This window comes from Cetorhinus maximus, unplaced genomic scaffold (assembly GCF_964194155.1).
Source record: "Cetorhinus maximus unplaced genomic scaffold, sCetMax3.hap1.1 HAP1_SCAFFOLD_253, whole genome shotgun sequence".
Lineage (NCBI taxonomy): Eukaryota > Metazoa > Chordata > Chondrichthyes > Lamniformes > Cetorhinidae > Cetorhinus > Cetorhinus maximus.
In genome coordinates this window covers 503,177-574,323 of record NW_027596214.1, presented here as the reverse complement: position 1 = coordinate 574,323, position 71,147 = coordinate 503,177, and the positions used below count along the sequence as shown (strand labels likewise).

Sequence of the window (71,147 nt, the reverse complement as noted above, 5' to 3'; positions counted from 1 at the left end):
GAGAGAGAGGGACACGACAGCGGGACAGAGAGAGAGGGGGACACGACAGCGGGAGAGAGAGAGAGAGGGGGACACGACAGCGGGAGAGAGAGAGGGACACGACAGCGGGAGAGAGAGAGAGGGGGACACGACAGAGGGAGAGAGAGAGAGGGAGACAACAGCGGGAGAGAGAGAGAGAGGGGCAAGACAGCGGGAGAGAGAGAGAGGGGGACACGACAGCGGGAGAGAGAGAGAGGGGGACACGACAGCGGGAGAGAGAGAGAGAGAGAGACAACAGCGGGAGAGAGAGAGGGGGACACGACAGCGGGAGAGAGAGAGAGGGAGAGACATGACAGCGGGAGAGGGAGGGAGGGAGACACCACAGCAGGAGAGAGAGAGTGAGAGAGGGGCACAACAGCAGGAGAGAGAGAGTGAGAGAGACACGACAGTGGGAGAGAGAGAAAGGGGGACATGACAGTGCGGGGGAGAGAGAGAGAGAGAGAGAGACACTGCAGCAGGAGAGAGGGAAAGAGACGTGACAGTGTGAGAGAGAGGGGGAGAGAGAGAGACTCAACAGCAGGAAAGAGAGAGAGAGGGAGACACGACAGCAGGAGAGAGATGGGGACACAACAGTGGGAGAGAGGGAGAGAGACTCGACAGCAGGAGAGAGAGAGATATGACAGTGGGAGAGAGGGAGGGACAGGGTGGCAGGGAGAGGGACACAACAGGGGGTGAGCGCAATGGACACAGCAGCGGAGAGAGAGGGAGAGAGAGAGAAATGACAGCGGGGGCGAGAGACATGACAGCGGGAGAGAGATAGAGAGACATGACAGCGGGAGAGAGATAGAGAGACATGACAGCGGGAGAGAGAGAGAGAGACATGACAGCGGGAGAGAGAGAGAGAGACATGACAGCGGGAGAGGGAGAGAGAGAGAGGGGGACACAACAGCGGGAGAGAGAGAGAGAGAGAGAGAGAGAGACATGACAGCGGGAGAGAGAGAGACATGACAGCGGGAGAGAGAGAGAGAGAGACATGACAGCGGGAGAGAGAGAGACATGACAGCGGGAGAGAGAGAGAGAGAGACATGACAGCGGGAGAGGGAGAGAGAGAGAGAGACATGACAGCGGGAGAGGGAGAGAGAGAGAGAGAGACATGACAGCGGGAGAGGGAGAGAGAGAGAGAGACATGACAGCGGGAGAGGGAGAGAGAGAGAGAGAGACATGACAGCGGGAGAGGGAGAGGGAGAAAGAGAGAGGGAGACATGACAGCGGGAGAGAGGGAGGGACAGGGTGGCAGGGAGAGGGACACAACAGGGGGTGAGCGTAATGGACACAGCAGCGGAGAGAGAGGGAGAGAGAGAAACGACAGCGGGGGCGAGAGACATGATAGTGGGAGAGAGATAGAGAGACATGACAGCGGGAGAGAGAGAGAGAGGGGGATGCAACAGCGGGATGCAACAGCGGGAGAGAGAGAGGGACACGGCAGCAGGAGAGAGAGACACAACAACGGGAGAGAGAGAGAGGGACATGACAGCGGGAGAGAGAGAGAGAGAGAGGGGGACATGACAGCGGGAGAGAGAGAGAGAGAGGGGGACACGACAGCGGGAGAGAGAGACACAACAACGGGAGAGAGAGAGAGGGACATGACAGCGGGAGAGAGAGAGAGAGAGAGGGGGACACGACAGCGGGAGAGAGAGAGACACAACAGTGGGAGAGAGAGAGAAGGGGACACAACAGCGGGAGAGAGAGAGAGAGACACAACAGCGGGAGAGAGAGAAAGGGGGACACGACAGCGGGAGAGAGAGAGAGAGACACAACAGCGGGAGAGAGAGAGAGGGACACGGCAGCAGGAGAGAGAGAGAGGGACATGACAGCGGGAGAGAGAGAGAGACACAACAGCGGGAGAGAGAGAGAGAAAGGGGGACATGACAGCGGGAGAGAGAGAGAGAGAGGGGGACATGACAGCGGGAGGGAGAGAGAGAGAGGGGGACATGACAGCGGGAGAGAGAGAGAGAGAGGGGGACATGACAGCGGGAGAGAGAGAGAGAGAGGGGGACATGACAGCGGGAGAGAGAGAGAGAGACACAACAGCGGGAGAGAGAGAGAGAGAGACATGACAGCGGGAGAGAGAGAGAGAGAGACATGACAGCGGGAGAGAGAGAGAGAGGGAGAGACATGACAGCGGGAGAGGGAGAGAGAGAGAGAGACATGACAGCGGGAGGGAGAGGGGGACACGACAGCGGGAGAGAGAGAGAGAGAAGGGGACACGACAGCGGGAGAGAGAGAGAGAGACACAACAGCGGGAGAGAGAGAGAGAGAGACATGACAGCGGGAGAGAGAGAGAGAGGGAGAGACATGACAGCGGGAGAGAGAGAGAGAGAGAGAGAGACATGACAGCGGGAGAGAGAGAGAGAGGGAGAGACATGACAGCGGGAGAGAGAGAGAGAGAGAGACACGACAGCGGGAGAGAGAGAGAGAGGGAGAGACATGACAGCGGGAGAGAGAGAGAGAGAGAGAGAGACATGACAGCGGGAGAGGGAGAGAGAGAGAGAGACATGACAGCGGGAGGGAGAGAGAGAGAGAGACATGACAGCGGGAGAGGGAGAGAGAGAGAGAGACATGACAGCGGGAGGGAGAGAGACATGATCGCGGGAGAGAGAGAGAGAGACATGACAGCGGGAGAGGGAGAGAGAGAGAGAGACATGACAGCGGGAGGGAGAGAGAGAGAGAGACATGACAGCGGGAGGGAGAGAGAGAGAGACACGACAGCGGGAGAGAGAGAGAGAGAGACATGACCGCGGGAGAGAGAGAGACATGATCGCGGGAGAGAGAGAGAGAGACATGACAGCGGGAGAGGGAGAGAGAGGGAGAGACATGACAGCGGGAGAGGGAGAGAGAGGGAGAGACATGACAGCGGGAGAGGGAGAGAGAGAGAGAGACATGACAGCGGGAGGGAGAGAGAGAGAGACATGACCGCGGGAGAGAGAGAGACATGATCGCGGGAGAGAGAGAGAGAGACATGACAGCGGGAGAGGGAGAGAGAGGGAGAGACATGACAGCGGGAGAGGGAGAGAGAGGGAGAGAGACATGACAGCGGGAGAGGGAGAGAGAGAGAGAGACATGACAGCGGGAGAGGGAGAGAGAGAGAGAGACATGATCGCGGGAGAGAGAGAGAGAGACATGACAGCGGGAGAGGGAGAGAGAGAGAGAGACATGACCGCGGGAGAGGGAGAGAGAGAGAGACATGACCGCGGGAGAGAGAGACACGACAACAGGTGATAGAGAGATAGAGAGACACAGACATGACAACAGGTGAGAGAGAGATAGAGAGACACAGACATGACAACAGGTGAGAGAGAGATAGAGAGACACAGACATGACAACAGGTGAGAGAGAGATAGAGAGACACGAAAGCGGGAGAGAGGAGAGAGGGACATGACAGCGGGAGAGAGAGGAAGAGGGATATGTTAGCAGACAAGAGGGAAGAGGGAGGGGGTGTACAAGGCAGCGGGGGCGATAGAGAGAGAGGGAAGGAGAGACACATGACAGCGGGAGAGAGATGGACATGACAGGGGAAAGGGGCATGAGAGGGGGATTGAAGGGCAGGATTTGGGGGAGAGAGGAGGACTGGGTGGGGGGGTCAGCACAGAGTGGGGGTGGGGAGGGAGAGAGAGTGAGGGTCAGATTTTGATCATGTGGATACAGAGAATGTTTGCTCTTGTGGGGAAGAACAGAACTAGAGACCATCAATATAAGATAGTCACCAAGAAATCCAATCGGGAATGCAGAAGAAACACAGAGTGGTGTGAATGTGGAACTTGTTACCACAGGGAGTGGTTGTAGCTCTCTGTCTCTCTCTCCCCCTGTCTCTCTCCCCTTCTCTCTATCTCACTCTGTCCTCTCCCCCCCTTTATCTTTCTCCTTTCTCCATCTCTCTCCCTCCACCCCCCTCACCCCTCCTTACTCTATCTCTTCCCTCCTGTGTCTCTCCCTCCCCCACCCCCTCTCTCTCTCTCCATCACTTACCGTTGTGCCGAGCCGCTTCCCCTCCGCTGCTGCTGCTGCTGAGGCCGGGCTGATCCCTCAGTCTCCTGGCGGCCTCTTTGGCCACCCCAGCCGGCTCCGTCCCTCCGTTCATAGCGGCCGCTTCTCCCAGGTCCAGCAGATGACTGACCGAGAAACTCTTCCTGCTCTGGGCAGCTTCTGGCGATTGCAGTCCGGCCGCTCGCGGGGAGCTGGTCTCCATCAGTTTGACCAACTGAAACCCCCTTACCCCACCCCTCCGCCAAAATCTCCACAAGCCTTCCCAGTCTCTAAGCCCAGCACAGATGCCGCCACAAAACTACTCAAAACTTTCTTGAAAACTTTTCGAAAACTTTTTCCTTTCTCTAAAACACTCAGGGTACAATCTTGCTGACGTCTGTGGAAGAAATCCTTTCAAGGTTTTGGCAGTTGCTCCCCCTCCCAGCTCACCCTCTCCCCCTGGGACTCTAACACAACTTCGAGAAAAAAGCATTTTTACAGGACAAATGAAAACAGCATTTGCTTTAAACACAGTCAGTCAGGCCGCCTCCAACTCGGCTCCCAGTATACAGACCGGTCCCCAGCCGGAGAAACCCTTCCTTTCATCTTTAGAATGCATCCAAGGACTCCAAAACAATAAATAAAAACATCCAGAACTGGGATTAAAAGAAAGTTTGGAAAAGCTTTCCTGTTAGGGCCCAGTGAAATCTCCCCGGAAATCAGACCGTTTCGGCCTGAGCTCATTCTGACCCAGTCAAACTTTTACACCTTCGGGTTTCCATTGGGAGATTTCAGGTTATCAGAGTTTAAAGATAGAATAACAGATACCCAGGAGCGAGTTACAGACTAGAATCTAATCGAGGGGCTCAGGGGGTTTATATATAGAATAACAGATACCTGTGAGTGAATTACAGACTGGAATCTAATCGAGGGGTTCGGGGTGGTTTATATATAGAATAACAGATACCCGGGAGTGAATTACAGACTGGAATCTAATCGAGGGGTTCGGGGTGGTTTATATATAGAATAACAGATACCCGGGAGTGAGTTACAGACTGGAATCTAATCGAGGGGTTCGGGGGGTTTATATATAGAATAACAGATACCCGGGAGTGAGTTACAGACCGGAATCTAATCGAGGGGCTCAGGGGGTTTATATATAGAATAACAGATACCCGGGAGTGAGTTACAGACTAGAATCTAATCGAGGGGCTCAAGGGGTTTATATATAGAATAACAGATACCCGGGAGTGAGTTACAGACTGGAATCTAGTTGAGGGCTCAGGATAGTTTATATATAGAATAACAGATATCCGGGAGTGAGTTACAGATTGGAATCTAATTGAGGGGTTTGGGGTGGTTTATATAGAGAATAACAGATACCCAGGAGTGAGTTACAGACTGGAATCTAACAAGGGGTTTGGGGTGGTTTATATATAGAATAACAGATACCCGGGAGTGAGTTACAGACTGGAATCTAATCGAGGGGTTCGGGGTGGTTTATATATAGAATAACAGATACCCGGGAGTGAGTTACAGACTGGAATCTAATTGAGGGCTCAGGGTAGTTTATATATAGAATAACAGATACCCGGGAGTGAGTTACAGACTGGAATCTAATCGAGGGGTTTGGGGTGGTTTATATAGAGAATAACAGATACCCGGGAGTGAGTTACAGACTGGAATCTAACAAGGGGTTTGGGGTGGTTTATATAGAGAATAACATACCCGGGAGTGAGTTAGACTGGAATCTAATCGAGGGGTATGGGGTGGTTATATAGAGAATAACAAACACCCGGGAGTGAGTTACAGACTGGAATCTAATCGAGGGGTTCAGGGTGGTTTATATATAGAATAACAGATACCAGGGAGTGAGTTACAGACTGGAATCTAATCGAGGGGTTCGGGGTGGTTTATATATAGAATAACAGACACCCGGGAGTGAGTTACAAACTGTGCTGGAGTCTCTTGTGATCTTGACCTGTGATTATTTCTCAGCAAGGATCTGGTGTTCATTTTGCCACTTTCTATCCAAGGGGAGTTTGAAGCTAATGAACAGAGCCAAATCGGGTCTGGATGGTGGTATTAATATTAATATAAATACTCCTCCTGATTTGGAAGCTTGCTGAATATAAACAGGTTCTGTGGTCGAATATAAACAGGTTCTGTGGTCTGCGACATTGATGCAGGATGTGAAAATGCTGACTGAACATATCTAGGATCAATCAATTTGCGCAATAATTTTAATCAAGGGAATATTTTCTCTTCTGTCTGGTACCTGGAACACAAGAGTCGTAACTGAGAATGAATCAGGGCCGATCCTGTAATTAGAGTAACAGACTGGGGAGTCCAATGTCAGTCTTCTCTCCTGAATCCCAAATCCCGATCCGCTTGATTGCGGATATCCTGGTGTAACATGACCCGTTCCTGGATGATCAAAGGGCTCAGCGATGGTGGAGATGGAAAGAATATTAACAGTTTATTCGGCAGAGGCATTTCCCCACCCAGACCTCACCAGAACAAGACGGACATAGAGCGGACCTCCTCCCCTGGCTTGTACATTCTACAATCAACAAACATTCACCAAATTAGTTGTTTGCTTGTTCATGCTTCAAGATGAAGATGTCCACGTTCATCATTTGGGGTGTTACTAATTTATAAGTTACTAATGACTGAATAAATGACTCAAACTACATTCTAGAGGGTGATAGGACCTTGAAGCACTGCGACCACTTTCTGATGCAGTTTGTAACTGAACCATGTGAATGGATCAAGGAGGCTCCCACCTTCCGCTCCCCTCCCCCCTGAGAAACAAACACGCACCTGCATGCACATACCCATAAATACGCATCCAGAATTACATAATCACAAGTACACATACCCAAATACGCACCCAGAAATACACACCCACCCAAATGCACGCACGCACACACCCACACCCAAATGTGCACACACCCACACCCAAATGCGCACGCACACACCCAAATGCGCACACATGCACGCGCACACACCCAAATGCGCACGTGCGCACACCCAAATGTGCGCACACTCACCCAAATGCACACATGCGCATACCCAAATGTGCACATACTCACCCAAATGCACACATGCGCGCGCACACACCCAAATGCACGCACACGTGCCCAAATACACACGGACACAAACACGCGCCCAAATACACACGGCCACACACACACGCACCCAAATACACACGGACACACACACGCGCCCAAATACACACGCATGCAGATGCCCAAATACACACGCGTGCAGATGCCCAAATACACACGTGTGCAGACGCCCAAATACACACGTGTGCAGACGCCCAAATACACACACACGCGCGCATTCAAATACACACACACTCACAAATACACACAACTTATATTTATATAGTGCCTTTAATGAAATGAAACATCCTAAGGTGCTTCACAAGGTGGGAGTGTTTCACAAGTATGATACTAAATCACATAATAAGACATTAGGTCAGAGGTCAGATGATCAAAAGCTTGGCCAAAGGAGTAGGTTTTAAGGAGCGTCTTAAAAGAGGAAAGCAAGGTAGAGAGGCTGAGGGGTGTAGGGAGGGAATTCCAGAGCTTGGGGCTTAGGTAACAAGGCACGGCCGTCAATCGTGCAGCAATTATGATTGGGAATGTACAAGAGGCCAGATACACTCAAATATATACTTATAAGTACACACCTACTCACAATTACATACACAAACACACATCTGCAAATAGGCACACACACAGAAATAAACTCTCACAAATACACAGTCACAAACACAAACTGGCAAACACATAACACACAAATACACACACATGTACAGGCTCAGGTGATAATTAGCTGTTTATCACATTAACAAACAGATCTTGCAACACCTCATGTCACACCACGGCACCCTCTGCTTCCCCTAAGAATATTACTTGTCCTAATAGTTTGAGTGAGTTTAAAGTAGCTGGCAATGGTCTCGAAGCCTTTGGAACTGTGAATGGGGCAGGGGTAGTGGGGCTGGGGGCCATGAGGGGAAAGATTCCAACAAATAGCTAGTTAAACGAAGCAGGAATTCAGAGTCCCAAATGAATTAAGTATACTGCATGTCCACAGCTTCCTAAATGCTGAGAGATAGGAAAGAGGGAAAAGGCATCAAAGTCACTCATATTGAAACCATGTGTGAACTCCAAAAGGGCGATACAAATTTAATTAAATTCTCCAGACAAGCAGAAATGTTTTTGTACTAAAATGCTTGGATTTTCTGCCTCTCATTGTAACCTGGCCCCTGTTCCTGTTGTAGACCCTACTGACATTCTTGACTGTTCTTCTCAAAGTTTGATGGGAATGTTATGAAGAAATGTAAATAGTTCATGCCCCAATTTTACAAAAAGGATACTGAGGCACTGGAGAAGGTACCAAGGGGCTTATTAGAATGATACCAGCTAGAACTGAGAGGTTATAACTATCAGGAAAGACTGAATCGGCCAGGGCACTTTTCTCTAGTGTTAGAATCATATCTCTCAAGACTGAAGTTTCCTTTTATAAGATGGACCGTTCACCTTGGAACTGTCAACAAGCAGGCCATTTCCAAAAAAATGACCTGACTTTTATGGTACTTGAGAAGTTGTTGTTTGTTCAAACTGCAAAGTACTTTACTTAACGAAAAGCTGGGAGACAAAGCAGGCAGTCACATGGGGGAAGAGGGAAAAACAAGTTGTGAACCTGCTTGTTTTGAAGGCAGACTTGTTGGAGAACAAGCCGAGAAAGGAAGGTTACCTTGACTGGCTCCCTCTCTCTACCTTGCCTAAAATTGTGTGTAGCTATCAACCTGTAGCCAGAGAACCCTCATCTGAGTGTAACTGGTCTGCATTTGGACCTGCGAAGCTGAGACCAGTGGTGAGAACATTCAGGCATCCACTGGGGCCGTCTTCACATGAGGGAACTCCAGGTCAATGATGTCAAGACCCTGCGAACTTTATCCTTTATTTTATAACGCCTATCCTCCAGGGCCCATCTCTGCAGAGAGACTCTATCTTTGTTTGTCTGTGTGTGTGCTGGGGAAACTCTTTAGGAAGGATAGGCAGCTATACTTGCTGATTACAATGGAACTTGTTAAAAGAAGTTTTGTTTTAAAAATAAATTAATCATTGAGAGTTTTTGAAAGAAGCCTGGTCAGAATCTCTTTTCTTCTGGGTACTTGAGGTATAGGTACACAATTGGCCATTTTGGTGAGAAGCTTAACATTTAAATTAATGGTACGGCCTGTGGAGTGGTGGAGCTAGATAACTTGCGCGCTCCTCCCACCCCAGTCATAACATGAATTGGGGGCTCATCCGGGATTTTGAAAGGTGGGCAGTGGGTGATTGGATGTGGAATAATAATTGGTAAGCGATAAAAGGATGGAGACCAGGTTTCTAATGCATTGATAAACTAAAATGGTGTTGGAAGTTGCTAAGGCTTTTTTTACAGATGGAAGATGTAACCATGACTGGTTTACAGAAATTAACCGAGAGTAAACTAACGGAACTGGTGGATAAGCTGGAGTTAGAATTACACGAAGGGGCGAGGAAAGCAGACACAGTTGAAACAATTGCGCAGCATTTGAAACTGGAAGGGATAACAGAGAGACCACATTCTCCAGGGGGTGAGGCAATTGAGTTAGGTAAGATCCAGTTGCGAATGAAGCAACTTGCACGTGAAAAGGAACTGGAAAAAACTTGAATCGGAGGCAAAAGAAACAGAAAAGGAAAGAGAAAGAGCATTTAGGAAGCTGGAATTGGAGTTTCAGGCAAGAAAGAAGGATAAAGAATGAGAGCCAAAGGAAAGAGAGAAGGGGAACGAGAAGGGGAATACCGGCTTGAAAGGCTGGACCTTAAAAAAAAAAGGCCTCAGATGCTGAGGAAGGTTCTGATGATGAAAAAACCTCCAACCCAAAGCCCAGTGGGGAGATGTTTAAGTTTGTACAAGCCCTCCCAAAGTTTGGTGAAAGGGATGTAGGGGCATTCTTTATTTTGTTTGAAAGGTAGCCAAGCAAATGAAATGGCCAAAAGAAATCTGGACATTGCTCTTACAGAGTAGGTTGGTGGGTAGAGCTCACGAGGTTTATGCTGCACTTTCAGAAGAAGTTTCTGTGGATTATGATGCAATAAAAAAGGCTATTCTTAGTGCATATGAATTGGTGCCTGAGGCATACAGGCAGAAAATTCAGAATATACGGAAACAGCCTGGGCAGACCTATATTGAGTTTGAGAGGGTAAAACAAAGTAATTCTGATCATTGGATAGGGGCATTAAAGGTAGAGGCAATCTATGAAGCTCTAAGAGAAATAATTCTCTTGGAAGAATTTAAAAATTAATTCCCTCCAGCAGTTAGAACCCATGTTGAAGACCATAAGGTTAAAACAGATAGACAGGCAGCGGACTTGGCTGACGATTGACAGCTGGTCTAAAAAATCTTTTTTTCCGTCATCCCCACAAACCTGAGAAAGATAGAAGATAGGAGGGTGAGAGGCAGGCAGTAACTATGGAGGAGAAAGGACAGCTGGGAATACCCTGGAAACTCTTCCTCAGGCCAGAAAGGAAGGTGCTGAGGACGGAAGTGATATTCAAAGGTCTAAGTGTTGCCATTGTAACAAGCTGGGACATGTTTGTCCCAATTGCTGGAAGTTGAGTGGGAAATCCATGGGACTTACTGGGGTGCGTAAAGGTGATTCAGGAAAAAGGAGCCCTGACTGAAAGTACAACAGATCAAGTTGTAGCACTGACCACAGTTGTGAAACCGTGTGTGAACACTGCTGAGAGTTCTGGAGGGGTGACTGAGATACAGGAGAGTTATAAAGAATTTTTGTCAAGGCGAAAAGTAACCCCTTATCCCTCAAATGAGATCGTTAAACTTATAATCGTACTTAGAGATACTGGAGCCACTCAAACACTTTTGCTGGGGAGAGGCATAACTTTTTTCAAAATTCATTCACGGAATGTGGGCTTCACTGGCTGGGCCAGCATTTATTGCCCATCCCTAGTTGCCCTTGAGAAGGTGGTGGTGAGCTGCCTTCTTGAACCGCTGCAGTCCATGCTGTTAGGGAGGGAGTTTTTTTTCCACCAGAGAGCACATTAAAAGCCAAAGTTTTAGTCAATGGTATTGGTGGGGAGTATACAGCTGGACCTTTGTACCGGGTGCACTTGGAGTGTGACCTGAGGTCGGGATTGTTCAGCAGTTACCCGTAGATGGAGTTGATTTACTCCTGGAAAATGACTTAGCTGGAGTGAAGGTAAGTAGCTTCTCCCATAATTACAGAAAGCCCAAGTGAGGTTAAAGAGACAGAGCAGTCACAGGAAAAGGTTCCAGGAATTCTTCCTTTGAGCAATGGCTAAGCAAAGTCCATCAACAAAGGTCAAAGTGATACCACAGACTGATATTTGGCTGGCTGAGCCTTTCTTTAAAGATGCAGATAATCTGAAAGAAATGTTTAACAAATCTTCTCTAGTTGAGGCTCAACAAGCTGATCCAGAGTTAAGCAAGATAGCACAATCAGCCCAAACTGAAGCTGAAACTGGGGAAGTTTTAGAATGTTATTCTATTAGAAATAGAATTCTGATGAGGAATTCCTCACAGGCCTGCAGATGAGGAATGGACGCTTGTTCATCGGGTAGTGGTACCACCCAAATATCGCAAAGAGATATTACGGATAGCACATTAAATTCCTACGGCAGGGCATGTAGGGATATGGAAAACTCAAGCTCGGATAAACCGGCAGTTTTACCGGCCAGGTCTTCGTAAGGCCATGATGTCATTTTGTAAAACGTGTCATACATGCCAGACGGTAGGAAAACCACAAGATTTAATGAAACCGGCACCTTTAATTCTCATACCAGTTTTTGAGGAACCATTTGGTAGGGTGTTAGTGGACTGTGTGGGACTGTTTCCAAAAACAAAAGCAGGACACCAGTATATCCTTACTATTATGGATATGACAACTTGATTTCCAGAGGTCATCCCTTTAAGGACCATCATGGCTTGAGTAGTAGTAGAGAAGTTACCCAATTTATTTTTTTACTCGATATGGATTACCGGTAGAGGTCCAGTCAGAACAAGGGTCCAATTTTATGTCTAAAATTTTTCAGAACACAATCAGTAGCTTGGGTATAAAACAGTTAAAGTACACAGCACATCATCCACAAACACAGGGAGCTTTAGAGAGGTACCAACAAACCCTCAAAATGAAGATTAAAGTATATAGTCATGAATATCCTCGTGATTGGGAGAAAGGACTGGATTTTCTTTTATTTGCTACACGAGATTCACCAAATGAATCTACTGGTTTTGGCCCTTTTGAATTAATTTACGGGCATAAGATGAGGTCCTCTGAAATTAATCAAAGAAAAGTTTTTAGGAGGGAGGGGTGAATCCTCTATGTTAGATTATGTGCCCGTGTTTCAGGAACAGCTGACTGGAACCTGCAAAGTGGCTTAAGAACATCTTAAAGTTTCTCAAACAAAGATGAAAGAAAGGGCAGATAAGCAAGCTGTGACCTGAACATTACAAATGGGGGATGAAGTGTTAGTGTTATTGCCTTTACAGGGGGAACCTCTGAAAGCATGGTAATGTGGTCCATACAAGCTAATTAAGAGGGTTGGTAAAGTGAATTCTTTGATAAATACCCCAGATTGCAGGAAAAAGAATCGCTGTGTCATTTCAATATGTTAGAACAATACCATCGTAGGGAAGAAGATAGGAAACAGCAGGTATGTCAAGTTGTAAGATAGTGGAGGACAAAAGAGATAGAGAGGGAGGTAGAAAGAGACTTAGACAGTTCACAAATTGAACCTCCTACTATCCGGTTAGCTAACACTGAAATATTAGCACAGTTAGATACCATATTTTCATACTTAGAGGTAGGACAACGAAAGGTTTGTTACTTACAGAATTTAAAGGGGATCTGTAGGGATAAACCAGGGTCTACAACTTAAGCCACATGATGTGGATGGAGGGGAATCTTCTCCTATGAAGCAACATCCTTATCGATTAAATCCAGAGAAACAAGCTCAAGTGACAGCAGAAATTCAGTGTATGTTAGAAAGTCACCTAATTGAGCCTAGTCAAAGCAGTTGGAGTTCTCCAGTAGTCTCAGTGCCTAAACCTGATGGGTCAACCAGATTCTGCATAGATCATAGAAAGGTTAATGCAGTAACAAAAACAGGTTCCTACCCAATCCCTCGTTTAAAAGATTGCATTGACAGGGTTGACAGCGCCACATTCCTCACTAAGATAGGTTTGTTGAACGGACACTGGCAAGTGCCTTTAACACCACGAGCTCAGGAGATGTCAGCTTTTGTCACGCCACATGGGCTATACCAACGCCGAATAATGACATTCGGACTAAAAAATGCTCCAACCACTTTCCAAAGACTAATGAATCTGGTGATCACTAATGTTCCTAACTCTGTGGTTTACTTGGATGATGTATTGGTTCATAGCAATACATGGAAAGACCATCTAAAACAATTGAAAGCCTTATTTAAACAATACAGTTGGCAGATCTAGTGATAAACCTCGCCAGAGGCGAGTTCGTGAATGCACGGGTAACTTATTTCGGGTATGTCGCAGGGCAGAGACAAGTCTTACCAAGAACAGCCAAGGTACAGGCTTTGATGGAATTTCCTAATCCTAAAACTAAACGGGAAATCATGAGATTTTTTGGAAGGTGCGGTTTCTATCCTAAATTTGTGCCAAACCTCAGCACAATAGCGGCTCCACTGACGGATTTATTGTAAAAGGAAGCAAAGGTGGTGTGGTCAAGAGAGTGCCAGACAGCTTGTGAGGAGCTGAAGACAATCCTAACTAATGAACTGGTGTTAGCTGCCCCTTAATTTTGCTAAACCCTTCAAGGTGGCAATCGATGCTAGTGACTTGGGGGTGGGTGCGACCTTATTGCAAGAAGATGAACGGGGCACAGAGAAGCCGGTGGGGTACTTTTCTAAAAAATTAAATCGGCATCAAAAGAGATACCCTACAGTTGAGAAGGAAACCCTGGGAATTGTTACTGGCTCTAAAACATTTTGAGGTATATATCCGTCATGGCTGTAAAGAAACATTAGTAAATACTGACCACAATCCCTTGGCCTTTGTGGGAAAATTTAAGATTTAGAATGACAGACTGTTCCGATGGAGCTTGTTAATACAGCCTGATAACTTAAAGATTGTTCATATTGCTAGAAAAGACAATATAGTCAGAAAACTGAGCAGGTTCTGTATAAGGAGTGAATGGCTGAGTGAGTGCATGTTTGAATTTTGCTTTATACGTTATGTCTTTTTCTGCACACTTTGCGATGAAACACATTTGGAAATGGTGTTTCATCTCTTAGGGGCGGAGACATGTTAGAATCACACTCTCAAGACTGAATTTTTCTTTTACAAAATGGACAAACATAGCATGATCTGGACATGCGGATGCTGACCTGGGTTTTTTTAAAAAAAGGTCATAAGTTCACCTTAGAACTGTCAACAAGCAGGCCTCTTCCAAAAAATCACCTGACCTTTATGGTACTTGAGAAGGGGTTGTTTGTTTGTTTGAACTGCAAGGAATTTTAATTAATGAAAAACTAGGAGGCAAAAAAAGGCAGTCACATGGGAGAGAGAAAAAAAACTGAGTTGTGAACCTGCTTGTTTTGAAGGCAGTCTTGTTGGAGAACAGGCTAAGGAAAGAAGGCCACCTTGACTGGCTCCCTTTCTCTACCTTGCCTAAAATTGTATGGGGCAATCAACCTGTAGCCAGAAAACCCTCATCTGAGTGTAACTAGTCTGCATTTGGACCTGCAAAGCTGAGACCAGTTGGTGAGAATTTCCAGGCATCCACCAGGACCGCCGACCCATCTTCACACGAGAGAACTCCAGGTCAACAGCGCCGAGACCCTGTGGACTTTATCTTTTATCTTATAACACCCATCCTGTAAAGCCCATCTCTGCAGAGAAACTCTATCTATTTGTCCTTTGTTTGTCTGTGTGTGGGTGTCTGTCTGTGCGCTGGGGGAATTCTTTAGGAACAGACAGATAGTTATACTTCCCAATTACAATTGTGTGTTAACCAGTACTTGCAACTTGTTAAAAGAAGTTTTGTTTTAAAAATAAATTAATTATTGAGAGTTTTTGAAAGAAGCCTGGTCAGAGTCTCTTTTCTTCTGGGTACTAGAGGTATAGGTACACAATTGGCCATTTTGGTGAGAAAATTAAACATTTAAATTAATGGTACAGCCTGTGGAGTAGTTGGGCTTGATAATTGCGAACTCCTCCCATCCCGGTCATAACACTAGAGAAGAGAAGATTGAGGGGTGACCTGATAGAGCTCTTTAAGATTATTGAAGCATTCAATAGGGTAGATGTAGAGAAGGTGCAGGCGAGATCAGAACTAGGGACCATCAATATAAGACAGTCACGAATAAATCCAATAGGGAACTCAGGAGAAACTTCTTTATCCAGAGAATGGTTACAATGTGGAACTTGTTACCCATAGGGAATGGTTGAAGTGAATAATGTAGATGCATTTAAGGGGAAGATGGATAAAGAGATGAGGGAGAAAAGATATGGTGATAGGGTGAGGCGATGGAGGAGGAGGCTTGTGTGGAGCATGAACACGAGTGTAGACCTGCTGGGCCGAATGGCCTGTTTCTGTGTTGCAGGTGCTGCCTGAAAGGGCAGTGGAAATAGATTCAACAGTAACTTTCAAAAAAGAATTGGATGACTATTTGAAAGGGAAAATTTTGAAGGGCTATGGGGAAAGAGCAGGAGAGTGGGGCTAATTGGATAGCTCTTTCAAAGCCAGGAGTCTCATTGACTCATCACCCTCTGTGCTCACTGACCTACATGGCTCCCAGATAAGTAATGCCACACTTTTAAAATTCTCATCCTTGTTTTCAAATCCCTCCATGGCCTCGCCCCTCTCTATCTCTGTAATCTCCTCCATCCCCATAACCCTTTGAAATCTCTGCGCTCCTCCAATTCTGGCTTCTTGCTCGTCCCCCGGTTTCCATCGCTCCACCATTGGCAGCTGTGTCTTCAGCTGTCTGGGCCCTGAGCTCTGGAATTTCCCTCCCTAAACTTCTCCACCACTGAACTCTTTTCTCCTCCTCTAATATACTCCTTAAAACCTCCCTCATTGACCAAGCTTTGGGTCACCTGCCCTAATGTTCCCTTATTTGTTTTGGTGTCAAATTTTATTTTTAACACTCCTGTAAAGTGCCTTAGAGAGTTTCCGCTGATCTCGCCCACACCTTCCCACAAACTGCAATATGATAATGACCAGATTAGCTGTTTTTGTGATCTTGGTTGGCAGATAAATATTGGCCCCAGGACACTGGGGAAAGCTCCCCTGCTCTTCTACAAAATAGCAGGATCTCTTACATGCACCCGAGAGGGCAGACAGGACCCCGGTTTAACATCTCATCCAAAAGGTGATAGAGAGAGTGTGTCCCTGTGCATGTGAGTATCTGATTATCAATAACAATAACTTGAACTTATATAGTGACAAGGGGCAAGGCCGTGGAGGGATTTGAAATCAAGGATGAGAACTTTTAAAATTGTGGCATTGCTTATCTGGGAGCCATGTAGGTCAGTGATCACAGAGGGTGATGAGTCATTGAGACTCCTGGCTTTGAAAAAGCTATCCAATTAGTCCTACTCTCCTACTCTTTCCCCATAGCCCTTCAAAACTTTCCCTTTCGAATAGTTATCCAATTCTTTTTTGGAAGTTACTGTTGAATCTACTTCCACTGTCCTTTCAGGTAGCATCTGCAGCACAGCTGGGCTGGGGAGGTCAGTGGTACTGTCACTGGACTAGTATTCCAGAGACCCAGAGTGTTGCTCTGGGGCCCTGGGTTTGAGTCCCATCGTGGCAGATGGTAGAACTGGAATTCAATAAAAATCTGAAATTAAAAGTCTAATAATGACCACGAAACCGTTGTCAATTGTTGTAAAATCCCAGCTGGTTCACTAATGTCCTTTAGAGAAGGAAATCTGCCGTCCTTACCTGGTCTGCCCTACATGTGACTCCAGACCCACAACAATGTGGCTGTTGGCTCTTAAAAATGCCCTCTGAACAAGGGCAATTAGGGATGGGCAATACCTAGCCGGCGACGCCCACATCAACAAAGAATATAAAAAGAAACAGGCCATTCGGCCCAGCAGGTCTACACTCGTGTTCATGCTCCACACAAGCCTCCTCCTCCATCGCCTCACCCTATCACCATATCTTTTCTCCCTCATGTCTTTATCCATCTTCCCCTTAAATGCATCTACATTATTCACGTCAACCATTCCCTGTGGGTAACAAGTTCCACATTGTAACCATTCTCTGGATAAAGAAGTTTCTCCTGAGTTCCCTATTGGATTTATTTGTGACTATCTTATATTGATGGTCCCCAGTTCTAACCTCACTGGCAAATGGTCTGCCTCATTTCCTACAACAGTGACCACACTCCAAAAAAGTACTTCACTGGTTGTAACATGCTTTGAGACATCCTGAGATGGTGGAAGTCGTTACAGAAATACAAGTTCTTTCTTTCTTAATACCCGTGTTCTTGTAGCCATTTTAAAAAGTCAGGCTTCCACCTCCTTCATTCTCTCAGGTGACATTGCTTTTCGGGCGTGTCAGAGCAAGGGGTGTCAGGAGAGAGACTCTCAGATCTGTTTACCTGGGGAAAGTTTCAGGAGCACTGGGACTGGGGTTTCCCAGGTGATTACTGCCCTCTTGTGGTAGTGTCAATGGCTGCTGGAATTCTATTCTTAGCTCAAACACAACACACTGCTCAGAACCAAAGGTGCAAACAGCACAAGCAGAACTTTCAATCAAACTGGCGTCTGTGGATAATCTGCAGATTGTGGAAGGATTAGTAAATGGGCACCGAGATCTTTTGCAATGAGATTCTGGTCCTTGTGCCAGGGTTGTGCCCACTGGTGTTCGTGAGGCACGTTAGACCAGGGGTGATCTGTACCTCAACTTTCCTCCTCCTTCAGGTACCAGGCCCTAAGGGGGCATTGGCGACCATGGACTTCCATTGGATTGGTCCATGATTATGCTCAACCAAGTACTGCAGTAGTTTGCTGTTGCCTTCTGCAGTACGGCTGACCAGGAAACTTTCCCGCTCTTACCTCCTGCCATCAGGTGTATTGTAAGGATTTACAGGCTGATGAGCAACCTGTTTGGCCACATTATGAATGCAGCCTCTGTAGCCATCAAGTCCAGGAGCGGGACTTGAACCTGGAAATTCTGGCCCACAGGCAGGGACGCTACCCACTGCACCACAAGACCTACCACCTCAACTCTATGCACCCTCTTTTACTCCACCTCCCCTGATGTTCTCACCCAACATAAATCTAACAACTTCAATCTTGAAGATTTCAAATGAGCCCAGAATCCACAGGCTTTAGAGGGAGAGAGTTGGAGATTTTCACTGCTTTTTGTGTGAAAACTGCTTCCTTATTTCATCTTAAAATGACCTAATTCTAATTTTGATACCTAACAACCTCAGGATGTGCCAAACCACTTTATGAATTGTAATCACAATTGTAATGTGGGAAACACAGCAGCCAACAGCCCAACTCCCACTAACAGCAATGAGATAATACATTCCAACGAGTAGAAAAAGTTCAAGGGATGGACACACCATCCGTGGTTAACTAGAAAGGTTAAAGATAGTATCAAACTTAAAGAAAAAGCATATAATTGTGCAAAGATAGGTGGAAGGCCAGGAGATTGGGCAGAATATAAGGAACAGCAAAGAATAACTAAAAGACTAACGAGGGGGGGAAATTAGAGCATGAGGGAAAGCTAGCCAGAAATACAAAAACAGATAGTAAGAGTTTCTATAAATATTTTAAAAAGAGAGTTAAAAAGTGAGCGTTGGTCCTATAGAAAGTGAGTGTGGAGAATTGATAATGGAAAACAAGAAGATGGCAGATGAATTGAACAGATATTCTGCATCAGTTTTCACTATAGAGGATACAAATAACATCCCAGAAGCAGCTGTAAACCAGGAATTGGAAGTGGGGAAGGAAGTCAGGAAAATTACAGTCACCAGAGAGGTGGTACTGAGTAAATTGTTGGAGCTGTGGGCTGACAAGAGCCCAGATCCTGATGGACTTCTTCCTAGGGTATTAAAAGAAGTGGCTAGTGAGGTAGTTGATGCGTTGGTTTTAATTTTACAAAACTGCCTAGTTTTCGGGAAGGTCTCATCAGTTTGGAAGATAGTAAATGTAACTCCATTATTCAAAAAGGGAGGGAGACAGAAAGCGGGAAACTACAGGCCAGTTAGCTTAACATCTGTCATAGGGAAAATGTTAGAAGCTATTATTAAAGTTATAGCAGGGTACTTGGAAAAGCTCAAGGTCATCAGGCAGAGTCAACATGGTTTTGTGAAAGGGAAATCGTGTTTAACCAACTTATTGGAGTTCTTTGAGGAAGTAACATGTGCTGTGAATAAAGGGGAACTGGTGGATGTACTGTATTTAGATTTCCAGAAGGCATTTGATCATCAATGGTTATTATGGAAAATAAAAGCTCATGGCATAGGGGGTAACATATTAACATGGAAAGAAGATTGGCTAGCTAACAGGAAGCAGAGAGTAGGTATAAACGGGTCTTTTCAGGTTGCAAGATGTAACGAGTGGTGTGCCACAGGGATCAGTGCTGGGACCTCAACTCTTTACAATTTATATAAATGACTTGGATGAAGGGATTGAAGGGATGGTTGCCAAATTTGCTGATGACACAAAGATAGGTAGGAAAGTAAGTTGTGAAGAGGGCATAAGGAGGTTACAAAAAGATATAGATAGGTTAAGTGAGTGGGCAAAGATCTGGCAAATGAAGTATAATGTGGGAAAATGTGAAATTGTCCATTTGGCAGAGAGAAGCATATTATCTAAATGGAGAGAGATTGCAGAGCTGAGATGCAGAGATCTGGGTGTCCGAGTGAGTCACAAAAGGCTAGTATGCAAGTACAGAAAGTAATTAGGAAAGCTAATTGAATGTTGTCATTTATTGCGAGGGGAATTGAATACAAAAGTAGGGAGGTTATGCTTCAGTTAGTTGTACGGGCACTAGTGAGACCACATTTGGAGTACTGTGTACAGTATTGGTCACCTTATTTAAGGAAGGGTGTAAATGCATTGCAAGCAGTTCAGAGAAAGTTTACCAGAATAATACCTGGAATGGGTGGGTTGTCTTATGAGGAAAGGTTGGACTTACTAGGCTTGTATCCACTGGAGTTTAGAAGAGTAAGAGGCAACTTGATTTGAAACATATAAGATCCTGAGGGTTCTTGACAGAGTGGATGTGGAGAGAATGTTTCCTCTTGTGGGAGAATCTAGAACTAGGGGATCACTGTTCAAAAATAAGGGGTCGCCCATTTAAAACAGAGATGAGGCGAAATTTTTTCACTCAGAGGGTCGTGAGTCTTTGAATATTTTTAAGGCAGAGGGTGGATAGATTCTTGGTAAGCAAGGGAGTGAAAGGTTATCGGGGGTAGGTGGGATGCAGATTTCAGGTTATCAGATCAGCCATGATTTTATTAAATGGCGGAGCGGGCTCGAGGGGCTGAATGGCCTGCTCCTGCTCCTTGTTCGTATGTTTGTATAACAACAAACATTTGGGGACTTTCAGGAGGCTGTTACTGATTCAGAAATATGTGACGTGATGCATTTTGGAAAAAAGATTGAGGAGAGGCAACATAAACAAAATGGTGTAACTTTAAAGGGGACACAAGAACAGGGAGAATGGAGGGCTAGCCAGCTGAAGGCATGGCCACCAATGGTGGAGGAACGAAATCAGAGATGTGCCAAGACACCAGAACTGAAGGGGAGAGGGGGAGGTGTTTTTTTTTAAACTCATCAAGTTATGATGTTCTAGAGTGTGTTGCCTGGAAGGACGTGGGAGCAGATTTAGGAGTAACTTTCAAAAGAGAATTTGAAAATATTATAAGGGGGGAATTTTGCAGTGTCATGGGGAAAGAGCAGGGAGCTTGGGACTAATTGGATAGATCTTTCAAAAAGCCAGTATTGACATGATGGGCTGAATGGTCTCCTTCTGAGTTGTAAGATTCTATGATTTCCTGCCTATATTTTATGACAGCAACCTCTCGTAATTGTGCTGATTGGACCAGACTTGTGGAGTGCTATCACAGAGCAAACTGATTGGGCCAGGCCTGTGGAATGATACCATGGAGCAAACTGATTGGGCCAGGCCTGTGCCATGATACCGCAGAGCAAACTTGATTGGACCAGACCTGTGGAGTGATACTGCACAACAAACTGCCCCATCACTTTATGGGCCAAGTGCTGGAAAATGGGATTAGAATAGATAGGTCCTTGATGGCTGGCACAGACACAATGGGCCAAAGGGCCTGTTTCTGTGCTGTATAACTCGATGACTAATCACTCAAACCCTCCAAGGGAGTTGGAGCAGCTTTTAAAAATCAGTCTCACGATGTGGGCACTGCGAACAAGGGCAGCATTTGCTGCCTATCCCTAGTTTCTCCTGAGGAATTGGTGGTGGGCCACTTTCTTGAACCGCTGCAGGATCATGTGGTCAAGGTACTCCTGCAGTGCTGTTGGATAAGGAATTCCAGGATTTTGACCCAGTGACAATGAAGGAATAGTGACGTATGTCCAAATTGGGATGGTGTGTGAGTGTGTGTGTGTGTGAAGTGGAGAGAAACGCGGAGGTGATGAGACTGGTTAAAAAAAAAAAATCGCATTCCCAATGATTGCTGAATCAGCTCAGTGGGAGAATTTATAAAATTGCAGTTGCTCGTTAGCCAAGTGCTAGGGGCACATTTTGCTGAGGTGGGCCATGTCAGACTGAGTTAACTCAGGGCCATGATCATCATGTGGTTGCTACACAGCTGTTTTCAACTAGAATACCACTCGTCCTTACATTCCCGCACCCCCCCAACCCCCACTCTATCTTTACATTCTGCAACACGAGCAGCTGGTTTGAATCACTTCACATCTGCAAAAAATGATTTTTAGCCATTTTCTCAACAGTCTGGACGCCATAAAAGAGCTCAAGAGGGGAGAACCAGATGAGACCAGAGCAACAATACACTTTTAAATTGCAGCACACTCTGAGCAAAATAATCCAATACTCGCTAGCTGTTGCGGATTTTAATTCTGGCGCCGAGGGGCAGTACCTTCATCCTCAAAACCACTTCATGGTGCAGGAACCCCCAGTGAGAGGATTGTCCAGATCAACCTCCCAACCTTCAAACAGCCCAGTTAAAAGCAGCAGGAAAATGAGAAACAGAACCAAAGGATTTTTTATTTTTTGCTCTTTCCTTGGGTTTCATAAAGTAAAGCAATTGAGCCTGTCCGCCTATTCCAGAAGGCCCCAAATCCATGGGTAATGCAGTTTCAAGCAGCTTGCATTCATATAGCGCCTTTAATGCAGTACATCATCCCAAGGTGCTTCACAGGAGAATTATCAAACAAAATTTGACACTGAGCCACATAAGGAGATATTAGGTCAGAGCATCTTAAAAAGCAGAAAAGATATAGGTAGAGAACGAGGTTTAGGGAGGGAATTCCGGAGCTCAGGGTCCAGGCAGCTGAAGACGTGGTCACCAATAGTGGAGTAATTAAAATTAGGGATCCTCAAGAGGCCAATGCTGGAGGAGAGCAGGAAGTTTGGAGGGTTGTGGGGCTGGAGAAAGGGAGAGGGCGAGGCCATGCAGGGTTTTGATGACCAGGCTCAGAATTTTTTTTAAAAATAAAGCATTGTCAAACCAGGAGCCAATTTAGGCTTAGACCATTATTCCACTTGCCAAGGTTATTTTGACAGTACCCTCCCCTCCCCTGGTCAGTGTGGCAGACAGGAGCAGCAACATTATTGGAACACCATCAACCACAAGTCAGGCACTGACCTGGTGGACGTCCATTGACATGCCTTCAACATTGGGTCAGTATCCTAGAATTGCCCACCTAACATCATGATAGAAGCACCTGTAACCACATGAATTCCATTAGTTCATGGAGAAGGCTCACCACCACCTTCCCCAGGGAACCTCATGATAATGCAGCAAAACCCACATCCCGAGAATGACAAAAAAAAAATCCATGAATAGTGGAAGAGGCCATTCAGCCCCTTGAGCTTGCTCCGCTTTTCAATTGGATCATGGCTGATCTGCACCTCAACTCCATGTTCCCACCTTAACTCCATATCCCTACCGAACAAAAATATCTCGATCTCAGTCTTGAGCATCTCAGTTGACGCAAGCCCCCCCACCACCAACCACCCCACTCGGCATTCACAATCCTTTGGGGAGTTCCAGATTTTCACTATCCTTGGTGTTGAGCAGATTCCTGATTTCATTCTGAAATGACCCAACTCTAATTTTAAAGGTTCTGCCCGCTTGTTCTGGACTCACCTCACCAGTGGTCATCCCTCAGCTTAAGGAAGCGCAAGCAGAGAGGGAATGGGTGACCGCCAGACAGAAGGGGGCCAGGAAGGTATTGAGGGAGTCCCCCGAGTGCATCTTGCTCGCAAAGCGTTTTTTTGGCCTTGGAAAACGGTGAGTGTGACAGTTCCTCTGTGGAGGCCAACTAGAGCCAAGGCCATGGCACTGTGGGTGGTCCAGCTGCTCAGGACAGGAGGAAGAAGTGTGGAAGGGCAATAGTGGTAGGGGATTCGTTAGTGAGGGGAGGAGACAGGCACTTCTGTGGCCATAGGCATGACTCCAGGATGATATGTTGCCTCCCAGATGCCAGGGTCAAGGATGTCATGGAACGGCTGCAGGGCACTCTGAAGGGGGAGGGTGAACAGCCAGAGGTTGTGGTCCATGCTGGGACCAAAGAAATAGGAAGAAAGAGAAACGAGGTCCTGCAAGCAGACTTTAGGGAGTTAGGTAGGAAATTGAAAAGCAGGGCTTCAAAGGCAGTAATCTCCGGATTACTGCCGGTGCCACGCAGTAGTGAGTATAGGAACAGAAGGATAGAGCAGATGGATGCGTGGCTGGAATAATGGTGCAGGAGGGAGGGCTTTAGATTTCTGGGGAATTGGGATCGTTTCTGGGGGAGGTGGAACCTGTACAAGTTGGACGGGTTACATCTGAACAGGAACAGGACCAACATCCACGCGGGGAGGTTTGCTAATGCTGCTGGGGCAGATTGAAACTAAATTGGCAGGGGGATGGGATGCTGAAAAGTAGTTCAGAGGAGAGAGAAGTGGAGATGGAATTATAAGTTAAAACACTAGTAAGTCTGGAAGGCAGAGGAGACATAGGCTAGATAAGAAAGTAGTAAGTTTAGTAAGGCTAAATTGAATATATTTTAATGCAAGGAGCTTGAGGAATAAAACAGATGAGCTGAGGGCACAGATAGGCATGTGGGAGTATGATATCATAGTTATGATTGAGATTTGGCTAAAAGGGCAGCTCAACATTCCTGGTTATAGGGTATTCAGCTGAGATGGGGGGCGGGGGGAAGAGTTGCAATATTGATCAAGGAATCAATTATAGCAGTGAGGAAGGATAATATCCTGGAAGGATCATGAAATGAGGCCATGGGGTAGAAGTTTGAAACACAAAAGGGTGTGTACTATAGTCCCCAAACAGTCAGGGAGAGATAGAGGATCAAATATGCAATTACATTTCAGAGAAGTGTACGAATAAGGCAGTAAAATAGTAGGGGATTTTAACTACCCAAATATTAACTGGGATAGTTTTAGTGTGCAAGGTAGGGAGGGAGCAAAATTGCATCCAGGAGAACTCTGAGCCTGTACGTAAAAAAGCCCAACAAGGGAGGGGGCAGTTCTGGACCTAATATTTGGAAATGAGCCCAGGCAGGTGGAAGGTGTATCAGCAGGGGAGCATTTTGGAGATAATGACCATAACTCAGTTAGATTTAGGATAGTTATGGAAAAGGATAAGGTTGGGCCAGGAATACAAGTTCTAAACTGGGGAAAGGCTAAGTTTACTAAGATGAGATACAATTTGGCCCAAGTGGACTGGAAGCATCTATTTGCAGATAAAACTGTGTCAGAGCAGTGGGAAACACTTAAGGAGGAAATAGCAAGAGTACAGGGCAAATACGTTCCCGTAAAGACAAAGGGGAGGACTAAGTCTGGAGAACCCTGGATGTCAAGGGACATAAAGGTTAGGATTAAGAAAAAAAGAGAAGCTTATGGCAGAAACCGAGGGCTCAATGCAGCAGAGTCCTTACAGGAGTATAAAAAGTGCAGGGGGGGGGGGACTTCAAACAGAAATTAGGAAAGCTAAAAGAGTGCATGAGAAAGCATTGGTGGGTAGAATAAAGGAAAACCCAAAGGTGTTTTTTAAATATATAATGAGCAAGACAATAACTAGGGAAGTAGAGCCAATTAGAGGCCATAGAGGTAACATGTCTGGGGACTCGGAAGACGTGGGTATAGTCCTCAATGAATACTTTGCATCGGTCTTCACAATGGAAAAGGACGACGCAGGTATAGACATCAGGGTGGAGGGCTGTGAAATATTAGAAAAAATGAGAGCGAGAGGAGGTATGAACCGGTTTAGCGGTCTTAAAAGTGGATAAATCCGCAGGCCCAGATGAAACATATCCCAGGCTGTTGAGGGAAACAAGGGAAGAGATATCAGGGGCCCTGGCAGTAATTTTCAAATCTTCTCTGGACACAAGTGAGGCTCCAGAAGACTGCTAACGTTGTCCCATTATTAAAAAAGGGAGGAAGGGATAGACAGGAAATTACAGGCCAGTCAGTCTAACTCCCATGGTGGGGAAGTTACTAGAAAGAATTCTGAGGGACAGAATATATCTGCACATGGAGAGAGGCAGATTAATCAGGGATAGTCAACATGGATTTGGTAAGGGGAGGTCATGTTTGACAAATTTGATCAAATTTTATGAGGTGGTAATGAGGAGTGTTGATGAATTTGATGTGGTCTACATGGACTTTCGCAAGGGGCTCAGTGTTCAGTGTTGGTGTACAAGTCACCACAGCAGATGGCAGTGAGCTATTTGGCCAATTGCTATTGCCAATTCCAACCCCATCTTCCCTCAACACCCACCACTGCCCTTTGCCAGCTGGAGTCTCTTGGAGAGCTGACTCTGTGGGGCCTGGCTGACTTCGTCCAGTGGCACTGAAGTCTACGCAATGCTGGCCTTTGTGCCTGATGAGACAGCAGAGTTCCAGTTCTGCCCAGAACTAGAACCGGTCAGGCAGCTGCACTTACTCAGAGGACGACATAGAGGGGAGCATTTAGGAACATTGGAAATAGGAGCTGGAGTAGGCCATTCGAGCCTGCTCCACCCTTCAAACAGATCATGGCTGATCATCTAGCTCTTACGCCATTTTCTCCATATCCCTTGATGCCATTTGAAATCTATCAATTTCCATCTTGAACATGCTCAATGATTGAATGTCCACAGCCCTTTGGGTAAAGAATTCCAAAGGTTCACCACCCTCAGTCTTAAACGGCCTGCCCCTTATTCTGCGGCTGTGTCTCCTGGTTCTAGACTCACCAGCCAGGGGAAACATCCAATCCACATCTACCCTGTCACACCCTGTAAGAATTTTGTAAGTTTCAATGAGATCACCTCTCATTCTTCTAAACTCTAGAGAATACAGGCCCAGTCTCCTCAATTTCTCCTAACACAATCCCAGGGATTAGTATGGTGATCCTCCATTGCACTCACTCTAGAGCAAGTATATCCTTCCCAAGATAAGGAGATCAAAACTGTACACACTACAAGGCTCTATACAATTGCAGCAAGACATCTTTATTCCTGCACTCAAATTCCCCTGCAATGAAGGCCAACGTACCATTTACCTTCCTAATTGCTTGCTGCACCTGCATGCTAGCTTTTAGTGACTCATGGACAAGGAAACCCAGGTCCCTTTGGATGTCAACACTTCCCAACCTCTCACCATTTAAGGAATACTCTGCCATTCTGCTTTTTCTACCAAAGTGAATAACTTCAGACTTATTCACATTATATTCCATCTGCCATGTTCTTGCCCATTTATTTAGCCTGTCTAAATCCTCTTGAAGCCTCCTTGCATCCTCCTCACAACTCACATCCCCACCTAGTTGCGTGTCATCAGGAAATTTGTAAATATTACATTTGGTCCTCACATCCAAATATTTATACGGATTCTGAACGGTTGTGGCCCAAGCACTGATCCTTGCAGTACCCCACTAGTAACAGCCGGCCATTCTAAAAACTACCCGTTTAATCCTAATCAGTGTATTATCCCCCAACCCATGTGCTCGAATTTTGTTTATGAACCTCCTGTGTGGGACCTTATCAAGAGCCTTCTGAAAATCCAAACACACCACATCCAGTAGCTCTCCTTTAACTGTGCTACTAGTAACATCCTCAAAAAACTCCAACAAGATTGTCAAACATGATTTCCCTTTCATAAGCCCATGTTGACTCTGCCCAATCATAACATTTTCCAAGTGTCCAGTTATCATATCCTTTATAATAGATTCCTCTCTCCCTCATTTCTTAATAAGTGAGGTTACATTGGCAACTTTCCAGTCTGCCGGAACCTTGCCAGAATCTGCAGAATTTTGAAAGATAACCACCCATGCATCCACTCTCTCTCCACCTCCTTCAACATGCTGAGATGCAGCTCATCTGGTACTGGGGACTGACCAACCTTTAACCAATTAATTTTGAGTACTCTTTATTAATATTAATTTTTTTCAGTTCCTCATTTTCACTACTCCCTTGGTTCCCTAGTATTTCTGGGAGAATTTCTGTATCTTTCTCCGTGAAGACAGACACTAGGCAATTGTTTAGTATCTCTGCCATTTCCCTATTCTCCATTATAAATTCTCCTGTCTCCACCCGTAATGGACATTTGTCCCAGCTAATCTTTTCCTTTTCACACACCGAAAGAAGCTTTTACAGTCCGCCTTCATGTTTCTCGCTAGCTTGCATTCATATTCTCTTTTCCCTTTCTTAATCAGTTTCTTGGTCCTCCTTTGCTAGATTCTAAATTTCTCCCAATCCTTGGGTTTACCACTTTTTCTGGCATCCTTATAAACCACTTTCTTTGATCTAATGCAATCTTTAACTTCTGTTGTTAGCCACATTTCTGAACATAGCAAGGCAATGGGAGATCAGGTTAGTTTACATGCACCTAAACAATTCACCAACAGTTTCATACAATTTAATTCATTCTCAGGATGTGTCTCACTGGCAAGGCTGACATTAACTGCCCACAGCTAGTTGCCCTGAGAAGGTGGTGATGAGTCATCATCTTCAACAGCATCTGTGTCCTGAATGTGCTCCTACTTTCCTGATAGGTAGGGAGTTCCAGGATCTTAAAACTGCATTAATCCATTTATGGGGATTTCAGTGAGGTGATAACCCTCCCTAATCAGATAATGAATTCCTTTAGAAATCTTCACACCGATTACCCATTAAATCTGCATACCTGAGGTGTTGAATAGAGATGTTCTCTCAATGTTGGTCAGGGGATAAATATTCACCAGGGCACCTGCGCCTCTTCAAAATAGCAGCCGTAAGATCTTTACACACAGAAGGAAGATGGGGCATCAGTTTAACGTCTCATCCGAAAGACAGTGCCTCCAAAAGTGTGGCGTGGCACTCCCTCGGCACTGCCCCTCCTACGGCACGGCGCTCCCTTGGCACTGCGGCACTCCCTCAGTACTGGCACTGAGAGTCTCAATTTAGATTTTGTGCTCAAGTGACTCAGGTGAGAGAAGCACCTTATGTAAAATATCTGGAGGAGCCAGTGAGGAGCTTTATAAATTCAAACATGGGGTTTGTGCATTGAAGAGCAAAAGAACCATCCACAGACAAGCAACTCCATAAACTTTTCATATTACCTGCAGACGATCCATGCAGCAATGGAGAGAATTTCTGCTGTGCTGTCACTAGATGGCTGGTGCCTACAGCAGCAATACTTTCGAATGACAAAATACACACATTTCACACAAAAATAATCCATTTATTTAATAAATTATGATATCTGATAAATTGCATTGTTTAAAAATTGAACCAAATTTCTTGGGCCTCAATGTGTTGTGGGATCTGAATGCACTTCCTAAGAATTTAAACTCGACACAATCCAGTAGCAGCAGTTGCTGCAGACTGGGAGAGCAAGAGAGAGAAATGGGGGGAGAGAGAGAGAGAGAGAGAGAGAGAGAGAGAAAGAGAGAGGAGGCAGAGATTGGAAGGCTCCAGTGGGAGAATTCCTCAGGGTGGAAGGACTTGCAGTTTGAGATTTGTACCTGTCCAATATTAGCAAGGGAAGGCCACCTCTAAGTAATGGCCCAAAGTGCTTGAAATACAATGAAATGCTTTGAAGTGTAGGTAAAATGGGGAAGCCATGTTGTGCAGAGCAAGATTCCTCAAAGGTTAACGTGATGAATGGACAGATGATGCTTACTGGTAGTGCTGTTTGAGGGAGTAACATTGGCCATATTGGGCCTCAGTTTAAAAGGCGACACCTCCAAGGGTGCAGCATTCCCCCATTGCTGTAGTAAACTCGCAGCCCAGATTAGAAGCTTCAGTCCAGAGTGGGACTTGCTGCTCTCCAGTTCATAGCTTTTGGTGAATGGAAAAATCAGTTGATTTTGCATGACAAACACAAACTGTTTAAAATATCCCCGCTTTCCATTTCTTCCCTGGAAACTCTGCTCTGAAGAAATCCAGACAAGGATATTAATTTGTTGACACTGCTTCTCAGCATCCTGTTAATCAATGCTTTCCTTGATCATTGGATTCATCCACTTGGCGGAAAGAAGGTTCCAGGTCATTGTTGAAGCTGCCATTCAGGAATAAAGTCCAATGCAGCTCTGCTCCCTCTATGCTGTGCTTCAGGTTTGTTTCATATTACACCCAGTGCCCTGGAGCTGGGTACCATTCTTTTCCCTTTACCTCTCTCGCTCTCCCTCCACGACACCCCCACCTCGCACACAGGGTCAGTTAGCTTCACCTCAGGGCCAGACTGTACACCTGATAAATCTCATCGGGGAAGTTATCCTGCTTCTCCTCCACCAACACTTGGAGTCCTGCCAGCCGCACGATGGCACGCAGGGAGGCCAGGTCCCGGCAGACACTGCTGTCCACCTCATCCTCAATCACCCCCTCCTGGCTCACATTGTCTTTCACGCAGATGATTCCATTCGGCCGAAGACCCTTTTGGCATCTTTTGAGGAACTGGGTGAGATGGGCGTCAGTCAGGTGCCCTGAAACAATCCCAAGAGAGGCTCAGTGACTCCTTAATGGAAACTACAGCAGGCTGTCAAAACTGTGGCACATGATTCATGCCTTGGCCTACATTCATAGAATTGCAAAAATTACAACACACAAGGTGGTCATTCTGCCCTTGCACTAGTTCTGGTTCTTTGAAAGAGCTTTCCAATTAGTTCCACTCCCACTTATTCTTTTCCTACAGCATGGCAAACTTTTCTTTTTCAAGTATTTATCCAATTCCCTTTTGAAAGTTCCTATTGAATCTGCTTCCACCATCCTTTCAGGTAGCACATTCCATATCACAACAACTCGCTGCATTAAAAATAAAATTCTCCTCACTGCATCAAAAAAAAATCTCATCTCCCCCTCTGGCTCTTTTGTCAATTCTCTTCAATCTGGTTACCAACCCTCCTGCCATTGGAAAGAGTTTCTCCTTATTTACTCTATCAAAACCCTTCATACCTTCTATTAAATCTCCCCTTTAACCTTCTCTGCTCTAAGGAGAACAATCCTAGCTTCCAGTCTCTCCAAATAACCAAAGTCGCTCATCCCTGATACCATCTACTAAATCTCCTCTGCCCCTTCTCCTCGACCTTGACATCCTTCCTAAAGTGTGGTGCCCAGAATCAGACATCATGCTCCAGTTGAGATCTAACCAGTGATTTATAAAGATTTATTTTAACCTCTCCTGCTTTGTATTCTATGTCTCTGTTTATAAATCATGCTAATTGCCTATTTTAACTGGCAGCAGAGCAATAGGAAAAGGTCTCTTCTAAGTGAGCAATCCAAGCTGAAAATTGTGCCCAGCTCTGTTGATAAGTTCACTGATAATTTCACTCTCCATTGTGCTAGAGAGCCATTCAAAACAATAGTGCCCCAAACGGTGAGCTCAGCCTTGTGGTAGGGGTGGGTGGTGGATGGTAAGAACAATCTGGGCACATAACTGTCCTCAGGATTACTGGGCTGGCAGGATGGCAACTCGGGTTCAAGCTGCCCCTCACTATCCCTGCAGGAAACTGCACCAAAATAGGCACCGGTTGGTGTGAGCCTGCAATGCTACTCAATAAAACGTCAATCTAGTGTCATGTTGTGCTCGCAGCGGGGGGTGCTGCTGCTGTTAGTATCCCAACACCTGGGGTGGGCGACGGAGCTGCTGGTATCCAGCATGATTCAGCATCCAAGGATAGGAGTGAATTTCAGAGGGTAGAAGGTCCCCCGACAGTTAACTGTTGTTCAATTTTGGAGGTGTCACCGCTGATTGATGCCCGGTGTGTAATGGAGCTGTCACAGCGACACCGACTGGTGGGGTAGCACCACTTGATGCACTGATTAAAGCAGAGGCTCATTACAGACTGGCTGCTTTCTCATCTGTCAGACAAGCAGTAACACTGCTTAGAGATCATTTAATTTCAGAGAGTAAATATCATTTGATTCTGGCCTCAGTTGTACAAGGTAAATATGCACAACCCAGAGCAGCTCCATTTTCAGTCTGCATTCAGTACATAGCCCAGAGCGGTTGGATTCCCAGTGTGCATTGCTCTCAGCTGGAATGATGGGAAGGAGGTTGGAATTGGCCTCAGGGCCAATGGGAATTGGGGACAATCAGCTGGTGTCCCCATTCCTGATCTCTAACCAATGACCTGCTGCTAGACTGACGTGTGGGAGCACAAACATTAGCATGACCAGTTGGGCTGAATGGCTGTTTCTGTGCTGTTCACTTGATGTAATTCTTTAACTGGGTGAGTGAATACTAACTGAGAATAGGACCAGACCTGATTATTTAAAGTGATAGGCAGAACCAAAGGCATTATGGGAAAAAATGTTTTTATGCAACAAGTGGTTAGAATCTGGAATGCACTGTCTGAAAGGGTGGTCAACTGTGTCTTGCTACAGGGAATTAGATAAGCATCTGAAGGGAAATAAATATGCATATCCATTGGAAAGGGCAGAGACTGGGACTAGCTAAACTGCACTTGCAGGGAGCTGGCATGGACCCAATGGGCAGAATGGCCTTCTTCTGTGCATAACCATTCTATGATCTTCTCAAAGTCAACTAAATCATTAATACAGTTCTCACCATTAATACAGGGCACTATACATGGATGACTGGTACAACAGGGTAACACTAACTGTACTTTAATATACACTGTAGGTCATTATTAAAAATCATCACCTTTGTTACTGCAAATTGTAACCCCACACCAGTTATGGGGGATGAAAGTACTAAAGCTAATGTAATTGGATCTTAAAGTAATGCTATTTCCTTGAGTAGTCGTGCTTCAAGTGCTCCTTAAGGAGGGATGAACTGGTGAGTAAACACAGCTGTTTCTGCATGAATAACACAGAGCACTAAGACATAATGATTGAATTTTGAAATTGTCACTGAAGTAAACGGTTAATGGTTTTCAATGCGGTGCTGATATAAGCTATGGCCCATTTTAAATGTGGGTGTTTCGGATGGTGGGGTTTGTACAATGTTAGGCTCACACAATGAACACTGAGTGACTTGAGATATCAGTGCCTGTGAGATGTACCTTAGCGAGAGCAAGAGTCTCAGGTTGGGGAAAAGAGATAGAATTTCTACAGAGTACGTTAAAAATCTTACACCTGTGCTTACTACTTGCTCTGAATTCCTATGCCCAGATTTACAATGCAAACCGTCTCTGTAAACTTCTAACGCAGTCACCCTTCAGTTTTACAGTTGCACTATCTATCCTGCAAAGAAATTTCCCTGCTGCAACCAGCTGTTTCTCTCCTTAAACTGCCTTAATGCTTTGCTGTTTAAACATCAAGGTGAAAAGCATTACATGAAAATAAAGACAGAAAGAAGAACTTTAAAATGGGCACCGAATTATACCTGTTACCAGTTATCTCCAACCTTCTAACCCGGATTTCACCTGAGGGCTACACTTGGCCTTGAGTTCCTCTGTGGACAACTTGATTTCTTGAAATCAGTGAAATATTATATAATCTTATGCCTGCATGTACTTCCCATCAATTTGTTCCATTAAAAATGCGGACACACGTTATAAATTCTGTATCTGCATTTATAATGGAAATTTCCCATGTAAACATGTCACACTTTTAATACACGCTTCCACGAGTGCAGGAGTTGCAGTGCAACCACTGGCGGGAGGGTGTAATACAGAGTGATACATTTACATGGACAATTACTATTATCAATATGGATGCACAAATGAAAGAATATAATGCAGTCTTCGTTTTAAAATGAAGACTGCATTATATTTTCACACCCTAGCCCCCGATTCCCTACCCTCTGACCCTGCTCCACCTTAAGCCTGCACTGGGTTTCAATACTTATGTGCAGGGCCACAGGAGATTGACTAACATTAGTGCCTTACCTATCACCCACTGGATCCAGATAACATCATATCGCTGGGGCTGTGGGATGAAGTCCTGCAGACCGCAGCAGTAGTAGTTGCCCACACGATTGCCTTCCTCCCCCAGGTGGGCCTTAGCCTTGGCTAAGAAGCCCTCCGTCACATCCACCATGTCGACAACTTTAAACAGAGGCAGCAGCAGTCGTTTGGTGATCCTGCCAATTCCAGCACCGCAGTCCAGTGCGCAGCCCACCCCTGCTTTCCCGGAGCCTTCCTGTTGAGAACAAAAGGTGACACAAAAGTGTTGCAGGAAAGCACAGACACTCTCCAGTGCTATGGTAAAATTAGGTTTCTATTGGTTACTGGGGGAGTACCAAAGTTCAGTCACTTCCCAATAACAGGAGACCATGGCCCTAGAACTGGGTGATAATCCCATTTACAGCTGGATTAATTAAGATGCCCCTGGTTATCACACTTAAACACGTCAAGAATTAATTTTTAATGGAATGGGATGGAGGAAAGAAACAATTCTGTTCTATTTGTTGTAAATATCTAGTCCATAATCCATGTTTCAAAATATAACTTTCAGTTTTAGGAATCAAAGTTTTAACTGAAGAAAATGGAGACATCTGGTTGAGAATCTGGTGAAAACAACTCTGATGTAAATGCAACTCAAACAAACCTAGGTTTATTACACTTAAAACATAGCCTATCAGGTCAGAGATATTAGTGAGGGAAAAAAATCTTAAACAATAAATGATCCACCACTAAGCTTGTAAAGGAGCCGGGGAGTCTGGAAAGTGGCCAATTACATCCATTAGAAATATAAATTATTCCTATGGGGTGCAGAATCAAAGAGCTGTGCTGAAGGTAAAATAATTTGTTTGCATTTCTGTTTGGATCATCCCCAAAATGCCACATTGCCATAGAGATAGTGATTCAGGGTGGAGCCTTGGGTAGAGGTTCTTTTATTTTAATTTATCTGTGTTTGCTGACAGAAGTAGGCAGTTCAGTTTGGGTTTTGTGAGGGAAAAGCAGCAGGAAAGATTTGCTCTAGTTTACGGCTAGTGGAAGAAATCTGCAGTGGTGCTCACAGAGCCTTGTGGCAGAAAACAGTCAGCTTGAATAGTTAGCTTGGAAAGAATTGTACAGAAGCTGTGGAAGTAGATTGGGAAAGAGCAGTCTTTGTATGTCCAAGCCAGGATAGGAAGCTGAAGAGTCCCCAGTCGCAAGATCTTTAAAAACAAATTGGAGGGTCGCTTAGCCAAAAGCTAATGGGAGGATCCTCATAACATCTTACCTTGGAGTAAAGCTGGAACACTGAAGAGAATTAAAGTGAATTCTGAAGGGCTGTGGCATACCTCTGGGTTAGTTCCAGGAAAAGTAAATGAACCTTCAAGATTTCATAAGATAAGAACTCTTGGGGAAGGGGGAAGTAAAAAGTAGAACTGAGTTCATAGCATTACTCTTCATAATCTATAGAGTTAATAGCACTTACTTTGTTTAATTATGTTTGATATATAATAGTTTGTTTTTGTTTGGAAACATGAAATATTGTGTCGTAGTTCTATCGGTTCACTGTGGGGTGTTTGGGTTTCTTCTTTAAACGTTAACGGTCCCTAAAAGAATCGTAACTCATTAGAATTCTATTCTAAGAGAGAATTTGGATCATTACCTGAAGAGGAAGAATTTGCAGGGCTTTGGAGTAAAGGCAGGAGAGCAGCACTAGGTGAAATACTCTTGCAGAGAAAGTGAGCTCAGGCAACAGGCCAAATGGCCTCCTTCTGTGCTATGGCTCTATATGATTAGGTTGACCAATTGCACTGATTCAAAGAAGATTTTACATTTGTACTTACGAAGACGAATTTTAGTGGAAATTTGAAGTGTAACCTAGCCACTGCAATTTCCCAACTGTGCCCAAAGTGGTCATGACCCAATGTGTCAGCCTGCCCCCCGCCGCCCACCCCTTCACAGGCCCTGCCATTCTTCTACGGGGTGGGGGGGGGGGGGCTGCAAATTAAACGCACACCTGTCAGCCAGTCATTCTGCTAGAACTGCACATGTTGAGTCATGAAAGCCAAAACCCTTTTTGGGGGCAGAGTTGAATAAATGCTCAAAAGAACTAGCAATAAATAGGAATACAAATAATGAAAGAGGCTCACCCCAACAAATCTCTGTAGAAACCTCTTGGAAGAGTTGATGTCAATGCTGGAGATGTGCCCGTACCCACCCAGCATGCCATCCACTGTCGGCGGGATATTCTTCCAGTATTTCTTGGCTTTGGAGTAGAACCCGTCTTCATCACCAATCAGCTCCTCAGTCATGGCACACAAACCCAGTCTGTTTGGGAGAATGGAGGTAGAATTAGAGGTCGGCTACATGGGGAGGGGAGAAACAAGAATTAAATCCCAGATGTACAGTGTAACAATAGAAATTTACTTGTTAGAAGATTACCCACAGAGAAAGCTCAGTCAATAGCCCAGAGTTAGCAGAATTGCCTAGAATTTACAGCACAGAAACAGGTCATGCATTCCAACAGGTCTGCGTAGGTGTTAATCTTCCACATGAGCTTCCTCCCACTCTATCAGCAGTGACCAGATGACAACAAGCTTGAATTTTAAGAGCCTACAGACTGGAAGAAGAGGGAAAGTGGAGATTCAGCTTGGAGACACTGGGTAGGAATGAGTTGCGCAGTCTTTAAGGTTCAGGAACGAATTGTTCCAGCCACACACGGGAATATGAATTGAGAAGGATCTCAATCTGGGAAACTGGGAATTGGAACCAGCTTACTCCACAGATTGCAAATGAAAAACATCTTAAGTATAACAGCAGAGTCATTCTGTGTGGTCCAGAACAGTAAATAGCTGTGCGAGAACATCTCTCAATGATACCACCACCAGTACTGTATCCCAGTGTTATACAGTGATAGACCCGTCCCCACCAGTACTGTACCCGTGTTATACAGTGACAGACCCGTCCCCTTCAGTACTGTACCCATGTTATAGTGATAGACCTGTCCCCACCAGTACTGTACCCCAGTGTTATACAGTGGTAGACCTGTCCCCACCAGTACTGTACCCCAGTGTTATACAGTGATAGACCTGTCCCCACCAGTACTGTATCCCAGTGTTATACAGTGACAGACCTGTCCCCACCAGTACTGTATCCCAGTGTTACACAGTGACAGACCTGTCCCCACCAGTACTGCACCCGTGTTATAGTGATAGACCCGTCCCCACCAGTACTGTACCCGTGTTATACAGTGACAGACCCGTCCCCTTCAGTACTGTACTCATGTTATAGTGATAGACCTGTCCCCACCAGTACTGTACCCCAGTGTTATAGTGATAGACCTGTCCCCACCAGTACTGTATCCCAGTGTTATACAGTGACAGACCTGTCCCCACCAGTACTGCACCCGTGTTATACAGTGACAGACCTGTCCCCACCAGTACTGTATCCCAGTGTTGTACAGTGACAGACCTGTCCCCACCAGTACTGCACCCGTGTTATACAGTGATAGACCCATCCCCACCAGTACTGTATCCATGTTATACAGTGACAGACCTGTCCCCACCAGTACTGTATCCCAGTGTTGTACAGTGACAGACCTGTCCCCACCAGTACTGCACCCGTGTTATACAGTGATAGACCCGTCCCCACCAGTACTGTACCCCAGTGTTATACACTGACAGACCTGCTGTTATGACACAGCAGTTGGTAAAACTGAGTTATTTAAAAACCCCATAGGGAAACTTTAAACAACTGTCATAACCTATATTTTCAAGTGGTATGTTTGAGATGCAACTCTAAATTCAGGAATCAGACCACCAGTTCTCGAGAGGTTTTTATATCAAACTACATGAGACATTTATTAATTTACACAAGTTAAGTATATACACATGGCTACAAATTACTACTTCCATAACTTTTAACAAATTCCCAAATTAATCTCCATTAAGGCAACAACAACCCACAGACTTTAATCAGACACCAGGCAAAGCATTTTCACTGTACAAATTCAAAATGAGGATCCTTTCACTTTGGTTCCTTTGCAGACACAGTCATAGGTTTACAGGCTTTGATCTTACATTGCCTCTGCGCTGCACACACAAAACTGCTATCTGTTATACCTAGCACATCTCATTGAATGTAAATTCTCATTGTATCACCAGCCCCATTGAACTCCACCTCTTCTAACAATAAAACCCCTTTCATTGTACCAATTTTATTAGCAATATAAACATTGCTAGGTCTCTGCTAGCTAGGTGCCAGATTTCACTCCCCTTCTTGAATGCTTTATTCAACAAAATGCAAATGCACTCTACCTCTCTTACATCTCAAAACTAGTACACATCAAAGCACCCAGGCTAGCTGGCTTTAATCCAATGAAGACACACCCACAGACTAAACCGCTAAAAAAAATAATTTCCAACATTGTATACATTAATAACTTCATGATACCTACCCCCATCAGGACTGTACTCCAGTGTTATACAGTGACAGACCTGTCCCCACCTGTACTGTACTCCGGTGTTATACAGTGACAGACCTGTCCCCACCTGTACTGTACTCCGGTGTTATACAGTGACAGACCTGTCCCCACCTGTACTGTACTCCGGTGTTATACAGTGACAGACCTGTCCCCACCTGTACTGTACTCCGGTGTTATACAGTGACAGACCTGTCCCCACCTGTACTGTACTCCGGTGTTATACAGTGACAGACCTGTCCCCACCTGTACTGTACTCCGGTGTTATACAGTGACAGACCTGTCCCCACCTGTACTGTACTCCGGTGTTATACAGTGACAGACCTGTCCCCACCTGTACTGTACTCCAGTGTTATACAGTGACAGACCTGTCCCCACCTGTACTGTACTCCGGTGTTATACAGTGACAGACCTGTCCCCACCTGTACTGTACTCCGGTGTTATACAGTGACAGACCTGTCCCCACCTGTACTGTACTCCGGTGTTATACAGTGACAGACCTGTCCCCACCTGTACTGTACTCCGGTGTTATACAGTGACAGACCTGTCCCCACCTGTACTGTACTCCGGTGTTATACAGTGACAGACCTGTCCCCACCTGTACTGTACTCCAGTGTTATACAGTGACAGACCTGTCCCCACCTGTACTGTACTCCGGTGTTATACAGTGACAGACCTGTCCCCACCTGTACTGTACTCCGGTGTTATACAGTGACAGACCTGTCCCCACCTGTACTGTACTCCGGTGTTATACAGTGACAGACCTGTCCCCACCTGTACTGTACTCCGGTGTTATACAGTGACAGACCTGTAACCACCAATCCTGTACCCATTAGTGATAGATCTAACTGCATGTGATGTGAGTGCAGCGCAGCAAGCCAGTTACTGAATGCACTGGATTCAGGCTGATGAGGCAGTGTCAACCGGAGCCTCTTAAAACTTTCAATCAACTGGCATAAATATCTAGTTGCTGTTCTTACTATGTTGGAGTGGCACTGTCACACTGCAGCTTGGCGTGTCAGCTTCAGCTCTGTCTGGTGAGGTCTAGAGAACTGACACGGTTGTTAATTGCCAATTTTAATAAGACTATTTTAATTTTTGCAAAGAGGCAGAATAATTTTGCTCCAGTAAAGCATGGGTCAGTTTCCTGCATTCTGTTGCAAGTATATCAAGTAGAGAAGCTGATCCCACTTCTCAGCTGCCACACGAGGGTGAGGAACAGGAGAATTGTTCAGACACTGATTGAGCAGTGGATCAGTACTCCCTCTACTGCTCTGTCATTACTCTTGACCTCAGTCCACTGCAGGGCATGGGAGCTACAATCTGCATGGGAGTGTGCTATGAAGCTTTGAGCATCAGTCAGAAACCTGAAATCCAGCCTCTCATTAATGTGCATGGATCTTAAACTGCAATTGTTAGAAATTGGCCACCAATGAGGCAACTGTGCCAAGAACGAGCTTGCACTTATACCGTGTGTTTCACATCCTTCGGACATTCCAAAGCGTTTTACAGCTAATAAATTATTTTGAAGTGTAATCACTGTTTGTAGGGTAGGAAACACAGCAGCCAATTTGTACACAGCAGGCTGATATTGACCAGGTAATCGGTTCTAGGTGCTGGCTGAAGGATAGATTTTGGCCCAGGACACAAGGAAGAAATCCTCTGTTCTTCAAATAGTGCCATGGGATCTTTTACATCCACCTGAATGAGTAGACAGGGTCTCAGTTTACCATCTCGTCCAGCAGACACTCCGACTGTGCAGCACTCCCTCAGTACAGCACTGGAAGTGTCAGCCTAGATTATGCAACTGAAGCTTCTAGAATGGGACTTGAACCCACAATCCTCTGATTCGGAGGGGAAGTTTCCTGGTGCACAGAGTTCAAACAGAATAGGCTAGCGAGATAAGAGTTAAACACAACAAAGGAAAACTGCCTGTGTTTTGTGTAGGGTGAAGTTTGGATATCCCTGACCTTCAATCAGGTTACCAGGGTGGGCAGACACAGATACAGTTCAATAAGGAAACTGTGAAACTAGACATTGCTGAAGGAAACATTCCTGAAGTGGTAACATTCCACTTGGAATATACAGGAGCTTCCAGTTTGGAAGTACAGCAGACAGCAGCAACAAAACCACAGAGGGCCGTAAACGGCAGAGAATTCTCGGTTTGACGTGGTGCGCCAGCCTTCGTCTTGTAAGACGATGGTTAGTGCTGTGGTGGTTGACTCTATTAAGCATCGCCTGGTGGGGCTCAGGAGCCCCACTCTTACATGGCAGTCTCTGCCCAATTACTGCAGAGGGAGACAATGGGCTGAGAAGATGCACAGTTCGCTGGCCTCTTTTCTCTGGGCCCTCTTCTCGGCCAGCTGAACTTTTCGTTTCTGCTCACCTCTTCCAAACAGTCAGCCTCCAGAGGTCATAGCCGTCAGCGACCGGAAGAAAACATTTGCAGAAAATTTATTTCTGTCAAGGGCCAACCGGTCAGTTCCTCTGTCACAAATTGCTGTTGAAACAGAATCAATTATTTGAAAGGGGAACTGGAGAGCTGCTAACCGAGGAACATTAAAGGCTCCAAGGACCAAAGAGCAGTTCAGCAAGGAGGTTGCAGTGAAATGTCCATTTAGTGGTCTGATTCCGCTTTAGGCTTCAAATATGAGAATGATAAGAGAGAAGGGAAATTTAAAATTAGATAAATCTGCACATTCTCAGGCTGTACTATATCCATCGCACAGACCGTACTGAAGTGATCCCAGTGTGGGCTGCTGGAGAAGCTCAGTCAGAGGTTGAGAAGTTAAGAGGGTCTCAGCTGGAAAAATAGAATGAAATGGATCAAGGGTTTTTTTGGACTGGGATCAGTGATGATGGGACAGACAGAATCCGCCAGTGACTGGGACGCGGTCACCTCTCGGAATAGTCTGACTGTTTCAACAGCTGTGGGACTGAGACAGGTGGTGAAGAGTCCCCCACTGAGCTGCAGCGCAGGAATTCCACAGCTATATCAGGGAAAATCTCCTCTCAGCGTCAGCCCAACATCTTGCTCGGCCTCAGAGAGAAGGGGCTGAATGGAATACCTTCAGGCTCTGGGTCTTCTCACATTCGGAGAGCTAAATCTCTCAGCTCCTGTTGCAGTCAACATCCTTTAAAGAACGGTTTTATACTCAGCTGTCTGGTCACTCTGGAGGGGGGAGCTACACGTGAAAAACATAAGAAATAGAAGTGGCAATAGGACATTCAGCCCCACGAGCCTGCTTCACCATTCAATAAGATCACAGTCATCTTGTACATCAATTTCACTTCAACACGCTATTCCTAACTGGGTTGCAGGGGCACCCAGACTCAACCTAGTCACTCAGCACATTCTGCTGAGGGGCTGGAGACTGAAGGATGCGTGCAGGGTGAGGGAAAACAGAGGATCTGGGGTGGGGGAACTGGGCCAGGGAGGCAGCGGGGGAAAGGAACTTGGGAGGGAGGGGTGGAGTTCCGGGGGCTGTGGGCTTCAGGGGGGCAGATGGAGGGGATGGGGGGAGTTTTTTGGGGGGGGGGGGGGACAGGATGTGAGGGAGGTTCTGGGGGGATGGGATGGGTTGGGGAGGGAGGTTGCAGGTTTCGGGGGGGGAGACGGAATGTGAGGGATGCTCTGGGGAATGGGGATTTTGGGGGGGGTGATTTTGGAGGGAGGCAAGCTCTGGGGGGGACAGGGGAGGATGGGTTGTGGGTAGGGGTGAGAGTTTCCGAGGGTGGCTGGGTTTCAGGGTGGGGAGGGAGAGAAGAGAGGGTGAGAGAGATTCTGGGGGAGACGCGGGGGGGGGGGGGGGGGGGGGGGGGGGGGGTAGCGAGGAGGGGGAGGGGGGAGTTCAGGCGGTTGGGGGGAGTTGGGAGGGTGGGTTCTGGGAGACAGGGATTTTGGGGAGAGGTGGGTGGGGGGAGGGGATTTTGGGGGGGTGGGGAGTGGGAGACGGATTCTGGGGGGGGGGGGGGTTTGGCCGGGGGGAGGGGGTTTTGCGGGGGGGAGGGGGGAGGGGTAGCGAGGGGGGGGGAGGGGTAGCGAGGGGGGGGGGAGGGGTAGCGAGGGGGGGGGAGGGGTAGCGAGGGGGGGGGAGGGGTAGCGAGGGGGGGGGAGGGGTAGCGAGGGGGGGGGGAGTTCAGGCGGTTGGGGAGAGTTGGGAGGGTGGGTTCTGGGAGACAGGGATTTTGGGGAGAGGCGGATGGGGGGAGGGGATTTTGGGGGGGGTGGGGAGTGGGAGACGGATTCTGGGGGGGGGTTTGGCGGGGAGGGGGTTTTGCGGGGGGGAGGGGTAGCGAGGGGGGGGGAGGGGTAGCGAGGGGGGGGGGAGGGGTAGCGAGGGGGGGGAGGGGTAGCGAGGGGGGGAGGGGTAGCGAGGGGGAGGGGGGAGTTCAGGCGGTTGGGGAGAGTTGGGAGGGTGGGTTCTGGGAGACAGGGATTTTGGGGAGAGGCGGGTGGGGGGAGGGGATTTTGGGGGGGGTGGGGATTTTGGGGGGGTGGGGAGTGGGAGACGGATTCTGGGGGGGGGTTTGGCGGGGAGGGGGTTTTGCGGGGGGGAGGGGTAGCGAGGGGGGGGGGGGGAGTTCAGGCGGTTGGGGAGAGTTGGGAGGGTGGGTTCTGGCAGACAGGGATTTTGGGGAGAGGCGGATGGGGGGAGGGGATTTTGGGGGGGGTGGGGAGTGGGAGACGGATTCTGGGGGGGCGGTTTGGCTGGGGGGGAGATTTTGGAGGGAGACAAGTTCTGGGGGGATGGGTTGTGGGTGGGGGGGGTGAGAGTTTCCGAGGGTGGCCGGGTTTCGGGGTGGGGAAGGTCATTTTGTGGGGTGGGGGGGGCAAGAGAGAGAGATTCTGGGGGAGACGGGGGGTTTTTTTGGGGGGAGGGAGCGGGGGTTGGGTTCTGGGGGTGGGGGGGGCGCCACCGTCGGCCCTCCCTCATTTACTGACCGGCTCCGGTCAGAAGCTTCTCCTTTGCGGCCTCGCTGCTTTATTGAAATGTGGAGCCGCGGGCGGGCGCCCTCACGGGGACTCACTGACCTGCTGCTGAGACACTGTAAAGACCGCTGAATCCCACACTCCGCTCAGCTCGAACTGACGGCGGCCGGAGCCCCGCCCACCCAGTGACATCCGCACGGCCCCGCCCACCCAGTGACATCCGCACGGCCCCGCCCACCCAGTGACATCCGCACGGCCACGCCCACCCGGTTGCTAATGGAGACGCGTCTTTATGACGTCACCAGCGTTGACGGTCCGGGCTTCAGAAGACGCGATGACGTCACGACGAAAGCCAGCGGCCACTGCTCGGAGCGATAATCGACTACGGGAGGCATCATCGCCACCTTCTCTCCCCACCCTCCCCTCCTTTCTCTCCCACAAGCTCCGTGAGGAGGCAGCAAAGAAGCTACAAAGCGAGTGACGCCAGATAAGAGGCAGGGCAAGAAGGTGGATCCAGTATAAGGGCAAATGTGAACTTATCCACTTTGGCTGGAATAATGAGTTAGTCTCATTGAAACACTGAGAGGCTGTTAGGGGGGAGGGGGGGGGTGTAAATCTCAGGTAAAGGCGTGCCATTTTGGACTAAAATGAGGAAACGTCTTCAGTTAAAGAATGGTGAATCTTTGGAATTCTCTACCCCAGAGAGCAGTGGTTGCTCAGCCATCGAGTACATTCAAGATAGAGGTCGTTAGATATTTAAACACAACGGGAATCGAGGGATATGAGAAGAAAATAGAGTTGAGGCAGATGATCAGTTGTGTTCTGTCGAATGGTGTGGAACAGGTGTGAGGTGTCACCCTATTATGTTTAATCATGTGATTAAGGTTTTTGGATTTTTTGTCTCCCCTCCCCCACACTGCTGACGCTGTCCTTGCTCCAATGTCACCCTTAGCACGATTTGCTGGTCCACGAGCTGAGTTTTGACCCACTCCCCATTCAGCCCTTTTGTTCAGTATATGTGAATCTCCCCTCCAGAGTGACCAGACAGCTGAGTATAAAACCGTTCTTTAGAGGGTGTTGACTGCAACAGGAGCTGAGAGATTTAGCTCTCCGAAGGTGAGAAGTCCCATAGTCTGAAGGTATCCCATCCAGCCCCTTCTCTTTGACGCTGAGAAAGATGTTGGGCTGACGCTGAGAGGAGATTTTCCCTGATATAGCTGTGGAATTCCTGCACTGCAGCTCAGTGGGAGGCTCTTCACCACCTGTCTCAGTCCCACAGTTGTTGAAACAGTCAGACTATTCAGAGAGGTGGCCATGTCCCAGTCGTTGGCAGATTTTGTCTGTCCTATCATCACACTGATCCCAGTCCAAAAAAACCCTTGACCCTTTTCATTCTGTTGTTTCCAGCTGAGACCCTCAACTTCTCAACCTCTGACTGAACTTCTCCAGCAGCCCACACTAGGATCACTTCATTATGGTCTGTGCGAAGGATATAGTACAGTCTGAGAATGTACAGACTTATCCCTCATCTATACAGATACTGGACCTCATTCCTCAAAAGAAAAAAACCTTTACCGTATTTTTACAGCATCTTTCACAGCTTCACAATGTCCTAAAGTGCCTCATGGTCAAAGAACTTTTTGAAGTGTAGTCACTGTTGTAATGTCGGAAATGTGGCAGCCAATCTGCGCACAGCAAGATCCCACAAGCAGCAATGTGATAATGAGCAGAAAAATATTTATAAAGTACTTGGATATGCACTTGAACTGCTGTTACCCACAGCTCAGCTGGAAGGTGGGATTAGGCTGAATTGCTCTTTTGGCCAGCACAGTCATGAAGGGCCAAATGGCCCTCTTCTGTGCTGTAAATTTCTATGATTTTAGCTAAGGTGGCAAATACTAGAGTTCAAAGCAGTGCCACCCTCATGTTTAAATAGCCTGCTCGAGGCTTACACATCCACAACATCTCTGCCCTCCTCTAATTCTGGCCTCTTGCATGATCCCCGTTTCCTTTACTCCACCATTGGCGGCTGTGTCTTCAGCTGCCTGGGCCCTAGACTCTTGGATTCCCTCCCTAGACCCCTCTGCCTCTCTCTCCTCCTTTAAGGCACTCCATAAAACCGACCTGTTTGACCAATCTTTTGCTCACTTGTCTGAATATATCCCCTTTTGACTCAGTGTGAAATTTTGTCTCATACACTCCTGTGAAGTGTCTTGGAACGATTTACTATGTTAAAGGTGCTACATAAATGCAAGTTGTTGTTGCTGACTCACTGTCTAGATGCTTGGTCCATACACCAGAGGGTAGTTGGTGTACAGAGCCAGGCACAAAACAGAGTGAGAGGCTCACCTCCCTCTGTTTTCTCCTTTCTTCTGCAAAACACAGCTTTCCAAAGCCAACCTTGCAGTAATTGTTTGTCTCTGCTATTCTTCTATCGTGATGTGCTTCACCATGGACCCTGAGTTAAGGCTGAGCCAGGAGGGGCTGATTGAGGATGAGGTGGACATCAGTGGCCAGTGGGACCTGGCCTCCCTGCGTATCAGGACTTGTCTGATGAGATTTACCAGGTGTACAATCTGGCTCCGAAATGGAACCTGGCTGTCCACACCCTGAGACAGCATCTGACTGTCGCTCTCAGCACGATGGCGTTGACTGGGAAAGGAGACAATCGCAGGCAGGATCAGCTAGTTCTAGCTGAGTACTGCTGCATGTGCCCAACTCTCTGTCTGGACTGTGCTGTCTGACACTCTGCAGGAAACTCTGCATCCCCTGTGTCACTACTAAATAAGTCGTGTCTGGGGAATGTTGTGTCATGATGTCTGCTCTTTTCATGAATTAATGTTTAAAAGGAAGATTGATCCCGAGTACTGAAAACTGTGCAGCGGCTGCTTTGAGCTGGTCTCGAGGGGAGGGAAGAGACAGTGGGGGCGGAGGGGGGGCAGAGTGCAGAGGGAAGAGATCTTTGGCTTCAGCAGTTGCTCCCTCCCCTGCTCAACCTCACATTAATTTGCTTTAACATGGGGTTTACAAACATAGTATAGTCTTGTTCCACCACCAGTGTTGAGTGATATTTCAGCACAGAAGGCCATTCGGCCCAGCAACCCTGCCCCAGTGCTGGCTTTTCAACTGGAACTGCCTCATCCTATTTTCCTGCTCTTTCTATTCATCTGATTCTCTCCTAAAGGCTGCGACTGACATGTTTTCAACAACCCCTGTGATCACTTATTCTGTATCCCATTGCATGCAAAACCTCTTTCTCTGCTTCCCTTTTACACCCAGTACTAATCCTGAGCATAAGCCCCTGGTTAGCACTTCAACGGGTGGAAATGTTTCTATTTAGATTCCCTACCTTTTTGCTCCAGTGATCACAGCTATAGTTTTGTGAGTTATGCAGCAGCCCTCATGAACTTACATCCCCCCTCTGCTGTCCTATCCAGAGCAGGATGGCTCATCGTGGTGACCAAGTGTGTTCTGGGGAAGATTCAGGGCAGCACAAAGGCACAATAACATTTTTATTTTCTAAAGGTAATTTCTCTCCTTCCCTCCCTCTTACAGTGACCCTGGGGAAAGTTGTGTGCTGTTTGAACATTACTGATTTACCCTGCAGCACCCTGAAAGATGGAAAATTCAAACTGCACAATTTATACCACAAACAGTTTATAACTGTAAAAGTTAACTTTTACCAAAGCCACTTCTGCTTCTCAGGCCCAAAAACAAATCCTACTAATTATTTTTCCCTGGTTCTTTTCCTTGAGGAGGTGACGTTAATAACTGTTGATCATTTATGAACCCCACCAGTACTCTGCAACTGGCTGTTTGACTGTGGGGACCATCACAACCTGGGGCTGATCTGGATACACAAAGCCCTCCCATCCCCCGACCCCAGCCCCAGACAGGATCAACCGCACAGGAAACATAGCACACCTTTCCCTTTTCTAACCAAGGGGTGCTGAGGCCAACTGCCCCCTCCATCCCAGGTGAGGATTTAACACTGAGCCCTAGGTCTGTAGAAACCTGCAGCACCCAATGAAACAATGAAAGACCTGAGTCATGTCAATGCACAAATTTACTGATTTAGACCAATTCCTGTTTTCAGTCGGGGAGCTGTTGACACTGAGCAGTGCTTACATACATCTCGTCCTCTTGCACCCAGCAGAGGAAGGAAAGTTAGTCAACATAAAGTCTGACCCACAGAGTTTGGTCTCTGGAAATGCAGAAGCAAGTCTATCAGCATCTTAAAAATGTGGCTGGGGTGGGAGTAAAGACTTTCCATGGTCACGCAGCAATCACTGAGGGGCCCCAGATAAACATCCTCATTCCCACTCAAATCACTGGCCTCTCACTTGGACATTCCCTCATCTGGCTTTGGTGGTGGTGGTGGGGCGTCTCAAAAGCAAAGGTGGAACGCAGCCCAGCTCCCTGAGCGCACGGCCCACTGTGGGGATCTGAGTTCAGCCTTCTCGATTCTGCTTACCATCATTGAGAATTAAAAGCAGGGACATGAGAGAGACAGCGGAATGGGCAGACTGACAGGAATCGTTCTTCATGGATTCTTCCCAGATAAAACAAGAAAACTACAGCCTCTTCACGGTCTATGTTTGTATTTGGCCCATGTTTAATGACCAGCTAAGATTCCAATTCATTACTAGAGAAAAGGGGCAGTGCCCAAACTGGGTCCCCAGGTCAATAGAAACCCTTCGTGATCATCCACTTCTAGATGTCACGATCACATTTATACTTAAGACCTACAGTAAAGCACACCAGAGACAGCTAGGGACAAAGAACAACACTTGTGCTACTTTGATCTACGAGACTGTCGATGGTCTTGTGTTATCCTAATACTGAGTTCAAGCAGTCAAATTGAATTGTATTTTGAAGATTATCCATTGCAGACGCAATGCAAAAGTCAAAAAAAAAGAGTTCCTCCAACCTCAGGCACAGGTCAGTCTTCAAATCGCTGCCAAGGTGCCCTCGGCTGTTACTGCTGCATCTCCTCTTCCTCATCTTTGCTGTTGTCCATCAACAGAAACCACTTCAACCGGTCTGGAAGAGGCAAGGACTTCACCTTGGCATCCAACGGAACCGGCCTCAGGAGTCGTCGAATGTCCACCCTGCACAGGTGCTTCAGTGAGGCTGGAGAAAACTGCAGCAGCTTCAGGGGCTTGGAGAGCGCCAGCACTTGGTCCGTGTAGTTGGGGTAGGCTGTAGGTTTAATCTCCCAGCCTGGAGAGAGCTGGGGACGAGATACACTACCCACCATCAGCTCCAGGGCCATGTCTGCACGTCGCAAGGCTTCTTGGTGCGGAAGCATGGACTCTGGGCCATTTAACAACACACGCAGTCTCTCAAAGAGAAGGGTGAATCCAGACCAGCAGATAGGGCCGTGCTCGGGACAATGGTTGGAAGCCCCAGAATCAAGGAGAACCCTGATGATGGGAAGGTGGACTTCAAACTGGTTGATGCAGGCATAGATGAGGGAGTCCTCGGGCTGACAGGTGTCAGGTTTAGCAGAGTGAGCCAGCAGCAGCTGGGTGGTCTGCAGACAGAAGTCTCTGAGGGTCTCAGCCTCTTCCTGGTCTCTACCTTCGGTCTCGCCCAGGAGGAAGATGATAAATGTGAAGACGTTATCGCCGTCCATCATGGTTGCTTTCACATCTGCACCTAAGAAGCAACAAGTGATCTTGAGGTTAGAGCTTCAGATAGGAATAGGTTAAAAGGACCTGCATTTTTATAGCCTCTTTCAGAACCACAGCCTCAAGCGTTTTACAGCCAATGAGGTACTTTTGAAGTGTAGTCACTGTTGTAATGCAAGAAATGCGACAGCCATTTTACACACAAGATCCCACAAAGCAATGTGATAATACCTGATAATCTGGTTTTGTCATGTTGATTTAGGGTTTGACAAATATTTAGTTCATGGCTCATCTTAATATTTTAGAGGTAGTTTTTAGTTCTGGGAAGATTATTGTTTGGAAGGTAAGGCAACTAAAATGCGGGGCTTTAGAGACTGTACATCTAAAGGAAATGGCAGTTCAGAAGGTTATCCCTGTTTGATTAAGAGTCAAAATAGAAGAGAGGGAGCCATAAAAACAGCAGGCGGGCTTACTGACCTGGAGAACGGAGACATGATGTCTACACTGCTTGCAAAGAAGTGCAGTCCAGAGGGATATTTTGTTCTGGGAGTTAGAGCTAAATTAGTTTAAAAGCAGTGAACCCTGAAAGACTACATCGTCATGGAGCTGGGTGGAGCTTAAGAAGGTTCTCTGGTTTCAATTTATCTGAGCTTTCTGCAGCAGGGAAAGGGTCGATATCGAAAAGGTGCAGCTGTTAGCAGGCTCCAGGTAGTTAGGGCTCAGAGAAGCCCTGGGAGCCATTTGGTGCAACTGAGGGTTGCAGTTTGGACCTCATGTGGTTTGCAGCTCACAGTTGCCCTGGGAGCTGTTAGCAGGCTCCAAGCAGATAGGGCTCAGAGGAAGCCCTGGGGTCTCAGTACAGCCAGGAGACTGGAGTTTGGGAAATCTATGGGCAATGCCAGCTTAGTGAAACTAGCAGAATGCAAACAAAGATATGAACACATGAAAGAGTTTCAAGTGTGTCGGTAATTAGAGGCAGGAGTACAACTTTGTGAATCTTGTGGAACGCAGTCTCAGGACGAGAGATTGAACCATTGGGAGGTGAGCAGTCGTTCAGGCAGTCCAAGTTGGAAAAGCTTTCGAGGGAATTTATAGGCTAGAATCAAATGAAACGTTTGTAGAATTTACTAGGGAGAAAGAAACGTTGTGGGACCGGTGGTTTCGGGCACTGAAACGTGAACAGAATTTTCAGAATGTAAGAGAGCTAATGATAATGGGAGAATTTTGAAACAGCATCTCAATAGCTCTCAGGTCACACCTGGAAGACTGCAAGATTTATAACGTAAGGGAAGCAGCAGTTCTGAAAGTTGGGTATGACATATCACATAAACAGCTAGGGGGTAGTAGATCTCCATTTGTAAACCCACAGGGAAGCTGGAGGAATAGAAGAGTCTAGCTCTGGGGAGAGGCAGAAGTTGTTCCAATCAAAGAAAATGATAATATAGAGAATAAAAGTGTTGTAAAGAAACCAATATGCTTTTATTGCCATAAGACGGAGCATATAAAAGCAAATTGTTGGAAGTGGAATGGTAAACTGGTGGCAGTAATACAATGCTTAAGGAGTCTTTAGGAGAGGTTGTACCAGAAAAGGAAATGGGTTTTAAATCAGTGACACTGGTGCAAATGACAGGAATTCCCACAGAGAAAGCTGCACCAGAAAGTGAAGACTGTGAGAAACCCATTGCATCTAATGTTTTTACCTTAGGAAATGATAGGGATGTAAAGGATTACAAGAGGTTTATATGTGAAGGGTAAGTCACTCCATTTTTGTCCAAGAAATAACCTAGAAAGATTGTTATCCTGAGAGTTATTGGTTTGGCTCAGAGCTTATTGTTAGCAAAGGATTTAGACCTGCTTTGTCCTAGAAAGAAAATTCAAGATCCAAAATGAGGAGGTTATTGATATTGCTTGGAAAGAATTTAATAAAATTAGATCTAAATAGAGTCAGGAGAAACTGAAAGATTATGAACTGTTTAAAAATCAGACCAAACAAATATATCAAACCTTTCTGCTTGAGCATAAGAAGCATTTGAAAGATATTCTTAAAGTGGCTAAGGAAGATTTTGATCAAAGGAGGAATGACTTGCTGGCACAAAAAGAAGCAATTATGAACTTGTTTTCTCAAAGAGAATTTAAAATGTGAGAGTCTGGATAATGAACTTGAAAATGAAATGGATTTAACTGAGACACTCTTTGTAGAGTTTCAAGATGAGAAGCTACAGATATGGAGGGCAGTAAGGTTCACAAGCTGAAATCAGCCAGACTGTTTTAAAGACTGAGCTTGAAAAACTATGAGGAATCTTCTTTTGCAGATGGACATTTGGATTATAATTATTGTAAGAGGAAAACCTTCAGAAAACATGGTAAGAAGTAATATTTTTCACCTTAAACTGGACATGGCATCAGCAGAGAGCTGATGGACAATGGGGGATGATTATTGTGTGGGTTGCATGTGGATAGTTGTAAGATATATAACATATTGTAAGTTGTTATGTCTATACAGTGAATGAAAAAGCATCAAATTGGTGACGCATTTCTTTTTTTTTGATAGTGTGGTATGATGAATATCTACTTCATAATGCATACTAATATTTTAGAGGTAATGTTTAGTTCTGGGAAGATTATTTTTGTGAAGGTAAGGAAACTAAAATGCTGGGCTTCAGAGATTGTCAGAACAGTGCAGCGCTCCCTCAGTACTGACCATCTGACAGTGCAGCGCTCCCTCAGTACTGACCATCCGACAGTGCAGCACTCCCTCAGTACTGACCATCCGACAGTGCAGCGCTCCCTCAGTACTGACCATCCGACAGTGCAACGCTCCCTCAGTACTGGCGCTCCGACTGTGCAGCGCGCTCTCATTACTAACCGTCTGACAGTGCAGCACTCCCTCAGTACTGCACTGGGAGTGTCACTATAGATTATGGGCTCAGTTCTCCGTAGTGGAACTTGAATCCAAGAGAGTGGCTTGGGCAGTCAACGTGATATTGCACGGGTCCCTGTACAGAATGTGTTCCGTTGGTGCAAAAGCTGTGTCACAATTTCCCTTTATCTCACCAACTGACAGCCTATGGGGAATGCGTACCTATGAAATCCCTGGAACAGATTGTGGTTCGAACCTTTCTCTTTGCTTATGAACAAATGCCCAAATTCTTCAGCATTGGCAAAGGTGCTAAACCTGTTCTCTGCTCTGAAGAGTCATACGGACTCGAAACGTTAACTCTGTTTCTCTCTCCACAGATGCTGTCAGACCTGCTGAGTTTTTCCAGCATTTTCTGTTTTTAATTACTAAACCTGCCAGTTGCTGCAACAGCTAATATTGATAGCCCAATCCTCAGGGCACAGGAGTCTATCCACCCAAAGATGCTGGTGCAAACTTATAGCCCCATCACTAATGAGGTTAATGCACCTTCCTCCACTCTGCTGATAACACCCTCTATTCTCTCCACTGCACCTTCCTCCACTCTGCTGATAACACCCTCTATTCTCTCCACTGCACATCCTATGAAAACTTAAGATAGTCACTCATAAATCCAAACGGAATTCAGGAGAAACTTCTTTACTCAGAAAGTGATGAGAATGTGGAACTCGCTTCCACAGGGAGTAGTTGAGATAAATGGTATTGATGGATTTAGGGGAAAGCCAGATAACAGAAGAGGGAGAAAGGAATAGAAGGATATGTTGATAGGGTGAGATGAAGAAGGGTGGGGGGGAGGCTCATGTGGAGCAGAAGCATCACCATGGACTCAGCTGAGTTGGCTGGCCTGTTTCTGTGTTGTAAAGCAATGGGTAATATAGCCTAACCCAGGGCAACTAAGACAGTACAGCAGCTTCCAGCCTAGTACTTCCACATGTTCCTGGCCTCCAATCAGAAGTGAAACCTGTGGAATGTTACTGGGAGTGAAGAACACACGAATTAGGAGGAGTAGGCCATTCAGCCCCTCAAGCCTGCTCTGCCATTTGATAAGATCATGGCTGATCTGATTGTGCCCTCCACATTTCTGTCTACCCGCTATACCTTTTGACTCCCTTGTTAGTCAAGAATCTATCTAACTCAGCATTAAAAATATTTAATGACCCAGCCGCCACCGTTCTCTGGGGAAGAGGATTTCAGACTAACAACCCTCAGAGAAAAAATTTCTCCTCATCTCCGTCTTAAATGGGAGACCCCTTATTTTTAAACTATGTCCCCTAGTTCTAGTCTCTCCAATAGGGGGGAAACTCCCTTCAGCAACCACCGTGTCAAGTCCCCTCAGGATCCTATATGTTTCAAAATGATCACCTCTCATTCTTCTAAGCTCCAATGGATACAGGCCCAACCTGTCCCACTTTTCTTCATAAGACAACCTCTTCATCCCAGAAATCAGTCGAGTGAACCTTCTCTGCACTGCTAATGCAAATATATCCTTTCTTAAATAAGTGAACCAAATCTGGACACAGTATTCTCACCAATGCAGTGTACAACTGTAGCAAAACTTCCCGACTTTCATATTCCATTCCCTTGCAAGAAAGGCCAACATTCCATTTGCCTTCTTAATCACTTGCTGTACCTCACCTTTTGTGATTCACGTACCAGGACACCCAGATCTCTCTGTACGGCAGAGTTCTGCAATCTCTCTCCATTTAAATATGTTGCTTTTTTATCCTTCCTGCCAAAGTGGATAAATTCCCACATTTTCCCAAATTGTACTCAATCTGCCTAATTTTTGCCCACTCAACCTATCTACATCCCTTTGCAGACTCCTTATGTCCTTTTTACAACTTACTTCCCTATCTTTGTGTCATCAGCAAATTTAGCAACTATACATTTGGTCTTTTCAACCAAATCATTGATATAGACTATAAATAGTTGAGGCCTCAGCACTGATCCCTGTGGCACTCCATGGGTTAAATCTTGCCAACCCAAAAATGACCCATTTGTCCCTACTCTGTTTCCTGTTAGTCAGCCAATCCTCTACCCATGCTAATACATTATCCTCTACACCACGAGTTCTTATTTTGTGTAATAACCTTTGATGTGACACCTTATCAAATGCCTTTTGGAAATTCAAGTACACCACATCTAGGATTATTCTAGCTCCCACACTGTCCTCTGACATTTCCCCACTTCCTGTGAGGAAGTGCCTATCCGCCATTTAATAGCTGCATCCCAGCACTCTGTGGTGCTTGTGAGTCAGCTGCAGGATCACTGAAAGATGTGACCTGGGGTTATGAGCCTCAACAAATATTCATCGGAGTAAAACTGCTATAAATGGCCCTGTGCTGTTTGTTCACTGGCTCCACTGTCAAATAAAGCAAGAACTTGCATTTCAAGAGTGTTGGGACAAAGTGCTTGACAGTAAATGAAGTGCTTCTGAAGGCAGCATGAGCCAGTCTCCCTGACACTGATCCCCAGGAAACATCAACATGTTCAGGTTATGAGGGTGGGGGGAGTGAAGGTTAAGAGAATGTTTCGTTACCGTACCCCTCTCAAGAAGCAGCTTGATGTTGTCGGTGTTGTGCACGTGCACTCCATCACTGCTGGCCAGTGAGTGCAGCAAGGCTGATTTTCCTGAGAGAGAGAGAGGGATGAGAGATTTAGCTTGACGGTGCTGGCATGACAAGATTTCAAAAATAAAGGAATAACGAAAAAGCGACAGACCGGTCTTGTCGATCCCGTTTATATCAGCGCCAAGGTCCAGGAGCCTTCGCAGGCATGGCAAACGCTCCACCTCCTCACTTGCCAAGTCTAGTGGGCTGCTGCTGTGAACCTGCACCAGGGGAAAACAGGCATTGTTAGATCGAGAACCTGAATTCCTACAGCGCCTTTCACACACCAGACCTCACCAAGCGCTTCACAGCCAAAATGTAGTTACTGCTGTAATGTAGGAAACAGGGCAGTAAACCAGTGCATGGCACAATCCCACAAGCATCAATCTGATAATGGCCAGATAATCTGTTTGTATAAACATGAAAATTCGGAGCAGGAATAGGCCACTCGATCCCTTGAGATCGCTCTGCCTTTTGATAAGATCGTGGCTGACCTTATTAAGATTGTGACCTCAACTCCACTTTCCTGTCTACCCTCTATACCCTTTCACTCCCTTGTCAATCAAAAATCTATCTAATTCAGCCTTAAAAATATTCAATGCCCCAGCCTCCACTGCTCTCTGGGGAAGAGAATTCCAGAAGCTCATGACCCTTTGAAAGAAAAAATTTCTCCTCAACTCCGTCTTAAATATTAAACTGGGTCCCCTAGTTCTAGACTTTCAGCATCCCCTCTGTCAAGTCCCCTCAGGATCTTATATGTTTCAGTGTATCTTTGTGACTTCAGCAAATTTAGCAACCATTCATTTGGTCCCTTCATACAAATCATTGATATAGATTTTAAATAGTTGAGGTCCCAGTATTGACCCCCGTGGTTCTCCACTCATTACATATTGCCAACCCGAAAATCACCCATTTATCCCTACTCGTGGCTTCCTGTATCCTTTACCCATGCTTAATATGTTGCCCACTACACCATGAGCTCTTATTTTGTGTATTACCTTTGATGTGGTACCTTGTCAATTGCCTTCTGGAAATCCAAGTACAACACATCCACAGGTTCCCCTTTATCCATGATGGTTGTTACTTCCTCAAAGAACTCCAATAATTTAGTCAAACATGATTTCCCTTTCATAAAACCATGTTGACTCTGCCTGATTGCATTGAGATTTTCTAAATGCCCAGCTATAACCTGCTTAATAATAGATTCCAGCAATTTCCCTATGACAGATGGTAGGCTAACTGGCCTGGAGGTTCCTGCTTTCTGTCTCCCTCCTTTCTTGAATGGAGGTGCAGCCTTGGCAAACGGAGTGCAGCTGAGCTGAGTGAAGACTTGGAGTTTGGTGAGAGGGGAGTTTGGGAAAGGGAGAGAAGTTGTTCATTTCCTAGAAATTGGTTCTTGCTCTACTACAGGGAAAGGAGCTCGCTGTTTGGTGAGTATCTGGTAAGTGTATAAGTTCTATTCTATCCCTAAAGTTTAAAATAATACACAATTTGGTGGTAATGTTAATAAAATACATAAGAAAGCAACATAAATAAGTACTAATATAAGTAATAATTTAAAACACATTAAGGATGGCAGGACAGGTGATGTGTCAAGACTGCAACATGTGGGAGCTCCTGGATAACATGGTGATCCAGGGCAAATACGTCTGTATGAAGCGTTTGCTGCTTGAGGAACTTCAGCTCAGAGTCATTGAACTGGAGGCTGCGCTGCAGACTTTGCGACACATTGGGTGGGGGGGTGGGTGCAAGTTGCCTGGATGCTTCATTGCAGGAGGCAGTCACACCACTTGGAATAGGGTCTTCTGATTTGATCAATGGCCAGGAACAGAAGGGTGAGGTAGGTAAGGGGACCCAGAGGGCAGGAGTGCAGGACTTTTTATTCATTCATGGAATGAGAGCTTTGCTGGCTGGGCCGGCATTTATTGGCCCTTGAGAAGGTGGTGGTGAGTTGCATTCTTGAACCACTGCAGTCCATGTGGTGTAGGTACACTCACTGTGCTGTTAGGAAGGGATTTCCAGGATTTTGGCCCAGCAACAATGAAGGAACAGCGATAAGTTTCCAAGCCAGGATGGTGAGTGACTTGGAGGGTAACTTCCATGTGGTGGAGTTCCCAAGTATCTGCTGCTCTTGTCCTTTCTAGATTGTCGTGGGTTTGGAAGGTGCTGACTAAGAAGCCTTGGTGAATTCCTGCAGTGCATCTTGTAGATGGTACACACTGCTGCTCCTGTGCGTCAGTCGTGGAAGCAGTGAATGTTTGTGGATGTGGTGCGAATCAAGCGGGGCTGCTTTGTCCTGGACGGTGTCAAGCTTCTCGAGTTTTGTGGGAGCTTCACTCATCCAGGCAAGTGGGGAGTATTCCATCACACTTCTGACTTGTGCCTTGTAGATGGTGGACAGGCTTTGGGGAGTCAGGAGGCAAGATACTCATCGCAGGATTCCTAGCCTCCAACCTGCTCTTGTAGGTCTTTTGGCTAGTCCAGTTCAGTTTATGGTCAACGGTAACTTGCAATTATTTCTGGGATGCTATTTTTGTCTTCTACAGTGAAGAGAGACAGAAAATATCTGTTTAGTTCATCTGCCATTTCCTTATTTTCCATTAGTGGTTCCTCAGACTCATTCTCTGAAGGACCAATGCTCACTTTACTTACTATTTTCCTTTTTCAATATCTGTAGAAACTCTCATTTGTCTTTATATTTCTAGCAAGCTTTCTCTCATACTCTAATTTCTCCCTCACTTTTTTTGTCATTCTTTGCTGTTTTTTAAATGTTGTCCAATCTTCTAAACTGGCACTAATCTTCACGGAATTGTAAGCTTTTTCTTTCAATTTAATAGTATTCTTAACTTGGGGTTATCAGAATCAGTTCTGCTGAAGGGTCATGAGGACTCGAAACGTCAACTCTTTTCTTCTCCGCCGATGCTGCCAGACCTGCTGAGTTTTTCCAGGTAATTCTGTTTTTGTTTTGGATTTCCAGCATCCGCAGTAGTTTTTTGTTTGTATTCTTAACTTCCTTAGTTAGCCAGGGATGATGTGTCCTTCCCCATGTCTTTATTTCTCACTGGAATGCATCTTTGCTGAGTGTTATCAAATATCGCAAATGTCTACTGCTATACCTCTACTGACCTATCCCTTAACCTAGTTCACTTTAGTCAGCTGCCTTCATAATTGCCCTTATTTAAGTTTAAAACACTAGTCTTGAACCCACTCTTCTCTTCTCAAACTGTGTGCAAAATTCAATCAGGTTATGATCACTGCTGCCTAGGGGCGCCTTTATTATGAGGTCATTAATTAAACCTGTCACACTGCACATTACCAGATCTTGAATAGCCTGCTCTCTGGTTGGCTCTAGAACTTGCAGCTCTAAGCAACTGTCCCAAAAACACTCTGTGAACTCATCTTCCAGACTGCCTTTGCTAATCTGATTCGTCCAATGTATATGTAGATTAAAATCATCCATGATTATTGCCATATCTTTCCCACAAGCCCCCATTATTTCTCCTGTATACCCCATACCACAGTGTGGTTACTGGTGGGGGGAATCACTCCCACAGGTGACTTCTTACATTTACTATTTTCTTATCTCTACCCAAACTGATTCTACATCTTGATCTTTAGAACCAAGGTCATCTCTCACTACTGTCATCCTTAATTAATAGCACTACCTCACCATCTCTTCCTAACTTCCTGTCCTTTCAAAATGTCAAGTACCCTTGAATGTTCAGGTCCCAGTCTTTGTAGGCATTGACTGAGGGATAAATATTGGACAGAACACTGTGGAGAACTCCTTTGCTCTTCTTCAAATAGTGGCCAAGGGATCTTTAATGTTCACCTCAGACGACATTCAGAGACTAGGTTTAATGTCTCAGCTGAAAGATGGCATTTCTGACAGAGCTGCATTCCCTCAGTACTGCACTGGGGGTGCCAGCTTGACTTATGGGCTCAGGTCTGTGAAGTGGGAAAGTGAGCACAGGCAGTGATGTGCTTGGATAGTTTAGAATTAAATTCAGCACAGTTCCTAACGCCTTCTTACCCGGTCCCTCTTGTTGATGTCTGCTCCATGCCGGACTAGCAATTCCACCACATCGGGCTGGTTGCGTAGGACCGCCACATGCAAGGCTGTGTAATATGTGACAGGATCTATAAGACAAGACAGTCATACCATTGCTGGAAGAGACCCACCAGACAGAACCAGCCAACAACGCACAGCTCACCCAGTGTACCCCATCAGACAGAACCAGTCAACAATGCACAGCTCACCCAGCGTAACCCATCAGACAGAACCAGTCAACAACGCACAGCTCACCCAGTGTACCCCATCAGACAGAACCAGTCAACAATGCACAGCTCACCCAGTGTACCCCATCAGACAGAACCAGTCAACAATGCACAGCTCACCCAGCGTAACCCATCAGACAGAACCAGTCAACAACGCACAGCTCACCCAGTGTACCCCATCAGACAGAACTAGTCAACAACGCACTGTTCACCCAGTATACCCCATCAGACAAAACCAGTCAACAACTACACAGCTCACCAAGTATACCGCATCAGACAGAACAAGTCAACAAAGCACAGCTCACCCTGTGTACCCCATCAGACAGAACCAGTCAACAATGCACAGCTTACCCAGTGTACCCCATCAGACAGAACCAGTCAACAATGCACAGCTTACCCAGTGTACCCCAGATAGAACCAGTCAACAACGCACTGTTCACACGGTGTTCCCCATCAGTCAGAACCAGTCAACAATGCACAGCTCACCCAGTATACCCCATCAGACAGAACCAGTCAACAATGCACAGCTCACCCAATGTACCCCAGATAGAACCAGTCAACAAGGCACTGTTCACACAGTGTTCCCCATCAGACAGAACCAGTCAACAATGCACAGCTCACCCAGTATACCCCATCAGACAGAACCAGTCAACAATGCACAGCTCACCCAGTGTACCCCATCGGACAGAACCAGTCAATAACGCACAGCTCATCCAGTATACCCCATCAGACAAAACCAGTCATCAACTACACAGCTCACCTAGTATACCGCATCAGACAAAACCAGTCAACAACAACACAGCTCACCCAATGTACCCCACCAGACTGAACCAGTCAGCCACACACTGCTCACCCAGTATACCCAGCAACCAAAATTCAGGATAGGGTCAAGCTCCTCAGCTTTTCCTGTGGTGTAAGTGGGGTTGTGTTTTGGATAGAGAGAGGGAAGTGGGTAAGTAAGAGCTGAGAGCATCCCAGGACAGACTTAATAGACTGGATCTTTTCTCTGTAGAAAAGAAAAGCCAAGGGGTGACCTGTTCGATAGGGTCAGTACTGATAGGAGTTTGATAGGGTAAATAGAGAAAATGTTTCCACTTGTGGGTGAAACTAGAACTAGGGACCATCAATATGTGATAGTCACTAATAAATTAAATCAGGAACTCAGAAGAAACTTCCTTATCCAGAGAGTGGTGAGAACGTGGAACTCGCTACCACAGGGAGTGGTTGAGGTGAATAGTATATTTATATATATATTTAAGGGGAAGCTGGATAACACATGAAGGAGAAAGGAATAGAAGGATATGTTATAAAAAATAAAAATGCTGGAAATACTCAGCAGATGAGGCAGCATCTGTGGAGAGAGAAACAGAGTTAATATTTCAGGCTGATGATCTTTCATTAGAATTGTTCTGGTGAAAGTTCATCGACCTGAAACGTTAACTCTATTTGTCTGCACAGATGCTGCTTGACCTACTGAGTATTTCCAGCACTTTTTGTTTTTATTTCAGATTTCCAGTATCTGCAGTATTTTGCTTTCGTACAGAAGGATATGTTGATGGGATGAGGTGAAGTAGGGCTGGAGGAGGGTGGTATGCAGCAATAACACCATGTTGGACCAGTTAGGCTGAATGGCCTGTTTTTGCACTCTGCAGTCTGGGTAATTCTCAGTATAGAAACTGACTGAAGGAGCCGCTGCATCCCCCTCTCTCAAATGATACTAACCTTCGAAGTTGAGGTCAGCTCCATGCAGCAGCAGCTTCTCGGCAGCACTGACCAGCCCAGCCTCCGACACTTTGAACAGTGAATAACTGACAGCTTCCTCGTAGAAGGCCGATTGTGATTCTCTCTCCAGCAGTTCCAGCAGAGCTGTTGAGTCCGTTCCACCCACAGGGCCCTCACTGCAACTCAGTCAGACAAACATTAACAGGGAGCTGTAACTCAGAGTACATCACAAACAACAGAAAACCGACAGGCACTGGGAGAGAGGCTGTGATTCTCTGATGTCAAATACCGAAGCACAATCCAACTCCATTCCTGGTCTAGGAACAAGAATAGGCCATTCAGCCCCTCGGGCATGCTCTGTATGCAGCAAGATCACGACTGATCCACATTTCAACTCCATCAACCCTGTCTAGGGACCACAACCCTTAATAATCTCCCTCAGTACTGACCTGCTTGACAGTATTTTTTTTATTCATTCCTGGGATGTGGCTGTCGCTGGCCGGGCCAGCATTTATTGCCCATCCCTAATTGCCTGTGTTCAGAAGGCATTTAAGAGTCAAGCACATTGTTGTGGGTCTGGAGTCACATGTAGGCCAGACCAGGTAAGGACGGCAGATTTCCTTCTCTAAAGGGCATTCATGAACCAGATGGGTTTTTACAACAATCGACAATGGTTTCATGGTCATCATTAGACTTTTAATTGAATTCAAATTCCACCATCTGCTATGGCAGGATTTGAACCCAGATCCCCAGAGCATTACCCTGGGTCTCTGGATTACTAGCCCAGCGTTAATGCCATTATTCCATCGCCCGCAGTGCTCTGTCAGTACTGATCCTCCAACAGTGCTGCACCCCCTCATTACGGTCCCTCTTGACAGTGCAGCACTCCCTCAGTACTGACCATCTTGACAGTGCAGCGCTCCTTCAGCACTGACCCTCCGACAGTGCAGCGCTCCCTCAGTATTGACTTCCCAACAGTATGGCGTTCTCTCGAGCAACTTTAAAGGGGATTATGAGTTCTGAAAATTTTAATACAATTTCTGACAGGTTGGGGTGAAGAGACCAGGAAGCTACTGGATCTTTTAAAAAATTAATTAATGAGATGAGCGTGTTGCTGGCAAGGCTGACACTTAGAGCTCATCCCTAATTGCCCTTGAACTGCCTGCTTGTACCACTGCAATCCTTGTGATGATAGTACATGATCAGGAAGCCCCTGAACTGCCCCCCGCCAAGCACAACTGGTATGAAGTTACCGGACAGTTCCTCTACCTCACCTGCCAGGAATTCCATCACCAGCCTCTCCGCTGGCTTCCTCTAACCCCGCGACTCTGAGAATCTCATCAACCAGCGGCTGATACTCAAAGATGATGCGTCGGAATCCATGCAGGTAAGGCATGGTTTCTCCACTCTCACTGAGCAGGAATCGACACAAAGCACATCCTCTGTGGAGCAGAAACAGGGAGCAATGTGAGGAACTGAGGGGAAAGATACACATTCAAGGAGCAGTTAATAAACATACAGACTGTTCCCGGGAAGAACATCCTGTACCTCCAGCCCGCCACATACACAGACGATGCCTTGCGTACTACAATGTCCACTCCCCATCCCACCTGGAAACCGTGTAATCCCCTGGGAGAGGCACAAAAACTGTTACAAAGCCAGACCAATTGGGAGTAAAAATCTGGCACGTTCCTTCCCCAGCCATGAGAAATAACTCTTTCTTAAAATGACCAGCTGGTCAAAAGGTAGTGAGTGGGTGAGCTCTGTCACTAACACTCCCCCCTGACTTACACAAAGTCTGAGAGTGGAGAAAGAGCAGAGGTAAAACTGCAGAGGAGTAAACACTGGTTATCTCCTTGAGGTACTTAGGGTGAAATCTTCAGGTTCTCAAATGCCCCCTGGATGATTAACACAGGTAAGAATCACTAGAGAACTCACAGTATTCTGTTATCAACATCTACCCCCATCCCAAGATTCTTTACATTCTGCTCACCGCAATATTACAATAGCGTAAGAAAGGTCCAGCATTGTAGCATTAATTGTCTGAACCCTTCGGGAGGAAGAGAGAGCAGGATTTCTTAGGAATCCTGCCCAAATTAACACACTCCTCACTCCACTTGTGAGGCAGTGCTGTAACACTCTATTAAGGACAGGGCACCAATGCTGCTTCCCTTATCATAAGTCCACAGAAAAGCAACACAGGGTGAGGCTTCAGAGATAGACAGGAGCTCATAGGGAAACGAGAATGGTGCAGAAATAAACAGCAAGACAGTGCAGCAGCTTGGGGGTGGGGGAGGGGAGCAGGGTGGCCAACTCTATCGTATTTTAACGGGTTGTCCTTTATTTTGACTGTTTGCACTGTATCCCTGAAAAAGAGAGGGAGGGTGGTGATGGGGGAGAGAGGGAGGGTGGTGATGGGGGAGAGAGGGAGGGTGGTGGTGGGGAGAGAGGGAGGGTGGTGGTGGGGAGAGAGGGAGGGTGGTGGTGGGGAGAGAGAGAGGGGGGGTGGTGGGGAGAGAGAGGGGAGGTGGTGGGGAGAGAGAGAGGGGGGGTGGTGGTGGTGGTGGGGAGAGAGAGGGGGGGTGGTGGTGGTGGTGGGGAGAGAGAGGGGGGTGGTGGTGGTGGGGAGAGAGAGGGGGGTGGTGGTGGTGGTGGTGGGGAGAGAGAGGGGGGCTGGTGGTGGTGGTGGGGAGAGAGAGGGGGGGTGGTGGTGGGGAGAGAGAGGGGGGGTGGTGGTGGTGGGAAGAGAGAGGGGAGGGTGGTGGTGGTTGTGGGGAGAGAGGGGGGTGGTGGTGGGGGGAGAGAGGGGGGTGGTGGTGGGGAGAGAGAGGGGGGTGGTGGTGGTGGTGGTGGGGAGAGAGAGGGGGGGTGGTGGTGGGGAGAGAGAGGGGGTGGTGGTGGTGGGGAGAGAGAGGGGGGGTGGTGGTGGTGGTGGTGGGGAGAGAGAGGGGGGGTGGTGGTGGGGGAGAGGGAGGGGGGGTGGTGCTGGTGGGGGGGAGGGAGGGGGGTGGTGCTGGTGGGGGGGAGGGAGGGGGGTGGTGCTGGTGGGGGGGAGGGAGGGGGGTGGTGCTGGTGGGGGGGAGGGAGGGGGGTGGTGCTGGTGGGGGGGAGGGAGGGGTGGGTCTTAGGGGAGGGAGAGAAGAGGGGGGGGAGGGAGAGAAGAGGGGGGGAGGGAGAGAAGAGGGGGGGGGAGGGAGAGAAGAGGGGGGGGAGGGAGAGAAGAGGGGGGGGAGGGAGAGAAGAGGGGGGGGAGGGAGAGAAGAGGGGGGGGAGGGAGAGAAGAGGGGGGGGAGGGAGAGAAGAGGGGGGGGAGGGAGAGAAGAGGGGGGGGAGGGAGAGAAGAGGGGGGGGGAGGGAGAGAAGAGGGGGGGGGAGGGAGAGAAGAGGGGGGGGGAGGGAGAGAAGGGGGGGGGGAGGGAGAGAAGAGGGGGGGGGAGGGAGAGAAGAGGGGGGGGGAGGGAGAGAAGGGGGGGGGAGGGAGAGAAGGGGGGGGGGAGGGAGAGAAGGGGGGGGGGAGGGAGAGAAGGGGGGGGGAGGGAGAGAAGGGGGGGGAGGGAGAGAAGAGGGGGGGGAGGGAGAGAAGAGGGGGGGGAGGGAGAGAAGAGGGGGGGGAGGGAGAGAAGAGGGGGGGGGGGAGGGAGAGAAGAGGGGGGGGGGGAGGGAGAGAAGAGGGGGGGGGGGAGGGAGAGAAGAGGGGGGGGGGAGGGAGAGAAGAGGGGGGGGGGGAGGGAGAGAAGAGGGGGGGGGGGAGGGAGAGAAGAGGGGGGGAGGGAGAGAAGAGGGGGGGGGGGAGGGAGAGGGAGAGAGGGTCTGTGTGGGGGAGAGAGGGGGGTCTTAGAGGGAGAGGGGGGTCTGGGTCTGGCGCCCATTCCCGCCCCTGTTTGACTCACCTCCGCCACCGGAAACACAACGTCTAATCCCGCCGGGCGGAGGCACATCCGCCATCCCCGGGAGAAAGGTTCCGGCCTTTCCGGCTCCTCCAACAGGAAGATTCGGATCCAGGAACCTGACCCGATCCGAACCCAGACTGACCGCTCGGGCAGCTCGAACACTGGTAAAGGAGAAATGTTACCCCCAAACTCTCAATCCTACAGCCTGAACCCCAAAACCCAACTTTAAACCTCAGATTCCGAACCCTGAACCTCAGACCCTGGACCCAGACACCAAACCCCAAACCCCTCATCCCCAAACCCCTCATCCCCAACCCCAACCCCCTCAGCCCCAATCCCAAACCCCTCAGCCCCAATCCCAACCCCCTCAGCCCCAATCCCAACCCCCTCATCCCCAATCCCAACCCCCTCATCCCCAATCCCAACCCCCTCATCCCCAATCCCAAACCCCTCATCCCCAATCCCAAACCCCTCAGCCCCAATCCCAACCCCCTCATCCCCAATCCCAACCCCCTCATTCCCAATCCCAAACCCCTCAGCCCCAATCCCAACCCCCTCATCCCCAATCCCAAACCCCTCATCCCCAATCCCAACCCCCTCATCCCCAATCCCAAACCCCTCAGCCCCAATCCCAACCCCCTCATCCCCAATCCCAAACCCCTCAGCCCCAATCCCAACCCCCTCATCCCCAATCCCAAACCACTCAGCCCCAATCCCAACCCCCTCATCCCCAATCCCAAACCCCTCAGCCCCAATCCCAACCCCATCATCCCCAATCCCAAACCCCTCAGCCCCAATCCCAAACCCCTCAGCCCCAATCCCGAACCCCTCAGCCCCAATCGCAAACCCATCAGTCCCAATCCCAAACCCCTCGGCCCCAATCCCAAACCCCTCAGCCCCAATCCCAAACCCCTCGGCCCCAATCCCAAACCTCTCGGCCCCAATCCCAAACCCCTCGGCCCCAATCCCAAACCCCTCGGCCCCAATCCCAACCCCCTCAGCCCCAATCCCAAACCCCAAACCTCTCAGCCCCAATCCCAAACCCCTCAGCCCCAATCCCAACCCCCTCAGCCCCAATCCCAAACTCCTCAGCCCCAATCCCACCCCACTCAGCCCCAATCCCAACCCCCTCAGCCCCAATCCCAACCCCCTCAGCCCCAATCCCAAACTCCTCAGCCACAATCCCGAACCCCTCAAACCCAATCCCCAACCCCTCAGCCCCAATCCCAAACCCGTCAGCCCCAATCCCAAACCCCTCAGCCCCAATCCCAAACCCCTCAGCCCCAATCCCAAACCCCTCAACCCCAATCCCAAACCCCTCAGCCCCAATCCCAAACCCCTCATCCCCAATCCCAAACCCCTCAGCCCCAATCCCAAACCCCTCAGCCCCAATCCCAAACCCCTCAGCCCCAATCCCAAACCCCTCAGCCCCAATCCCAAACCCCTCAGCCCCAATCCGAAACCCCTCAGCCCCAATCCCAAACCCCTCATCCCCAATCCCAAACCCCATAGCCCCAATCCCAAACCCCTCAGCCCCAATCCCAAACCCCTCAGCCCCAATCCCAAACCCCTCAGCCCCAATCCCAAACCCCTCATCCCCAATCCTCAACCCCCCAGCCCCAATCTCAAACCCCTCAGCCCAAATCCCAAACCCCTCAGCCCCAATCCCAAACCCCTCAGCCCCAATCCCAAACCCCTCAGCCCCAATTCCAAACCCCTCAGCCCCAATCCCAACCCCTCATCCCCAATCCCAACCCCCTCATCCCCAATCCCAACCCCCTCATCCCCAATCCCAACCCGCTCAGGCCCAATCCCAACCCCCTCAGCCCCAATCCCAAACCCCTCAGCCCCAATCCCAAACTCCTCAGCCCCAATCCCAACCCCCTCAGCCCCAATCCCAACCCCCTCAGCCCCAATCCCAAACCCCTCAGCCCTAATCCCAACCCCCTCATCCCCAATCCCAAACCCCTCATCCCCAATCCCAAACCCCTCAGCCCCAATCCCAAACCCCTCAGTCCCAATCCCAAACCCCTCAGCCCCAATCCCAAACCCCTCAGCCCCAATCCCAACCCCCTCATCCCCAATCCCAGACCCCTCAACCCCAATCCCAACCCCCTCATCCCCAATCCCAACCCCCTCATCCCCAATCCCAACCCCCTCAGCCCCAATCCCAAACCCCTCAGCCCCAATCCCAAACCCCTCAGGCCCAATCCCAAACACCTCAGCCCCAATCCCAAACCCCTCAGCCTCAATCCCAAACCCCCTCAGCCCCAATCCCAAACTCCTCAGCCCCAATTCCAACCCCCTCAGCCCCAATCCCAAACTCCTCAGCCCCAATCCCAAACTCCTCAGCCCCAATCCCAACCCCCTCAGCCCCAATCCCAAACTCCTCAGCCCCAATCCCACCCCACTCATCCCCAATCCCAACCCCCTCAGCCCCAATCCCAACCCCCTCAGCCCCAATCCCAAACTCCTCAGCCACAATCCCGAACCCCTCAAACCCAATCCCCAACCCCTCAGCTCCAATCCCAAACCCCTCAGCCCCAATCCCAAACCCCTCAGCCCCAATCCCAAACCCCTCAGCCCCAATCCCAGACCCCACAGCCCCAATCCCAAACCCCTCATCCCCAATCGCAAACCCCTCAGCCCCAATCCCAAACCCCTCAGCCCCAATCCCAAACCCCTCAGCCCCAATCCCAACCCCCTCAGCCCCAATCCCAAACCCCTCAGCCCCAATCCGAAACCCCTCAGCCCCAATCCCAAACCCCTCATCCCCAATCCCAAACCCCTCAGCCCCAATCACAAACCCCTCAGCCCCAATCCCAAACCCCTCAGCCCCAATCCCAAACCCCTCAGCCCCAATCCCCAACCCCTCACCCCCAATCCTCAACCCCCCAGCCCCAATCCCAAACCCCTCAGCCCCAATCCCAAACTCGTCAGCCCCAATCCCAAACTCGTCAGCCCCAATCCCAACCCCCTCAGCCCCAATCCCAACCCCCTCAGCCCCAATCCCAACCCCCTCAGCCCCAATCCCAACCCCCTCAGCCCCAATCCCAAACTCCTCAGCCCCAATCCCAACCCCCTCAGCCCCAATCCAAAACTCCTCAGCCCCAATCCCAAACCACTCAGCCCCAATCCCAACCCCCTCAGCCCCAATCCCAAACTCCTCAGCCCCAATCCCAACCCCCTCAGCCCCAGTCCCAAACCCGTCAGCCCCAATCCCAACCCCCTCAGCCCCAATCACAAACCCCAAACCCCTCGGCCCCAATCCCAAACCCCTCGGCCCTAATCCCTAACCCCTCGGCCCCAATCCCAAAACCCTCGGCCCCACACCCAAACCCCTCGGCCCCAATCCCAAATCCCGAACCCCTCGGCCCCAATCCCAAACCCCGAACCCCTCAGCTCCAATCCCGAACCCCTCAGCCCCAATCCCAAACCCCTCAGTCCCAATCCCAAACCACCCGGCACCAATCCCAAACCCCTCGGCCGCAATCCCAAACCCCTCGGCCGCAATCCCAAACCCCTCGGCCGCAATCCCAAACCCCTCGGCCGCAATCCCAAACCCCTCGGCCGCAATCCCAAACCCCTCGGTCCCAATCCCAAACCCATCGGCCCCAATCCCAAACCCCGAACCCCTCAGCCCCAATCCCCGAACCCCTCAGCCCCAATCCCGAACCCCTCAGCCCCAATCGCAAACCCATCAGTCCCAATCCCAAACCCCTCGGCCCCAATCCCAAACCCCTCAGCCCCAATCCCAAACCCCTCGGCCCCAATCCCAAACCCCTCGGCCCCAATCCCAAACCCCTCGGCCCCAATCCCAAACCCCTCGGCCCCAATCCCAAACCCCTCGGCCCCAATCCCAAACCCCTCGGCCCCAATCCCAAACCTCTCAGCCCCAATCCCAAACCCCTCAGCCCCAATCCCAAACCCCGAACACCTCAGCCCCGCTCCCAAACCCTAAACCCCTCTAGCCCCATTCTCAAACCACTCAGCCCCAATCCCAAACCCCTCAGCCCAAATCCCAAACCCCTCAGCCCCAAACCCAAACCCTTCAGCCCCAATCCCAAACCTTTCAGCCCCAATCCCAAACCTTTCAGCCCCAATCCTAACCCCCTCAGCCCCAATCCCAACCCCTTCAGCCCCAATCCCAACCCCCTCAGCCCCAATCCCAACCCCCTCAGCCCCAATCCCAACCCCCTCATCCCCAATCCCAACCCCCTCAGCCCCAATCCCAACCCCCTCTGCCCCAATCCCAAACTCCTCAGCCACAATCCCAAACCCCTCAAACCCAATCCCAAACCCCTCATCCCCAATCCCAACCCCCTCATCCCCAATCCCAACCCCCTCATCCCCAATCCCAAACCCCTCAGCCCCAATCCCAAACCCCTCAAACCCAATCCCAAACCCCTCATCCCCAATCCCAACCCCTTCAGCCCCAATCCAAACCCCCTCATCCCCAATCCCAACCGCCTCATCCCCAATCCCAACCCCCTCAGCCCCAATCCCAAACCCCTCATCCCCAATCCCAACCCCCTCAGCCCCAATCCCAATGCCCTCAGCCCCAATCGCAAATGCCTCCATCCCAATCCCAAACCCCTCAGCCCCAATCCCAAACCCCTCAGCCCCAATCCCGAACCCCAAACCTCTCAGCCCAAATCCCAAACCCCTCAGCCCCAATCCCAAACCACCCAGCCCCAATCCCAAACCCCCCCAGCCCCAATCCCAAACCCGCCAGCCCCAATCCCCAACCCGCCAGCCCCAATCCCAAACCCCTCAGCCCCAATCCCAAACCCCTCAGCCCCAATCCCAAACCCCTCAGCCCCAATCCCAAACCCCTCAGCCCCAATCCCAACCCCCTCAGCCCCAATCCAAAACTCCTCAGCCCCAATCCCAAACCACTCAGCCCCAATCCCAACCCCCTTAGCCCCAATCCCAAACTCCTCAGCCCCAATCCCAACCCCCTCAGCCCCAGTCCCAAACCCGTCAGCCCCAATCCCAACCCCCTCAGCCCCAATCACAAACCCCAAACCCCTCGGCCCCAATCCCAAACCCCTCGGCCCTAATCCCTAACCCCTCGGCCCCAATCCCAAAACCCTCGGCCCCACACCCAAACCCCTCGGCCCCAATCACAAATCCCGAACCCCTCGGCCCCAATCCCAAACCCCGAACCCCTCAGCTCCAATCCCGAACCCCTCAGCCCCAATCCCAAACCCCTCAGTCCCAATCCCAAACCACCCGGCACCAATCCCAAACCCCTCGGGCGCAATCCCAAACCCCTCGGCCGCAATCCCAAACCCCTCGGCCGCAATCCCAAACCCCTCGGCCGCAATCCCAAACCCCTCGGCCGCAATCCCAAACCCCTCGGTCCCAATCCCAAACCCATCGGCCCCAATCCCAAACCCCGAACCCCTCAGCCCCAATCCCCGAACCCCTCAGCCCCAATCCCGAACCCCTCAGCCCCAATCGCAAACCCATCAGTCCCAATCCCAAACCCCTCAGCCCCAATCCCAAACCCCTCGGCCCCAATCCCAAACCCCTCGGCCCCAATCCCAAACCCCTCGGCCCCAATCCCAAACCCCTCGGCCCCAATCCCAAACCCCTCGGCCCCAATCCCAAACCTCTCAGTCCCAATCCCAAACCTCTCAGCCCCAATCCCAAACCCCTCAGCCCCAATCCCAAACCCCGAACACCTCAGCCCCGCTCCCAAACCCTAAACCCCTCTAGCCCCATTCTCAAACCACTCAGCCCCAATCCCAAACCCCTCAGCCCAAATCCCAAACCCCTCAGCCCCAAACCCAAACCCTTCAGCCCCAATCCCAAACCTTTCAGCCCCAATCCCAAACCTTTCAGCCCCAATCCTAACCCCCTCAGCCCCAATCCCAACCCCTTCAGCCCCAATCCCAACCCCCTCAGCCCCAATCCCAAACCCCTCAGCCCCAATCCCAACCCCCTCATCCCCAATCCCAACCCCCTCAGCCCCAATCCCAACCCCCTCTGCCCCAATCCCAAACTCCTCAGCCACAATCCCAAACCCCTCAAACCCAATCCCAAACCCCTCATCCCCAATCCCAACCCCCTCATCCCCAATCCCAACCCCCTCATCCCCAATCCCAAACCCCTCAGCCCCAATCCCAAACCCCTCAAACCCAATCCCAAACCCCTCATCCCCAATCCCAACCCCCTCAGCCCCAATCCAAACCCCCTCATCCCCAATCCCAACCGCCTCATCCCCAATCCCAACCCCCTCAGCCCCAATCCCAAACCCCTCATCCCCAATCCCAACCCCCTCAGCCCCAATCCCAACGCCCTCAGCCCCAATCGCAAACGCCTCCATCCCAATCCCAAACCCCTCAGCCCAAATCCCAAACCCCTCAGCCCCAATCCCAAACCACCCAGCCCCAATCCCAAACCCCCCCAGCCCCAATCCCAAACCCGCCAGCCCCAATCCCCAACCCGCCAGCCCCAATCCCAAAGCCCTCAGCCCCAATCCCAAACCCCTCAGCCCCAATCCCAAACCCCTCAGCCCCAATCCCAAACCCCTCAGCCCCTATCCCAAACCCTACAGCCCCAATCCCGAACCCCTCATCCCCAATCCCGAACCCCTCAGCCCCAATCCCAAACCCCTCAGCCCCAATCCCGAACCCCTCAGCCCCAATCCCGAACCCCTCAGCCCCAATCCCGAACCCCTCAGCCCCAATCCCGAACCCCTCAGCCCCAATCCCGAACCCCTCAGCCCCAATCCCGAACCCCTCAGCCCCAATCCCGAACCCCTCAGCCCCAATCCCGAACCCCTCAGCCCCAATCCCGAACCCCTCAGCCCCAATCCCGAACCCCTCAGCCCCAATCCCAAACCCCCTCAGCCCCAATCCCAAACCCCTCAGCCCCAATCCCAAACCCCAAACCCCTCAGCCCCATTCCCAAACCCTAAACCCCTCAGCCCCAATCCCGAACCCCTCAGCCCCAATCCCGAACCCCTCAGCCCCAATCCCGAACCCCTCAGCCCCAATCCCGAACCCCTCAGCCCCAATCCCAAACCCCCTCAGCCCCAATCCCAAACCCCCTCATCCCCAATCCCAACCCCCTCATCCCCAATCCCAACCCCCTCAGCCCCAATCACAAACC

General features: G+C 48.3%; 2 protein-coding genes across 5 annotated transcripts; both read right to left on the bottom strand.

Annotated features, from left to right (window-relative positions):
- Positions 1-28,939: 28,939 nt before the first annotated feature.
- Positions 28,940-43,192, bottom strand: ntmt1 (N-terminal Xaa-Pro-Lys N-methyltransferase 1). 3 transcript variants are annotated; one of them, XM_078535077.1, is made up of 5 exons: positions 43,079-43,142; positions 40,430-40,543; positions 35,714-35,926; positions 33,573-33,825; positions 28,940-30,203 (listed from the first exon to the last, which is right to left on the bottom strand). In XM_078535077.1, the coding sequence occupies exons 3-5, from the start codon at positions 35,873-35,875 to the stop codon at positions 29,947-29,949; spliced, it is 672 nt and encodes a 223-aa protein (XP_078391203.1). In that variant the 5' UTR covers positions 35,876-35,926; positions 40,430-40,543; positions 43,079-43,142; the 3' UTR covers positions 28,940-29,946. The 3 variants fall into 3 exon arrangements, with proteins under 3 accessions (XP_078391203.1, XP_078391202.1, XP_078391204.1); XM_078535076.1 differs by lacking the exon at positions 40,430-40,543 and having other exon boundaries at positions 43,079-43,192; XM_078535078.1 differs by lacking the exons at positions 40,430-40,543; positions 43,079-43,142 and adding an exon at positions 34,852-34,970 and having other exon boundaries at positions 35,714-35,816.
- A 3,832-nt stretch (positions 43,193-47,024) lies between these two features.
- Positions 47,025-64,226, bottom strand: asb6 (ankyrin repeat and SOCS box containing 6). Of its 2 annotated transcripts, none has more exons than XM_078535075.1 (7): positions 64,026-64,226; positions 61,410-61,577; positions 60,136-60,311; positions 58,169-58,275; positions 54,248-54,356; positions 54,071-54,157; positions 47,025-48,637 (listed from the first exon to the last, which is right to left on the bottom strand). In XM_078535075.1, exons 2-7 carry the CDS (start codon positions 61,529-61,531, stop codon positions 47,955-47,957), a joined length of 1,284 nt encoding a protein of 427 aa, XP_078391201.1. In that variant the 5' UTR covers positions 61,532-61,577; positions 64,026-64,226; the 3' UTR covers positions 47,025-47,954. The 2 variants fall into 2 exon arrangements, with proteins under 2 accessions (XP_078391201.1, XP_078391200.1); XM_078535074.1 differs by lacking the exon at positions 64,026-64,226 and adding an exon at positions 62,129-62,257.
- Positions 64,227-71,147: the final 6,921 nt, after the last annotated feature.

Excerpts from the sequence above, each read along its gene's own strand:
- asb6 (XM_078535074.1), bottom strand. The coding sequence starts at position 62,163 with ATGCTGGACCTTTCTTACGCTATTGTAATATTGCG. Across the intron at positions 54,158-54,247 it reads AAACGGGATCGACAAGACCG|GAAAATCAGCCTTGCTGCAC; the intron begins GTCTGTCGCTTT and ends TCTCTCTCTCAG. Across the intron at positions 48,638-54,070 it reads CAAGCTGCTTCTTGAGAGGG|GTGCAGATGTGAAAGCAACC; the intron begins GTACGGTAACGA and ends GTTGCTTCTTAG.
- ntmt1 (XM_078535076.1), bottom strand. The coding sequence starts at position 43,168 with ATGTCACTGGGTGGGCGGGGCTCCGGCCGCCGTCAGTTCGAGCTGAGC. Across the intron at positions 35,927-43,078 it reads TTACAGTGTCTCAGCAGCAG|CCGACCTCTAATTCTACCTC; the intron begins GTCAGTGAGTCC and ends CTCCCCATGTAG. Across the intron at positions 33,826-35,713 it reads TTCTACAGAGATTTGTTGGG|GAAGGCTCCGGGAAAGCAGG; the intron begins GTGAGCCTCTTT and ends TGTTCTCAACAG.